Consider the following 72,089-nt stretch of genomic DNA (forward strand, 5'->3'; position numbering starts at 1 on the left):
TCTCAGAAACTCTCCCCCATGGTCCTTCCTCCATCCACGTGAGAGGGTAATTCTCACAAACTCTCCCCCATGGTCCATCCTCCACCCATGTGAGAGGGTAATTCTCACAAACTCTCCCCCATGGTCCTTCCTCCGCCCATGTGAGAGGGTAAGTCTCACAAACTCTCCCCATGGTCCTTCCTTCGCCCATGTGAGAGGGTAAGTCTCACAAACTCTCTCCCATTGTCCTTCCTCCGCCCATGTGAGAGAATGTAAGTCCCACAAACTCTCCCCCATGTCGTTCCTCCGCCCATGTGAGAGGGTAAGTCTCACAAACTCTCCCCCATGGTCCTTCCTCCGCCCATTTGAGAGGGGAACTCTCACAAACTCTCCCCCATGGTCCTTCCTCCAACCATGTGAGAGGGTAAGTCTCACAATCTCTCCCCCATGGTCCTTCCTCCGCCCATGTGAGAGGGTAAGTCTCACAAACTCTCCCCCATGGTCATTCCACCACCCATGTGAGAGGGTAAGTCTCACAAACTCTCCCCCATGGTCCATCCTCCGCCCATGTGTGAGGTTAAGTCTCACATACTCTCCCCCATGGTCCTTCCTCCGCCCATGTGAGAGGGTAAGTCTCACAAACTCTCCCCCATGGTCCTTCCTCCACCCATGTGAGAGGGTAAGTCTCACAAACTCTCCCGCATGGTCCTTCCTCCGCCATGTGAGAGGGTAAGTCTCACAAACTCTCCCCCATGGTCCTTCCTCCGCCCATGTGAGAGGGTAAGTCTCACATACTCCCCCCCATGGTCCTTCCTCCGCCCATGTGAGAGGGTAAGTCTCACAAAATCTCCCCCATGGTCCTTCCTCCGCCCATGTGATAGGGTAAGTCTCACAAACTCCCCCCATGGTCCTTCCTCCGCCCATGTGAGAGGGTAAGTCTCACAAACTCTCCCCCATGATCCTTCCTCCGCCCATGTGAGAGGGTAAGTCTCACAAACTCTCCCCCATGGTCCTTCCTCCACCCATGTGAGAGGGTAAGTCTCACAAACTCTCCCTCATGATCCTTCCTCTGCCCATGTGAGAGTGTAAGTCTCACAAACTCTCCCCCATGGTCTTTCCTCCACCCAGGAGAGAGGGTAAGTCTCACAAACTCTCCCCCATGGTCCTTCCTCCGCCCATGTGAGAGGGTAAATCTCACAAACACTCCCCCATGGTCCTTCCTCCGCCCATGTGAGAGGGTAAGTCTCACAAATCTCCCCCATGGTCCTTCCTCCGCCCATGTGAGAGGGTAAGTCTCACAAACTCTCCCCCATGGTCCTTCCTCCGCCCATGTGAGAGGGTAAGTCTCATAGACTCTACCCCATCGTCCTTCCTCCGCCCATGTGAGAGGGTAAGTCTCACAAACTCTCCGCCATGGTCCTTCCTCCGCCCATGTGAGAGGGTAACTCTCACAAACTCTCCCCCATGGTCCTTCCAGCGCCCATGTGAGAGGGTAAGTCTCACAAACCCTCCCCCATGGTCCTTCCTCTGGCCATCTGAGAGGGCAATTCTCACAAACTCTCCCCATGGTCCTTCCTCCGCCCTTGTGAGAGGTTAAGTCTCGCAAACTCTCCCACATTGTCCATCCTCCGCCCATGTGAGAGGGAAAGTCTTACAAGCTCTCCCCATGGGCCTTCCACCGCCCATGTGATAGGGTAAGTCTCACAAATTCTGCCCAATGGACCTTCGTCCGCCCATATGCCTCACATATTCTCCCCATTGTCCTTCCTCCCCCCATGTGAGAGGGTAAGTCTCACAAACTCACCCCATGGTCCTTCCTCCGCCCATGTGTGAGGGTAAGTCACACAACCTCTCCGCCATGGTCCTTCCTCCCCCCATGTGAGAGGATAAGTCTCACAAACTGTCCGCCATGGACCTTCCTCCCCCCATGTTAGGGGGTAAGTCTCACATACTCTCCTCCATGGTCCTTCCTCCGCCCATGTGAGAGGGTAAGTCTCACAAACTCTTCCCCATGGTCCTTCCTCCGCCCATGTGAGAGGCTAAGTCTCACAAACTCTGCCCCATGGACCTTCGTCCGCCCATGTGAGAGGCTAAGTCACACAAACTCTCCCCCATGGTCCTTCCTTCGCCCATGTGAGTGGGTGAGTCTCGCAAACTCTAGCACATGGTCCTTCCTCCGCCCATGTGAGAGGGAAAGTCTCACAAACTCTCCCCATGGGCCTTCCTCCGCCCATGTGAGAGGTTAAGTCTCAGAAACTCTGCCCAATGGACCTTCGTCTGCCCATATCTCCCCATGGTCATTCCTCCCCCAGGTGAGAGGGTAAGTCTCACAAACTCTCCCCCATGGTCATTCCACGACACATGTGAGAGGGTAAGACTCGCAAACTCTCCCCCATTCGCCTTCCTCTGCCCATGTGAGACAGTAAGTCACACAAACTCTCCCCCATGGTCCTTCCTCCGCCCATGTGAGAGAGTAAGTCGCACAAACTCTCCCCCATGTTCCTTCCTCCGCGCATGTGAAAGGTTAAGACTCACAAACTCTCCCCATGGACCTTCCTCCACCCATGTGAGAGGGTAAGTCACACAGACACTCCCCCATGGGCATTCCTCCCCCCATGTGATTAGGTTAGTCTAAAAAACTCTCCCCCATGACCCTTCCTCCGCCCATGTGAGAGGGTATATCGCAAAATCTCTCACCCACGGTCCTTCCTCTGCCCATGAAAGAGGGTGTGTCTCACAAACTCTCCCCCGTGGTCCTCCCTCCGCCCATGTGAGAGGGTAAGTCTCACAAACACCCCCCCATTGTCTTACCTCCGCCCGTGTGAGAGGGTAAGTCTCACAAACTCTCCCCCATGGTCCTTCCTCCGCCCATGTGAGAGGGTAAGTCTCACAAACTCTCCCACATTGTCCTACCTCCGCCCATGTGAGAGGATAAGTCTAACAAACTCTCCCCCGTAGTCCTCCCTCCGCCCATGCGAGAGGTTTAGCCTCACAAACTCTCCCCCATGGACCCTCCTCCACCCATGTGAGAGGTTACGTCTCACAAACTCTCACCCATGTTCCTTCCTCCGCCCATGTGCCCCGGATAGTCTCACAATCTATCCCCCATGGTCGTTGCTCCTCCCATGGGAGAGGGTAAGTCTCACAAACACTCCAACATGTTCCTTCCGCCGCCCATGTGAGAGGGTAAGTCTCAGAAACGCTCCCCCATGGTCCTTCCCCCGCACATGTGAGAGGGTAAATCTGGCAAACATCCCCCATGGTCCTACCTCCGCCCATGTGAGAGAGTAAGTCTCACAAACTCTACCCATGATCCTTCCTCCGCCCATGGGAGAGGGTAAGTCTCCCAAACTCTCCCCCATGGTCCTTCCTCCGCCTTTGTGAGAGGGTGAGGCTCACAAACACTCCCCCATGGTCATTCCTCTGCCCATGTGAGAGGGTAATTGTCCGAAACGCTCCCCATGGTCCTTCCTCCGCCGATGTGAAAGGGTACGTCTCGCAATCTCTCCCACATGGTCCTTCCTCCGCCCATGAGAGAAGGTATGCCTCACAAAATCACCCATGTTCCTTCCTCCACCCATTTGAGAGGATAAGCCTCACAAACTCGCCCCATTTTCCTTCCTCCCCCCATGTGAGAGAGTAATTCTCACAAACTCTCCCCCATGGTCCTCCCTCTGCCCATGCGAGATGGTAAGCCTCAAAAGCTCTCCCCCACGATTATTCCTCCACCCATGAGAGAGGTTAAGTCTCACAAACTCTCACCCATTGTAATGTATATACCTTTAAGGAGGGAACTATTTTTAACAGCTCATGTATACTGCAGTACCGGCAGTGACCACACCTGTATATAACTCTGAGTAGTAATCTGTACAGATCAGTTGCAGTGTGAGCAAAGTTGAGTAAACACCTGTTGTACCGTTCTCTGCAGTCTGTGTCTTATTATACACGGACGTAATATTGGCGACGAGGCAGGTTCGAACCTACCTGCAACTCTGCATCACCTCCCGGGGATTCGTTCCTGGAGATGAATGGTTTGGAGGTCAAGGCCAGAGACTTGGGCGTCGACCAAGGGCAACCTCCCAGTCATCCAGCAGAGACTCGAGAATTGCGGGGGAGGCTGTCGAGAGCCAGGTTTGGCTTTCCAGTCGAGGTGGTCCAGCGAAACGGGCTGGCAACAGGTAGTGCACAGACCCTTCCCGGACAGCGGCGGGCTAGAACCCGACCAAGCACACAGTAAAGGGCAGAGCAGCATCGACGGGGGAGAGAGAGAGAGAGGGCAGAGCACACAGGGTGCAGCCAGTGTTCAGTGGCCGAGCAGCGTCGGAGAGAGGGAGAGAGAGCCGCACAGAAACCCGCATGACGCCGCCATTGCCATGAGGACTACCGAGCGCGGCGTTGGCAGCAGTGCAGGAGAAGCGCGCAAAACCTACAGAGCGCCGCCATTGCCACGAGAACCGCCGGGAGCGGTGTTGGCAGCAGCGGGGGAGGAAGGAAAACGCGGGAGCTGCCATTTTAAGCCATTGGGAGACGCCATTTTAAACCACACCCAAAATGCCGAAGAGTGGCAGTATCACCGCATTTGACAATGAAGTCGAAGATTGGACTACATATGTCGAACGAATAGAGGTGTCCTGCAAGGCAAATTATGTGTCAGATGACAAGAAAGCATCGGTATTGTTAAATTTAATGGGTGCAAAGACGTATGGTTTATTACGAAATATAGTAACCCCAACGAAGCCAATGGAAATGAGTTTTGAAGACATAGTAACGAAACTAAAGGAACATTTAAACCCCACACCGCTGCTGATAGCAGAAAGATTCAAGTTTCACAAACGGAACCAGCATAAGTATGAAAGCAATGCTGATTATTTAACAGAACTGCGCAAACTATCGAAACACTGCTAGTTTGGAGCGAGACTGGCAGATACCTTAAGGGCCAAGTTTGTGTGTGGGCTTCAAATTGAAGGAACCCAGAAACGACTTTTATCTGAAAAGGACCTTACGCTGGAAAGTCCTTTCAGCATTGCGGTTTCATATGAAGCAGCAGCACGGGGCGCTGCAGTGATACAACAGAGACCGCAAGAATATGTCACAAACGAAATGTCATATGGAACAGAGAAGTGCTATCGCTGCGGCAGAACAACACACGACCAGAATGATTGCTGGTTCAAAGACAAAGTGTGCAGGCAGTGTGGAAAAGTAGGACACATAGCACGAGTCTGCAGGTCGGGAAGAAAACAAGCAATAAGAAACCTACCAAAGGAAAGTCCAAGAAGGTACATAAGATGACGGAGAATAGTTCAGACGAACAAAAGAGTGATAACGACTCCGAAAGCAGGGAACTGAGTTTTCTGAAACTACATAATGTGATCACAATGGAGATTCACGGAACCATTTGTGTAACTCTCAAGATAGCAGGAGTCAAGGTAAAGATGGAAATGGACACAGGATCAGCCCTAACAGTCATAAACTGACGTTACTACGAGCGGCTATTCTCAGACATACCCTTGAGAGACACAAGCATTATTTTGAAGACGTACACTGGGCAAAAAGACTACCCGAAAGGAAAAATAAGGATGACCGTTATATATAACGGTAAGAAAACACCAAAACTAGACCTGTGTGTATTGCAAGATGGAGGACCACCATTACTGGGACGTGAATGGATCCGGAAAGCACAGCTGCATTGGCATTCCATGCAGGCACTGACTGTGGCTGACTAAAAGGATGATGACTTCACACCTGGGCGACTGTCAAAGATCCTAACTGACGCGAAAGAAGTGTTCCAGCAAGGACTCGGAACACTAAAAGGCAAGACAGCGAAGATTAAATTTGAAGAAAACGCAAGCCCAAAATTTTTTACGGCCAGACCGGTACCTTATACGATCCGCCCTTCGTCGAAGCAGAGCTGGAGAGTCTGGAACATTCAGGTGTACTGTCCAAGGTAGACTGGAGCGAATGGGCTACACCCATCGTCCCTGTGATGAAAAAGTCATTGAGCAGCACGCCTGGGGAACCAAGGAAGGTTCGCATCTGTGAGGACTTTAAGGTAACAGTGAACCCGATCCTTCACACCGTACAATATCCACTTCCGTGGAATGAAGATATTTTCGCCTCGCTATCTGGAGGGAAACGCTTCACTAAGATTGATCTGGCGTAGGCGTATCTGCAAATGGAGGTAGAAGAAGCATCAAAAAAATACCTCTAATCAACTCGCATAAAGGTCTCTACCAATACAACCAGCTGGTATTCGGGGTAGTATCAGCTCCGGCTATTTGGCAGAGGGCAATGGAACAAGTCCTGCAAGGGATCCCAGGGACCCAATGTTATTGGGACAACATCCTCGTCACGGGCGAAAATGACAGTGATCACCTTGCCAACCTGGAGCAGGTGCTCACTAGATTGCAGGAATATGGGTTCCGAGCTAACCGCCCCAAATGCGAGTTTTTTAGAAAACAGATCTCGTATTGTCGCCACGTTATCGATAAAGAGGGGTTACATAATTTCCTAGAGAAGATTGAGGCAGTAGTCAAGGCTCCAGCACCGGAAAATGTGTCACAACTGAGGTCGTTCCTCGGGCTGGTAAACTACTACCATAAGTTCTTGCCAAATTTGTGTACAATTCTACACCAACTGAACACCCGACTGCAAACTGGGGTGCCATGGATGTGAAGTGACGAATGCAGACGAGCTTTCCAGAAGAGCAATACACCAATCACATCGAAAGAGGTATTGGCCCATTACAACCTCTGCCGAGCGTAACTCCGCCCAGATTGACAGGGATGCCCTCAGCCTAGTGTGGGGAGTGAAATAGTTCAATCACTATCTGCACGGCCAGAAATTCACCTTGCTGACTGATCACCAGCTACTTGTCTCCATTTTTAATCCGAAGAAGGGCGTTCCGGTGATGACTGCGCAACGACTACAAAGGTGGTCACTTTTTCTAGGGGCGCACCACTATGAGATTGATTATAAGGGCACGAAATAGCATGGAAATGCTGATGGGCTATCACGCCTGCCACTGCCTACTGCGGAGGAAGCACCAGCAGTGGATCCTGTCAAAATATTCCATTCGACTATGGTTGAATACCTACCGGTAACTAACGCGTGTATCGAAAAGGAAACCCAAAATGACACGACACTGTCTCGGGTATATGATTTGACGGTGAATGGATGGCCAAAACATGGCGCCTGACTGTTGCCAGCATTCTCAACAAGGAGAGAACAGCTGTCAGTGTGCCGGGGGACATTGATGTGTGGATCCCGAGTGGTAATTCCACCCAAGTTAAGGGATAGAGTGCTCAATGAGCTTCATGAGGGTCATCTGGGAGGGGGAAAAATGAAAAGCCTAGCCAGGGCTAATGTGTGGTGGCCGGGAATCGATAAACAAATCGAGGACCTGACCAAGAGCTGCTCCAGATGCCAGATAGTGCAAAATGCACCACCACAGGCCCCTCTACACCCATGGGAGTGGCCCTCATCTCCATGGCAACGACTGCATATTGATTTTGCTGGTCCATTCATGGACTCAATGTTTTTAATAACCTTGGATGCGCACTCGAAATGGCTTAAAGGTCATCAAAATGTCCGCCACCACCACGGAGAGAACTATTGCAGTCCTACAGACCATCTTTGCCAGGAATGGCTAGCCAGAACAGATTTGCCCCGACAACGGACTACAGTTTGTGGCCGAAGATTTCCAGAGGTTCTTGAAAAAGAATGGGGTAAGGCATTACACATCCGCCCCGTATCATCCAGCCACAAATGGATTGGCTGAGAGGTTCGTACAAACCTTTAAGAAGGCAATAAATGCTATGTACAATGACAACATTCCACTGCAGCACAAGGTGGACAATTTCCTGTTCGCCTACTGGAATGCGACACATGCAGTCACCAACCAGGCCCCAGCCATGATGTTCTTTAACCGAAGGTTAAGATCTCGCCTGGATTTGCTCAGACCAAACGTACGAAGAGATTTTGAAAGTAAGCAACTCCAGTACATCCATGAGAAGCCAACAAGGGGCTTCAATGTTGGTCAACCAGTCTTGGCCCACGATTACCGAACAGAAAAATGGCAGCCAGGAACGATATGCACATGGCAGGGCCGACTAATGTACACAGTGGACGTTGGGGAGAGCATCGTGAGACGCCATGCTGAACAGATCATAGAGTCACAGGAACAAATCAACCCCATGCCTCATCCATACGTACCTGTTGAAGAACCCAACGTACAGGTCGCATCTAACCCAGAAAAAGCAGCATCGGAAGCTGATGAACCAACCGGCGACAGGGGGCCAGAATCGCCTCCACACCAAGAGCAAGGCACTCGGGAAAGGCGCTATCCAGAAAGGATAAGGAAGACTCCCCAAAGACTGAATATATAAATAGACTATTTTCAGCTAATGTAGCATGTTAAAAGTGTTAATTGTAATTAGTTTGACAGTTAATTGTTAAATGAGTGTTATGTTACTGCTAATCTAAAAGGAGAGGATTTGTAATGTATATACTGTAGTGTATGTACCTTTAAGAGCCCCTGTGTACTGTAATGCTGGTAGTGACCACTCGGGTATATAAGCCTGTATAGCATCTTGTATCTTTTAGTTCACCTCCAGACTTTGTTCAGTAAACACCTGTTAAACCAACTCCTGCATTCCGTGTCTCCATTAACATACGGATACAACAGTGGTGACGAATTGGAAACGGAAGTACCTGCAATTCGGCAGCACCTCCAGGAGATCGATTCCTCAGACGAAGGTCGAAGAAAAATAAGAAAAAAAGAATAAACTGTGGTTTCACTAGCTAGCCGGGCTAGTGGCAGGTACTGCACTAATCCTTCCTGGGCGGCGGGCTGGGGCTCGATCGGGTGGCTCTGCAGCGGGGCCGAGCAGCGAGTCGGAAGGCGGAGGCAAACAGAGATGGAGGGTGGAGCACTCGGGAGACGGCCGGCGCTGCAAAGCAGGTCGGCGTTCGGACCAAGCAGAGGGAGGGAAAAGTCCCAGAGAGTCCGGCGGGAACGAGTCTCCAACTATTAAAAATATCTGTGTAAATAAAAACCACAGAGAACAGCGTTGTCAGCAGCGGCAGCGGCGGGAAAGCGCGGGAGCGCCATTTTTTCTCATCGGGGAAGAAAGGAAAGTGCGGGAGGCGCCATTGTTGATTTTCAGGATGCCTAAAACTGGCAATATTACTGCTTTCGATAGTGATATAGAGGATTGGACCACATATGTGAAAAGTGTGGAGGTATATTGCACAGCGAATGAAGTAGAGGATGTTAAAAAGGCATAGGTACTTCTAGATCTGATGGGTGCAAGGACATACGGGCTGTTACGAAACTTAATCACTCCAGCCAAACCGATGGACAAGAATTTTAAGCAGATTGTTGATACCCTACAGGAGCACTTAAACCCAACACCGCTGCTGATAGCGGAACAATTCAAATTCTTCAGGAGAAATCAGCACAAGAATGAAAGTAATGCTGATTACATCGCCGAATTAAGAAAGCTGCCAAAGCACTGCCAATTCGGGGCAGGACTGGCAGATTCTCGACGAGACAAATTGGTCTGCGGTCTCCTAAGTGAAGGAACACAGAAAAGGCAACTTTCTGAGCAAGATTTGACACTGGACAAGGCTTTCAGTGTGGCTGTATCATACAAAGCAGCAGCAAGAGGAGCTGCAGAGATACAGCAAAAGCCACAGGACGTCGGCACCCATGAAATGACACGGGGTTTCGAGAGATGTTATCGCTGCGGCAGATCCACCCATGACCAGAGGGACTGCTGGTTCAAGGACAAAGCTTGCTGCCAATGCGGAAAGATGGGATACATTGCACGTGTTTGCTGATCTGGAAACAAAAAATCCACTGACAGAAAAAAAATCAACAAGGAAAAGTACCGAAAGGTACAAATGATGATGGACAGTAGCTCCGAAGACCAGAAGAGTGATAGCGACTCCGGAAACAAGAGACTAAGCTGTCTCAAATTACATAATGTAATTGCCAAAGAAGATTACCGGACCATTTGGGTTACCCTCACGATAGCGGGGTCCCCAGTTAAAATGGAGCGAGATACAGGATCAGCTCTGACCGTCATATGTCGTTGGATTACAAGCGGCTATTTCCGCATATACCTTTGAAAGACATATCCATTATCTTGAAGACATATACGGGGCAGAAAGTATACCCCAGAGGGAAAATAAGGGTGCCTGTTGTATACAACGGCAAGGAAATACAGAAGTTGTATTTATACGTTCTGCAAGATGGTGGTCCACTGCTGTTGGGACGTGAATGGATCAGGAAGATACGTTTAGACTGGCACTCCATTCAGGCACTGACGGTGACCAGTAAGAAAACAAATGATGATGACGTCATACCTGAACGATTAAAAGACATCTTGGCCAACGCCAGAGAAGTGTTTCAACAGGAACTAGGAACCGTGAAAGGCATTACCACCTCAATAAAAGGGAAGATGCGGCAATTCCCAAGTTTTTTAATGCAAGGCCGGTGCCATACGCAATTCGTCCTGCAGTCGAGGCAGAGCTGGAGAATTTGGAAAAGGCAGGCATGTTATCCAAGGTAGATTGGAGCGAGTGGGCAACACCCATCATCCCGGTCATGAAGAAAATGTTGAATAATGATAAATCTGAAGAACAGAGAAAAATTCGCATCTGTGGGGACTTCAAGGTGACTGTAAACCCGGTCCTTCACACGGTACAGTATCCTCTTCCGAGAATAGAAGATATTTTCGCCTCACTATCCGGAGGGAAACGTTTCACCAAAATTGACTTCGCACAGGCATATCTACAGATGGAGGTTGAGGAGACCTCTATAAAGTATCTCACGATAAAGACACACAAAGGCCTGTACCAGTACAATCGACTGGTTTTCGGAGTAGCATCAGCTCCAGCTATCTGGCAAAGAGCTATGGAGCAAGTCCTGCAAGGTATTCCGGGGACTCAATGTTATTAATCGCTGGTGATGCACACTCCAAGTGGCCAGAGGTAATCAAGATGTCCTCCATCACCACGGAAAAAACGATCACAGTATTAAGGGCCACATTTGCCAGGAATGGGCTCCCTGAACAGACCTGTTCTGATAATGGACCGCTATTTGTGTCCGAAGAATTCAGGAAGTTCTTAAAAAACAATGGGGTTAAGCACTACACGTCCGCCCCATACCATCCCGCCAACAATGGATTGGCTGAAAGGTTTGTCCAGACCTTCAAGGAGGCCATAAAGGTCATGGGTTTTGAAGACATAAATCTACAACAATAGGTAGATAACTTCTTGTTTGCGTACAGGAATGCAACACATGTGGTTACAAACCAAACTCCCGCCATGATGCTTTTCAATAGAAGGCTAAGTTGCCGGCTGGATTTGATTAAGCCATACATCAGAAGGGACGTAGAGAACCGGCAATTTCAAGGCATGAATGAAAGGCCAACTAGAACCTGTCAGATAGGTCAACAAGTTTTGGCCCGGGACTACCGTACAGAGAAATGACAGCCTGGAACTATTTGCACACGACTAGGACCGCTGATGTATACCGTGGACATTGGTGAAAGCATAATAAGGTGCCATGCTGACCAGATCATACAGTCATCCGAAAAGGGACAACCTACACCACAACTCTATACGCTTAATGATGAAGCAGAGATACCCATAGCATCTACCTCCGATCCGGTGATACTGGAACCAGATTAACCCGACACTGGCATTCAAGCCGAATCGACCTTGCCAAAAGAACCTACTACACCACCGAAAACTACGACACCACTGAGGCGTTATCCGGTCTGAGTCAGGAAGCCTCCAGAGAGACTGAACTATAATTGATTAACTGCAGGAAATGTGTAGATTATTGTTCTTGTAATCATGTTAATTAATTATTACTTAAAATTATATGTACTAATTAACTAAAAGGGGAGGAATTGTAGTGTATGTACCCTTAAGAGCCCTGTGCACTGTAATACCGGTAGTGACCACTCGGTTATATAAGCCTGTATAGCGTCTTGTATCTTTTAGTTCACCTCCACACTTTGTTCAGTAAACACCTGTTAAACCAACTCCTGTATTCCATTTCTCCATTAACACACGGATACAACATATACCTTTGTGGAAGGAACTATTTATTACAGCTCATAAATACTGTAGTACCGGCAGTGTCCACACCTGTATATAACACTGAGTAGTAATCTGTACAGATCAGTTGCAGTGTGAGCCACGTTGAGTAAACACCTGTTGTACAGTTCTCCGCAGTCTGTGTCTTATTATACATGGACGTAACACCCATGGTCCTTCCTCCGCCCATGTGAGAGGGTAAGTCTCACAAACGCTCCCCCATGGTCCATCCTCTGCTCAAGTGAGAGGGTAAGGCTGAAAAACATCCCCCATGGCCTTCCTCCGCCCATGTGAGAGGATAATCTCACAAACTCTCTGCCATGGTCCATCCTCCGCCCATGTGAGAGGGTAAGTCTCACAATTTCTCCGCCATCGTCCTTCCTCCACCCACGTGAGAGGATAATTCTCACAAACTCTCCCCCATGGTCCTTCCTCTGCCCATGTGAGAGGGTAAGCCTCACAAACACTCCCCCATGGTCCTTCCTCTGCCCATCTGAGAGGGGAAGTCTCACCAACTCTCCCCCATGGTCCTTCCACCGCCCATGTGAGAGGGTAAGTCTCACAAACTCTCCCCCATGGTCCTCCCTCTGCCCATGTGAGAGGGTAAGTCTCACAAACTCTCCCCCATGGTCCTTCCTCCGCCCATGTCAGAGGGTAAGTCTCACACACTCTACCCCATGGTCCTTCCTCCACCCATGTGAGAGGGTAAGTCTCACCAACTCTCCCCCATGATCCTTCCACCGCCCATGTGAGAGGGTAAGTCTCACAAACTCTCCCCCATGGTCCTTCCTCCGACCATGTGAGAGGGTAAGTCTCACAAACTTTCCCCCATGGTCCTTCCTCCGCCCATGTGAGAATGTAAGACTCACAAACTCGCCCCCATGGTCCTTCCTCCCGCCATGTGAGAAGTTAAGCCTCACAAAAGCTTCCCCATGGTCCTTCCTCCGCCCAAGTGAGAGGATAAGTCTGACAAACACTCCCCAATGGTCCCATCCTTCGCCCATGTGAGAGGGTAAGTCTCACAAACTCTCCCCATGGTCCTTCCTCCGCTCATGAGAGAGGGTTCGTCTCACAAACTCTCCTGCACGGTCGTTCCTCTGCCGATGTGAGTGGGTAAGTCTCACAGACTCACCCATGGTCCTTCCTCCACCCATGTGAGTGGGTAAGCCTCACAAACTCTCCCCATGGTCCTTCCTCTGCCCATGTGAGAGGGTCAGTCTCACAAACTCTCCCCCATGGTCCTTCCTCTGCCCATGTGAGAGGGTAAGTCTCAAACACTCTCCCCCATGGCCCTTCCTCAGCCCATGTGAGAGGGTAAGTCTCACAAACACTCCCCCATAGTCCATCCTTCGGCAATGTGAGAGGGTAAGCCTCACAAACTCTCCCCCATGCTCCTTCCTCCGCCCATGTGAGTGGGTAAGCCTCACAAACTCTCCCCATGGTCCTTCCTCTGCCCATGTGAGAGGGTCAGTCTTACAAACTCTCCCCCATGGTACTTCCTCTGCCCATGTGAGAGGGTAAGTCTCACACACTCTCCCCCATGGTCCTTCCTCTGCTCATGTGAGAGGGTAAGTCTCACAAACACTCCCCCATGGTCCATCCTCCGCCCATGTGAGAGGGTAAGCCTCACAAACTCTCCACCTTGCTCCTTCCTCCGCCCTTGTGAGAGGGTAAGCCTCACAAACTCTCCTCCTTGGTCCTTCCTCCTCCCATGTGAGAGGGTAAGTCTCACAAACTCTCCCCCAAGATCCTTCCTCCGCCCATGCGAGAGGGTAAGTCTCACAAACTCTCCCCCATGGTCCTTCCTCTGCCCATGTGAGAGGGTGAGTCTCACAAACCTTCCCCCAAGGTCCTTCCTCCACCCATGTGAGAGGGTAAGTCTCACAAACGCTCCCCCATGGTCCTTCCTCCGCCCATGTGAGAGGGTAAGTCTCACAAACTCTCCCCCTTGGTCCTTCCTCCGCCCATGTGAGAGGGTAAGTCTCACAAACGCTCCCCCATGGTCCTTCCTCCGCCCATGTGAGAGGGTAAGTCTCACAAACTCTCCTCCTTGGTCCTTTCTCCTCCCATGTGAGAGGGTAAGTCTCACAAACTCTCCCCCAAGATCCTTCCTCCGCCCATGTGAGAGGGTAAGTCTCACAAACTCTCCCCCATGGTCCTTCCTCTGCCCATGTGAGAGGGTGAGTCTCACAAACACTCCCCCAAGATCCTTCCTCCGCCCATGTGAGAGGGTAAATCTCACAAACTCCCCCCATGGTCCTTCCTCTGTACATGTGAGTGGGTAAGTCTCAAAAACTCGCCCCCATGGTCCTTCCTCCGCCCATGTGAGAGCATAAATCTCACAAATTCCCCCCGTGGTCCTTCCTCTGACATTGTGAGAGGGTAAGTCTCACATCTCTCCCCCATGGTCCATCCTCTCCCCATGTGACAGGGTAAGTCTCACAAACTCTCACGTATGTTCCTTCCTCCACTCATTTGACAGGTAAAGTCTCAGAAACTCTCCCAGGCGGTCCTTCCTCCGCCCATGTGAGAGGGTAAGTCTCCCAAACTCTCCCCCATGGTCCTTCCTCTGCCCATGTGAGAGGATAAGTCTCACAAACACTTCCCCATGGTCCTTCCTCCAACCATGTGAGAGGGTAAGCCTCACAAACTCTCCCCCATGGTCCTTCCTCCACCCACGTGAGAAGGTAATCTCAGAAACACTCCCCCATGGTCCTTCCTCCGCCGATGAGAGAGGGTATGTCTCACAAACTCACTCATGGTCCTTCCTCCGCCCATGTGCCAGGGAATGTCTCAGAAACTCTCCCAGGTGGTCCTTCCTCCGCCCACGTGACAGGGTATGTCTCACAATCTCTCCCCCATGGTCCTTCCTCCGCCCATGTGAGAGCGTAAGTCTCACAAACTCTCACCCATGGTCCATTCTCCGCCCATGTGAGAGGGTAAGTCTCACAAACTCCCCCCCATGGTCCTTCCTCCTCCCACATGAGAGGGTAATTCTCACAAACTCTCCCCGATGGTCCGTCCTCCGCCCATGTGAGAGAGTAAGTCTCACAAACACTCCAACATGTTCCTTTCTACGCCCATGTGAGAGGGTAAGTCTCACAAATGCTCCCCCATGGTCCTTCCTCCGCCCATGTGAGAGGATCAGCAGCACAAATTCTCCCCCATGGTCCTTCCTCCGCCCATGTGAGAGGGTAAGTCCCACAAACTCTCCCCCATGGCCCTTTCTCCGCCCATGTGAGAGGATAAGTCTCACAAACTCTCCCCCATGATCCTTCCTCCGCCCATGTGAGAGCGTAATTCCCACAAACTCTCCCCCATGGTCCTTCCTCCGCCCATGTGAGAGGGTAAGTCTCGCAAACTCTCCCCGTGGTCCCTCCTCCGCCCATGTGAGAGGGTAAGCCTCACAATCTCTCCCATATGGTCCTTTTTCCGCCCATGTGAGAATGTAAGACTCACAAACTCTCCCCCATGGTCCTTCCTCCCCCCATGAGCGAGGGTATGTCTCAAAAACTCACCCCATGGTCCTTCCACCCCCCATGTGAGAGGGTTAGTTTCACAAACTCTCCCCCATGGTTGTTCTTCCTCCCATGAGGGAGGGTAAGTCTCACAAACTCTCCCCCACGTTCCTTCCTCCGCACATGTTAGAGGGTAAGTCTGACAAACTCTCACCCATGGTCCTTCCTCCGCCCATGTGAGAGGGTAAGTCTCACAAACTCTCCCCCATGTTCCTTCCTCCGCCAATGTGAGAGGTTAAGTCTCACACACTCTCCCCCATGGTCCTTCCTCCACCCATGGGAGAGCGTAAGTCTCACAAACTCTCTCCCATGGTCCATCCTCCGCCCATGTGAGAGGGTAAATCTCACAAACTCTCCCCCATGCTCCTTCCTCCGACCCTGTGAGTGGATAAGTCTCATAGGCTCGCCCCCATGGTCCTTCCTCCGCCCAAATGAATGGGTAAGTATCACAAACTCTCCCCCGTGGTCGTTCCTCCGCCATTGTGAGAGGGTAAGTCTCACAAACTGTCCCCCATGGTCCTTTCACCGCCCATGTGAGAGGATAAGTCTCAGAAACTCTCCCCTATGGTCCTTCCTCCGCCCAGGTGAGCGGTTAAGTCTCACAAACTCTCCCCCTTGGTCCTTCCTCCGCCCATGTGCATATAACTGGGCGGAGGGTGTGTACTCTGCATTGTCGATCTTTATATTCCTTAAAGGGAAATCTCCCCCCTTGGGGCTCCCCTAATATTCTAATAAACCATAGAGGGACGTTTCACCTCGATAATATCTTTTATGTCTTGTATGGCCATATTAAAGTGTCGGGCAGCATTTCGTTTTTTTGCCCATATCTCTACATTGGGATTGTGTCTTTTGAGGTCGGAAATGAGAAGGATGATGCTGGATCTCTCCTGGGGCGTAAAACGCTGTGCCTCGCCCATCGTACCCCGTCCACCTCTATCTGGATTTTGGGCTCCTACCGCCTGGTTATCTCTGATGGGGGCCAAGGGATTGGATTTTTCGGCCCCTGACTGAAGCGTTAAGTGGGTTGGGTGGTCTCGACTCGTAGAACTTCTACAGTCCCCGACCGGGGCCTGGGATTTAAGGTCGATGTATCTCGAGTCTCTTTTTTTAGAGCCTCGACAATGTCACCCAAGCATTTTAAGTTGTCTAGATTCTCAGTCCCTGGTGGCTTCAGGTGCAGGAGACTACGGAACTGGACTTTAGCCTCCTGCACGGGTCTCAAGATTTCTTGTAACAGGGCCGGTCTCCCCCCCGCCCCTCGCCCACAATTATGGTTCCCATCTGATCCATCTAACTGGCACACAAAACCGCCCCGTAATAGGCTTGTTTGGCGTCCTTGTGTTCCTCCCGCCACTTTATTTGGTCAACTACTGGGCTTGTTTCTTTCCACCCATTTTTAATCATCTCACTTTGAAATTTCAAATTAGCCTCTCGGACCCATGGAACAAGAGTGACAATGGTGGACATAGCTGGAACATCCGGTGAAGGAGGTCTCCCCTCTTCACCCATGTGGCCTCTGTTCATTGTTACGTATATTCTTATACTCTATCGGCACAAACGTTTCACCTTATACTCTAATCAGAAATATACATTTATGTCTAATCAACTCCGTCAGCCCACAGTCTCCATGAGGAATAATTTACTATGTGGGTAATTTAATACTGACTGGCCCATACACGGTTTTAGCCCCACTGGTGAATGAGCGTGTCCTTGTTACTCCTAAAAACCTTACTCTGACTTCTTCCCTTAGGACGCGATGCGGTTCTCGCCTCAGTCGTCAATTCCAGTGTTGTTTAACTGCGATGGTATTTACGTGCAGTATCCCACTTCTGACACCAACTGTTAGATTCGAATTTGGAGAAACTCCAGACAGAGACGGAATTGAGGCGAAGTACAGAATTTATTAAAACAACTAATTGAAAATTGTGCACAAGGGAGAGCCACTCAGCTTGCACAAGCTAGGGGTGCACTCTCAGGGGACAAGCAGTTGATCATTCCAGTTATGCAATTCTATAAGCAACGCCCACTTACCATAGAATGGGGGCGTTCACGTACAAACAGTGTCACAACAGTTGCTCTTTATTGGTTTATGTGGTTACTCACTCAACTGTCGGCCCACCCCTTGAACTCGGGTACACTCTGACCATGCCAGTCACAATGTTGGTCGTCTAATCCAACATCACACATTCCTGCTGTTATCTCTTCCCCGTTGTTGGCATAGTTTATAGTTTGAGAAAACGTGTTCATATTTAAACCAAATTGCCAAAAATGTGCACATTCAATTAAACTATGAACATCTGGTCAAATTTCTTGCTGCCATCTCAACTGATGAAAATGACGCCTACCTTTTTTGTCATCGTCTAACTTGGATGTGTGGCTCTCAATCCCGTCAAAAAAGTCGTTAATAAAATTCGTGAATAGTTAAGGTCCCGAATGTGATCCCTCAGAGACATCACTCGTCATACGTTGCCAATTAATGGAAATGATCATTATCCATAAACGATGTCTCCTGTCGCACGACCAATTTCCAAGCAGGTCAATAATTTGCCTTCACTTACATGAGTTTCAACTTTAGCTAAAAGTCCCTTATTCGTGACATTATCAAATGTATTTTTCTCCATGTCTACTAACTAATAATGATTTTTGAACTGGCACACATAAACCTCTTTGCTCCTCAACAGTCAATAGCTTCCCATTATTTAGAAAATACTCTGAACTATTTTAATTTGTTCCAAAGTGGATGGTGTCACACTTGCGCACAGTGAAATCGATTGCCTTTGTTGTGCCGGCTTACTTCATCGGTGTCTGTCCCTTTGGTTACCGCCATTTCCCAACTACATTACGAACGGACCGACTACCTTAGTGCAATCTTCAAAATACGATCTACAGTGCTCTATTGCTCCATCCAAGTCAATCATAAATACGCTGAAAAGTTGAAGATCCAATGCAGATAATTGGGAGATGGCACTTGTCACATCTGACACCGTTGCTAAAGAGCATGTCGTTTGTGCGAGGGATAATCTTTCTGAAGTGATGGAGGTCTGAAGCAGTCAGTCTGGATTTGCGGCAGAATTGCGCTGTACAGGCTGGATTTTCGACAAGAAAATTGAATTTGTAGGAGGTGCAATAATGCACTGCAGCCAATGAAAGTACTTTTGAGTGCTTTGGGTGGCAAGAGCCCGGGTAGCTCAGTCGGTAGAGCATCAGACTTTACTCTGAAGGCCCAGGGATTAAATCCCTATTCGGTGCAGCTTTTAAATCGTGATACTCATCTTTACATTCGCGCTTTGATCCTTTAACAAAGAGAATAACAACAGGGGTACGCCTTTTAACCCCTCGAGCCTTTCTTCGATTCAAGTAAATTTGTGATCGAAATCCATTTCCATCCCTTTGCTCCAGATCCCTTAATACCTTTGGTTGAAAAACATCTCTCAATCTCAAGTTTGAAATTGACAATTAACCCAGCTTTAATTGCTGTTTGCGGAAGTGTGTTACAAATTTCTGTCACACAAACTTCTCTCCTGAAAGGCTTGGATCTAATATGGAGGCTGTGGCCCCTACTGCCAGATGGGTCAACCATCAGAAATAGCGTCTCGCTATCGACACTATCAGTTCCACTTAATATTTCGTGAATAATTCAATCAAACCACCAATTGAGCTTCTAAGTTCCAGGGAATACAACGCAAGTTTGTGCAATCTCGCCTTTTATGTTTTCCCTTGGACTCTCTGTGTCCTTCTGTAAATCTATGCTTCACTTATTATACCTAATACTACCTTCCTAAGCTGTGATGCCACGAACTGAACATAGTACCGTAGGTGTGGCCCAACCTGTGCTTTGTATAGCTGTGGCATAATTTCTCCCTCTTACATTGTAATCCTACAGATATAAGTATCAGCTTTCAATTAGCCTTTTTGAATCAATTCTTGCTAATATATAAAACAATTTGCCAGAGATTTGCCCAGTCGCTCAATCTATGACAATCTTTTCAAATTTCTTACTTCCATCTAAATGCTTCAAATGCCGCCTGTCTTTTTTGTCACCGTCAAACTTGGATATGTGTCTCTCAATCCAATCAAGTAAGTCGTTAATGGAATCGATGAATAGTTGAGGCCCCCAAAGAGATCCCTCCGAGACACCACTCGTAATATGCTGCCAATGAATGTCCCTGATCATTATCCATAAACTTTGTCTCCTGTCGTGCAACCAATTTCCAACCAGCTCAATAATTTGCCTTCACTTACATGAGTTTCAACTTTAGCTAAAAGTCACTTATTCATGACTTCATCAAATGTATTTTGCTCCATGTCTACTATCTAATAATGATTTGTGACCTGGGACTCAATTTTAAACTTCAGATTGAGAGATGTTTGTCAACCAATTTCCTAACCGGGTCAATGGCCCAGACTTTCGGATCCCGAAGGGTGAGTACGCGTTGGGTACTCACGCATAGGCCCAACGAAAGTTCCGGTTTCGTGCATGCACTTCGCATGTGCGGGAAACCAGAACTTCCGTTCCCTTAAAGGAAGGGGTTCACAGATCGATTACATGCACCAGAGAGGCAGCGCCTACGCCTAAACTTCCGGTTTTTTTCCAGGTTTTTCCGGGATTGTAAGTCTCCAGCAGCTCTGCTTATAAAAAGCACGTGCAGGACCAGCTTTCAACAAGGTAAGTGGTGAATTAAGTAAAATTAAAACATTTCTTCTGCTGGTTTATTATTTATAAATATTTTAAAGAAAGGTAAGTTTATTTTTAACCCCGTTAGAAACTTTAATTAATTTTTTCAAAAATTTAAATTATTGTTTAAATATTTATTTTACATCATTAATAGTTATTTGAAAAATGTGATTTTTTAAAACATTTATTTGAAGTTTTAGTCCTGTTTTGTGGCGAACTCAAATTCATAGATTTGACAGGTCATCCTGTCAAATCTAGGAATAGAGATTTCCTGATACGATTAGCTCTCCATGGCCCACGTGATCTCAGGGGGCGCTTGAAACTAGCTGCGCCCCTGGGATACGCAAACACTGCACGTTGGCAGTTGGAGCAGGCCCAGTATCAGAATCCCACGTGAGCCCACAGCTCAACAGCCAGCGCGCTAGCTAAATGCAGGATGGGAGCTTGCACCCGCGTGAATCCACTGACCCGACTTTCTGGGCCAATAATTTGCCTTCACTTCAACAAGCTTCAACTTCAGCTAAAAGTAACTTATGCGGTATTTTATCAAATGTTTTCCAAGTGCTCTGCTATTAAATCTTTTATAATGGACTCCAGCATCTTCCCCACTACCGATGTCAGGCTTACTGGTCTATATTTCCCCGTTTGCTCTCTACCAACTTTTTCGAATAGTGGGGTAACTTTATCTGCCCTTAAATCCATGGGAACTGTTCCAGAGTCTATAGAGTTTTGGAAGATGACCAGCAATTAATCTACTATGTCTAGGGCCACTTTCTTAATTACCCTAGGATGTAGATTATCAGGCCCTGGGGATTTATCGGCCTTCAATCCCATCAATTTCCCTAACACCATTTCCCTACAAGTATTGTTTTCATTCAGTTAATCCCTCTCATTAGAAACTATTTCGCCCGACATATCTGGGAGATTATTTGTGTCCTGCTTTTTGAAAACAGAACCAAACCATGTATTATTTGGTCTGCCATTTCTTTCTTCCCCATTATAAATTCTCCTGATTCTGACTCTAAGGGACCTACGCTTGACTTCACCAATCTTTTTCTCTTCACATGCCTATAGAAGCTTTTTCAGTCAGTTTTTATGTTCCCTGCATGTTACTCTCATACTCTATTTGCCCCCCCTTAATCAATCCCTTTATCCTCCTTTGCTGAATCCTGAACTGCTCCCAATCCTCTGGTTCGCTGCTTTTTCTGCCAATTTATATATGCACTCATTGGAGCTTATGCTATCCATAATTTCCCTTGTAAGCCAAACAGAGATAAACAAATTCTGTCGTTCATCCATGCGATCTTTAAATGTTTGCCATTGCCTATCCACCGTCAACCCTTTAAGTAAAGGTCCCCAAACCATCCTACCCAACTTGCGACTCATACCATCGTAGTTTCCTTTTTTTAAATTATGGACCCTAGTCTCTGAGTCAAATACTTCACTCTCCATCTTAATGAAGACTTCTATCATATTATGATCGCTCAGCCCCAAGTGGCCTCGCACAAAATAATTGTGAATAATCCTTTCTCATTACATCATACCCAATCGACCTGTGAACAGAGGGTAAAGAGGCAGAAGGGACAGAAATAATAATCAGAACAGAAGAAATAGGAGCAGGAGTGGATCATTCGGCCCCACGAGCCTGCCCCGCCATTCAATAAGATCATGGCTGATCAGATCATCGATTCAACACCACTTTCCTGTCGCTCGCCATAACCCTTGACTCACCTGTAGCTCAAATATATGCCTATCTCCGCCTTGAATATAATCAATGACCCAGCCTCCACAGCTCTCTGTGGTAGAGGATTCCAAAGATTCACGACGCACTGAGAGAAGAAATTCCTCCTCATCTCCGTTTTAAATGGGCGACAAATTTTCCTGAAACTTTGCCCCTAGTTCTAGATTCCAACAGGAGGGGAATCATCCTCCCTGCCTCTACCCTGTCAAGCCCTCTCAGAATCATATACTGAGACAAAGAGGGAGACAGAGACAAAGATAGACGTAAGAGCGAAAGCCTCGGTTTGATGTCTTACAGAGTGGTCTGAGGTATAAGGGACTTCAGTTATGTTGAGAGTGTGCAGAAGCTGGGATTGTTTTCCTCAGAAGTTTAAGAGGAATTTTAATGGAGGCTTCCAAATTTAGAAGGGGTTTTGATAGAGGAGATAAGGGGAAACGTTATCTAGTGTCAGGAGGGAAAGTAAGCAGAGGACAACGATTGAAGATAACCGTCAAAAGAACCAGTATGGGGAGAATTGTCTTTCACAGCAAGGGCTCAGGCCTAATGAATATCTTAATGCTCTGGATAAGTTATCACAGCCCAGGCACTCCCTCATTCCAGTCCTGCACACGTTGCTAATGTTTCAAATGTGGCACTTTTCACACTGGCAATTAATTGATTAATAGCCGTGCTGTGATAAGCTAAGTTTGTTAGGGAGTTGCAGTCGGCAAGAAAATACATGGAAGTCTGACAATACCCGTCACTGTTCTGACACTGTGAGCTACAGTTAAATGTGGGCATGTAAACATTTAACGGGGTAAAAATTCGGTAACGCCCCATTTGGGGCACCATTATTGGCGGTGCACAAAGTTTAGCGCCTGGCGCTAATTATCGCCTCTGACATCAAACTTGACTTTTATCGCCCCTGGAGATGATTGGAGCACTAAATCAGGTGCTACACATCTCTGATAAGGCGCTAAGGCCGAGGAGCGAGGCGTTAGCTCAGAGCGCGGGCACAGCGCAGGTGCAATCAGTTAGCGATGGAACACAGACACACTGGCGCTGGTTAGTTCTTAAAGGGGTGGGTCGATCTTGCGCTGCAGCCACACATTACTCAATGGAGCCTTGAATCTCGGCCTGGACAGCCCTGTGGCTAAATCTTGCAGCCAAGGACTATGGAGCAGGCGAGGGAGCCAGCACAGCGCTTCATCGAGCGGGCCTTGGAGGCTCTGGTTGACACTTTGGAGCACAGAAGATGTATTCCTTACCCAGAGAGTGGCAGGAGGCCTTTGCCACGTGAGTACAGAACAGTGTGGAGGGAGGTGGCTCAGAGAGTCTGCTTAAGCAGCATGGTGCCTAGGACCAATCTCCAATGTAGGAAAAAGTTCAACGACCTCACTCGGGTCGTCAGCGTGAGTGAGATTTTTTACAAAACCTCTCCATCCCTCCATCTCAACCTCACTTTATGGCCAGAGGGTTTTAAAAGCCCCAATGCCGAACACTCATCAACACCTATGGCCCTTTCATCAAACGCACACGCACATTCCACACTTTGCATACAGTAAGGGCTATGCAACTAAGGCAGGCATTTCAGGGAAGACCATGGCTGCATACAATGAGGGCTATTCAACTATGGGAGTCATTTCAGGCAAGTCCATGGCTGAATACAATAAGGGCTATTTAATTATGGGAGGCATTTCAGGCAAGACCATGGCTGGATATTTACTCAGACGCCGTCCTTTTTCTTGCAGGCCAAGTTGTCTCATAAGAGGAGACAGCAGCAATGGACTTGTGGAGGGCGGCCTCAGCTGCAACCACTCAGCGACCTTGAAGTGCATGTCCAGAGGATTGTGGCAAGCTGGGTGATTGGTCCCATCACCACTGGAGACGCCGACCCCGTTCTGGACAGCAATGGTAAGGTCATCACATTTTTGTCCTCTCCCCTTCCACTTGTTCCTCACAACACCAGCCTTTGACACTTTCAATCCAAATGACTAAATCGCTGCACTCATTCCTCGCTTGCTGCCACCCTGTCCTCACGCTAAAGCCACTCTTATACCTTCCTGCTTTCAGATGGTGATCCACCAGGTGAGGAGACGGGCCCTCAAGCTGCCAGTGGGAGTGAAGCTGAAGGCGAGGCAGAACAGGAAGCCGGAGCATCAGTTCCACCATCTCCTGTGGAAGCCCATGCCCACACTGGGAACATGCCATCCCTGGAGGGGAGCAGGGGGGAATGGTCTGATGAGAGTGAAGCTCCAGGACCCAGCGCGCTGCAGCAACGCGAGGGGGTAGGGAAGCTTGGGGGCCCTCTCCCCGGAGGGAGAGTATGCCATCGAGGCCTGCTGCACTGGATGCAGAGGAGGAGCAGGTCCTCGCTGAAATGAGCGCCCAGGCACACTGAACTCATGGCTGCAGTGGCAAGGTTGCCCGAATGCATTGAATCACTGGCAAGGAGTTGGAGCACTTCGGCGTAGCACAGGCGGCTGCCACGCAAATGCTTACTGTTGCAATGCAGTCACTGGCTGGTCTCATGCAGAAGTATATTCAGGCCATGCGAGCACTGACTGCTGCCACCCTCGCTTGAAAGTCAAATTACCCTGGGGCTCTCACCGCACCACAGCAGGCCAGCAATCTGTGCTCCTTCAGTTTGCTCCAGATGCTGAAGCGCTGCCCCGTGGGAGTGCCAGTGTGTCGTTCGAGCAGGGAGTTGCTGTCCTCTCTCAAGATTACAGCATTCCTGCTGACACGACTGGCACTTCTCCACTGCAGTTGCCACCACCTGTAGGACAGACTGCTGCCGCTCATGCAGAGTTGGTGTAGTCTGCAGCCGGGCCCTCCAGGCCCAGAGCCGAACCAGGCCGTCCTTCCAGTGCAGCTGCACTCTCAGTTTGTGACAATCAGCAACCTTTCTCCAGCCTTGCTCCAGCCACTGGGGCCCGATTCCGGAGGGGCTGCAGGGTCGGAAGGGGGGAATTTCGCAAGGGAAGGAGATCACCCTTGAAGGGCAAAAAGTGGGAGGTATGACAAAATGTTTTTCATTGTTTTTTTAATTGTTCATGGTCAATTTTTTGTAATTGTTTGGGACCTTGTCTCCATGTTGTGAGAGGCAGTTAGTTAATGACTGTTTTTTCTGTGCTTCTTTCTATTAGTTTGTCAGGCAGAAATGAAACACACAGAGTTTGTCAAATAAAGATGTGTCTGTATTCAAAATGTATATGTTTGGTCTTTGCAATCATTGTTGCCTTGACCGCCTTAGGGGTTGCGGGATGATTTCATTCAGGTTGTTTGAATGGCAGAATCCATTTCCTCAGAGGGGGACCAGAAGCGACTTGCTATGAGCCTTTGATGGACGGCCCTTCCACTTTGTACATTGTGTGCCTCCCTTCCACATTGGTGCTACTGAAGATCACCCTCCTCATCTTCCTCCTTCTCTCCCTCCTCCCCCTCTGCTGGTGCTCCAATTCCTGGTTGCATTGGCTGGGTCCTGACGATTGCCAGGTTAAGCAGCATGAAGCAGACAACAACGAAGTGGGAGACTCGCTCAGGTGAGTAGTGAAGGGCTCCTCCAGAATGTTCCAGACAGCGTCACCATTGCTTGAGCAAGCCGATTGTGTGCTCAACGATGTTCCTGGTATCTTGATGGCTCTCGTTTTATCGCAGCTCAGCGGGGGTGTTGGGCATATGAAGCGGTGTCATCAGCCAGGTTCACAGAGGATATCCCTTGTCCCCGAGAAGCCAACCTCCTGGGTGATGCAGTGCCTGGGAAGGTCTGCCACGGAAGTCTGGCGCTTGATGAAAGTAGGAAAGTGGGCATTGACAGCGAGTATCAGTCTTTTGTGGTCACAGACCAACTGAACGTTTATGGAAGTGAAGCCCTTTCGGTTGCAGAAATTATCGGCATTCTCTTGCGGTGCAGGAAAAGCCACATGTGTGCAGTCAATGGCGGCCAGCACCATGGGGAAGCCCGCTATCATCGCAAAGCCCGTTCTGCGTTCTTGCTACTTGTCCAGGGTCATGGTGAAAGAGATTTACGTCTCCTTCTAAAGAGGGCATTTGTGACCTGACGAATGCAGCAATGCACCACGAACTGGGAGATATTGGCGATGAACCCAGTAGCTGATTGAAATGAGCCAGTGGCATAAATGTTAAGAGCCACTGTTATCTTCACTGCCACCGACAGGGACGTCCTGCTCCTCAGTTGAAAGCTGCAGATCTGGCTGAAACAGGTGGCAGAGCTCAGTGACCACCTCCTTGCTGAAACGCAACCTTCACAAACACTGCTCCTCAGACATAGTAAGGTTGGAGAACTGTTGGCGAAAAACCCTGGGAGGGTAAGGTCTCCTGTACAGAGGCCTGCTGGCCCTCCTCCGTCAGGCCATGGATGCCACTCTCTCTCTTCGTCTCTGAGCCCTCCAAATGTGATGGAGAAGGACGACAATCGCATCCATTGCAGCCCCCATAATATCTAGGCAACCAAAGTTATGTCGGTCAAAAAGCAAAGTATCTGCAAAGTTATGGTCAGAAGCCAAAACTAGCTCAGACAGCTTTGACTCAATGCAGAAGTCTTTCTTTCTCTCTTTGTCTCTGAAAATCTCTCTCTCTCTCTCAGAAGGAGTGGTGCAAAAATGGCTACCACACAGAAGCCAGGAAGAGGTCCCCTTTAAATAACGTCCCCCCAATCCCACAGCGACTGAGAAGCGCTCCAGTCAACCTGTCTTTGGGTGCGCCAGGTGGAAAGGAGGAGACGCCACTCAATTTCCATTCCGGGGCATCACAAGGGTGTTGCACTCTCGAACGACGTCAAGATCTCCGTGCGCAGGAGATCGGCTGGTATTAGTTAGCACCGCCGCAAAATGTCCGGTCAATTTCGCTGGAGGTGCAGATATCACTGCACCCAGGTGCTAATTGCTTTGCGGCCAAATTGGCACCCTCTTAAGGCGATAACAGGTGGCGCAACCAACATAATTTTTCCCCCAAAGTTTCTAGTTACAAATGTCATTTCTTGCTGACTTTGAACCAGCAGACATTTTACAGAAGTGAAGGCAGTGCCTTTTGTACCTCTGTACCGAATGAGGCACTGCTGACTGTTGAGGCAGCATCAACAGTGTGGAAAGTTGAAAAGTTGATGAGGAGCAAGTATTGCTTCGCGTGGTTGCTTTGATTGGTAGCATTTCAAAAGCTCCAGAATGCACTCTTCCCTGACTGGGAATTGAACCCAGGCCATGGTGATAAACACGCTGAACCCTAACCACTAGGGATACTGCAGGAAGCTTCCTGCCAGGAAGCACCGCAACACAATCTTTCCACCTTGAAGCTTTGAAATTCAGATCACTTTCACACCAGGCAAACCTTTCGTACAAGATGACATTTTTCAGGCGAGGTCACAAAGGACATGTTCGCAAAAGCACAGCACCAAGTGCAGGTAGGCAGCCACTTGACATCTATCTCCTTCTGTGCTTTTCTCAGAGACAGAGACATACAGTCAGAGAGAAGCCGTCGGGGTATTGAATACTCACCACTATAATATCAAGGACAATGCAGAGGAAATGGTTCTGCAGTGCTTGAGACAAAGACTCAAACACACACAAAATACCCGTGTGTGCTCTCCTTGTGTGAGTATGTCTCAGATATCCATCTGTGTGTCATAGATTCATGGCGGCCTGCAACACAGCGGGAGGCCATTCGGCCAATCGTGCCAGTGCTGTCTCTTTGAAAGAGCAGTTGTGCATGGTCCCGCACCACCGCTTTTTCTGCGTATACCTGTTATTTCATTTTCTCTGTCCTCTCTCCCTCCTCAGTGCCCCACATAAAAGGGAAAGAGAAGGAGAACTCTATACTAACGAGGAATTGGGGCAGCGAGTTGTTATTTAGTTCTTCATATGTCAGTACGTCTTTTAAAATTATTTTAGTTTATATTTTTATGTTCAACTTTTCCAAGGAGCATTTTAAGGAGCTGCCCACAGGTTTAAAATTGAGGATGTTAAAAGTCCTCGTCATCGGGTAATTGAACCCTGGCCACCCGCGGGGATACTCACCACTATTCTAATGAGGAATTGAGAGATACAGATGCTGGCAGAGCAAGAATCGACATGTGAGCAGAGGGACAAAGAGGCAGAGGGGACAGTAATACGAATAAGAGCAGAAGATGTAGGAGCAGGAGTAGGCCATCCGCCCCTCGAGCCTTCCCCGCCATTGAATATGGTCGTAGCTGATCAGATCCTCGACTCAACGCCACTTTCCCGCCCACTCCCCGTAACTTTTGACTCCACTGCAGCTCAAATTTACGTCTATCTCCACATTGAATATAATCAATAACTCCGCCTCCAGAGCTCTCCGGGGTAGAGGATTCCAAAGTTTCACGACCCTCTGAGAGAAGAAATTCCTTCTCATCTCCGTTTTAAATGGGCGACCCCTTATCCTGAAGTTTTGCCCCCTTGTTCTAGATTCCCCCAGGAGGGGAAACATCCTCCCTGCGTCTACCCTGTGAAGCCCCTTCCGAATCATATACAGAGACAAAGAGGGAGACAGAGACAAAGATAGACATAGAGAGCAAGAGCCTCAGTTTGACGTCTTACAGACTGGTCCGAGGGATAAGCTACTTGTGTTATGTTGAGAGTCTGGAGAGGCTGGGATTGTTTTGCTCTGAAGGTTAAGAGGAAATTTAATAGTGGGTTTCAAACTTACAAGGGGTTTTGATAGAGGAAATATGGAGAAATGCTTTCCAGTGGCAGGAGGGATGGTAACTGTCCTGTTTTGCACACGTTGTAGAAAAATAATAAATTGCAGGACAACGGAGTACTACAGTTTAAACTCTTTTAATGAAGCATCAGGTCTGTCTGACTCACAACAGTACAGCACCGTGTGGACAAGTTGGTGTCAGGACACTGGGACTTCCCATACAATAGCAGTCCTTACAGATGCCTGCAGGCCAACGACAACTCAGCATGTGATCACATGTGAATATAATAGGAATTCCTTACAGATGCCTGCGGGCCAATGATAAATCAATATGCAAATGTTTCATCCCCTTTCTTTCAAAAGAAAACTGTGATGCATTACTTTTGAACTTTTCTTCTACATAATGTTCTCAGTAGCATCAACATATAAGTAAACTCAACATTTAACTAACACTGAAAACATCTCAACGTTTCATAACGATGTACTGATTTTTTTTTCGGGCAGCTATCTGCCTACACGATTTGACAGTTCACAAGTCAAGGATAACTCTAGGCTTGACCTCTCGTCCCGACCTTGTGTGGTATGCAACTGAGCATGCTTCTGAATCGGTGAACAATTATGGAAAGGTTTAGGTGCAGGTAAGTATAATGTGTTTTTATATTGCTCTGTTCATCACACTCTGTTGAACTGACCCTTCTCATCGGAATGACGGTGTTGTTTCTTGGTGTCCAGGAGGTGCCTGCAATTGCGGCGGTACACCTGTCCTTCTGGGTTGCAGATATGATACGATCGCTCAGTGTCAGCTGACTGGATGACGACTGCTGGCATCCAATAGTCATACTCTTCGATTCTGATGGATTCTCCATTGTGCAGTGACGGCAGTAGTCTAGCTGACCTGTCATAGTTCTCTTTTGGTGTTTCTGTATCTGTACACGTTTTGCATGCACTTGCTTGCAGCTGACAACCTGCCAGGGCCTGTCTGGGATACGGTGAGCTATCATGGGCTCTTTGACATTTGCTGGGCGGCGTTCAAGACAAATGGAACATTTTCTGACAATGTCCTCAATGTGTTTGCACATTCCGGGCCAAAACATAATGTCACGTGCTCTTTGTTTGCACTTTTCCATGCCCATATGTCCAGCATGAATTTTTGTCAACATCTCTTCTCTGAGACTGGTAGGAATGATGATTTTCTCCCCGTTGAAAACGACTCCATTGATTTTTGACAGTTCATCTCTGTGGTTCCAGAATTCAGATATGCCCTGAGGTCATTTCCTCCTTTCCTCAGGCCATCCTTCATGTATGACTTTGCTCAGCAGTGTGAGTTGTGCATCTTTCTCTGTTGCTGCTCGGATCTCCTTCAGTTTTGTGTCACTCACAGTTAAGCTGTTGTAAACCATGTGCACCTGCACATCCATGCCTTCACTGAGTCTGCTTTCCTGGTAGCTAACAGACTTTCTGGAGAGCGTGTCTGCGACAGGAATGTCTTTGCCTGGACGGTGAATGATTGTGAAGTCATACTTCTGTAGCTGAAGGATCATTCTCAGTAGCCTTGGTGGGGCTGCGGCTCGTGTTTTCCTCATGATTGACTCGAGGGGCTTGTGGTCGGATTCCACAAGGACTTGTCGGCCACAGACATACTGATGGAAACGCTTACATCCGAACAGAATTGCATATAGCTCTTTCTCGAATTGAGCATAGTTGATTTCACTGTCTGTGAGGGATCTGGAAGCATAGCCGATGGGCTTTCCTTCTTGCAGTAATACTGTGCCTAGTCCGTACTTTGATGTGTCCACCTGTAGTCTGATCTCTTTGTTGCGGTCGAAGTAGGCAAGAACAGATCCTGGTTCTCTGGTGATTAGGTCTTTCATTTTCTGAAATGCTGTGTCATGTTGTTTGTCCCGCAGGAACTCAAAGGATTGTTTGAGCAACTGACGCATGGGTGCTTTGATTTCGGAGAGGCTCGGAGCAAACTTGGCTAAGCAGTTAACCATGCCTAGTACTGTCTCTAGCTCTGCGCGGTGCTTTGGCCGCTTCATCTTCTTGATGGCAGAGATTTTCTCTGGATCCGACTTAAAGCTGATGTCGGAAATAACTGATCTCGGTGGATCCGATTATGCTTTTCTCCGGGTTGAGCCGGATGACTTTCTCCCATGATCTTTGTAGCATCGCACGGAGGTTCCTGTCATGTTCCTCTCTATTCCTGCCATAGATGAGGATGTAATCTAAGATTGTGACGACTCCATCGAGGCCTTCAAAAGTTTCGTCGATCTTCCGGTGGAATTCATCCTGAGCTGATATAAGACCAAATGGTAAACGCAGAAATCGGTAGCGTCCAAATGGTGTGTTGAACATTGTTAGCTTAGATGACTCTTCCATGAGCTTGATAGTCCAGTATCCTGATTGTGCGTCCATTACACTGAAGTAACGTGCTCCCACTAGCTTGGGTGTGATGTCATCTAGCGTTGGTAGAGGGTAGTGAGGGCGTTTGATAGCTTTGTTCGAATCTCTGGGGTCGAGGCAGACTCTGAGCTTTCCTATGCGTGGTTTGTCAACCATTACTTCCGCGTTGACCCACTCTGTCGGTTCTGTTTCCCGGACGATGATTTCTGTATTCTCCATGCTCTGCAGCTCCTCCTTCAGGCGACTACGTAGAGCAAGGCGTATCCTTCTCGGTGGGCAAACCACAGGGGTTGCTGCTGGGTCAAGGTGAATAGTGTATTCAGCAGGGAATAGTCCGATTCCTTTGAAAACGTCAGCAAACTCCTCCACGACTGTCTTCTTCTCAACTGGTGCTGTCAATGATAGCACTAGCTTGACGAGATCCATGTCCAAACATATCTTTAGACCTAGCACTGGAGGTGCTTATGTGTCAAAAATGTAAATGTTCAACATCATGTCGCTTTCTTTGTACTTGCATTTCATCATGCATGTGCCTTTTACATTGAGCTGCTCACCCCGCTAGCCGGTCAGTCTGCGTGAGGTGGGCTGTAGCTCAAAATCATCCTTCAAGCTGTGATACTCACTCAGAGGAACTACATTAACCTGAGATGCAGTGTCTAGTTTAAAAATACACTCTTTGCCCTGTTTTCCTATCTCAATATCGGCAAAAGCTTGCTCAGTCTATGAAATCTGTTTTTTCTGTGACACAAAATCAATAAACAGATCATCTGCATTTGGCTCTCTATCTGGCATTTGGCTGTCACTCACTGTGTCTACCATTTTTCCGGAAACCGTCCTGCAAACTTTGGCAAAGTGGTTCCGTTTACCACATTTAGTATATTGTCTTCCTTTGGCAGGGCAGTACTGCTTTTCTCCATGGCAGTTGTTCCCACAATATCCACAGTTTTTGAAGCGTTTTATGTCTGTGTCGCCCATTTTTAGAACTCTCGCTGTTCTTTTAAAGAAGCATCAGGTCTGTCTGACTCACAACAGCACAGCACCGTGTGGACAAGATGGAGTCAGGACACTAGGTGTTCCCAAACAATAGCAGTCCTTACAGATGCCTGCAGGCTAAAGACAACTCAGCATGTGATCACATGTGAATATAATAGGTATTCCTTACAGATGCCTGCGGGCCAATGATACATCAAGATGCAAGTGTTACAGTAACCAGAGGAAACCGAGTGAAGATAACCAGCAAAAGAAACAGAGGGGAGATGAGGTTAATTGTCTTACGCAGCAAGGGCTCAGGCCTAATGAATATCTTAATGCTCAGGATAAGTTATCACTGCCCACGGCCCAGGCACTCTCTCATTCCAGTCAAGGACACTTAGATAAGATTCAAGGGTTGCATTTTTCTCACTGGCAATGAATTGTTTGAAAGCCATGCTGTGAGATGCTAAGGCTGTTAGGGAGATGCAGTTCAAGAAGATGCCTGGAAGACTAATGATATGCTGACTGTTCTGTCATTGTGAGCTGGAGTTAAATGCGGGCATGTAAACATTTAGATTGTCTAGTTCCAAATATAATGTCCTGCTGACTGCAGGCATTTTACAGAAGTGTATATTGTACCTCTGGACCGAATGATGTGCTTCTGGTTGTTGAGGCAGTCGCAGCGAAGTGGAAAGTTGAAAGTTTTCTCAGGAGCGAGCATTGCTTCACGGGGGTCTGCAGAAGGTGACCATTCAGCACAGCATTTCCGTAGTGGATTGGTCAGCACGGTCGCCAAACATGTGAAAGATTTCCCGGTTCGAGACCGAGTGGAAACATTTTGAAATCATATTCAATTAACTAGTAGAAAAATGGAAAATTTCTCATTCTTGGTTCAATGTTTAAAGCCCTGTTACATTTGTTGTTTCTCTGTGCAGTCTTCTACACATTCAAAGTCTACAGTGTCTCTCACTCCCTCCCCTTTCCAGCCCTGATCTTGCAGAAAGCCCCTCTCAATGCTGCATATTCCGACTGCTTTCAGTTGATTTGTGAGAGATTATTAAAGGATCCTGCAGCATTGCCTCTGTTCACAACAGCAGATCTAAGCCGCGTTTCTGCAAACTACTGGCCATGTTCTCCAGAATTCCAAGGCGTATAAGGAAATCAAGCATCAAAATCCCTTTCATTAGCCACAGGTGTTCAGACAATATTCTGAACACAAAGCGTGTTAGTCCTTGCCAATATTTCTTGTCCATTTCCCAGTGTTTCCCAATTCTGCCTGTCTCTCTGTTTCTGTTTATTCTGTGTGTGGCCACTTGTGCGTTGATTTTGAACGAATACCTGCGTTTTTGTCTGCTTGCTGCTTTAAACAAATGAGGGCATCAGGCGCTTCTGTGCATGATTCTGGGGAATGATTGAAACATGCCTTAGAGCAATGTCAGGTTCCTCTATCCCCATTCTCAATGTTAATGGAGCTGAGCACTTGAGTGCAAATGCCAAGGCTGAAGCGCATAAAGCCACCTTTAGCCAGAAGTGCAGAGGATGATCCATCTCGGCCTCTTCCTGAGGTCCCCACCATCACAGAAGCCATTCTCAAGCTAATTCGATTCACTCTATGTGATAGCAAGTAACGACGGAGCACACTGGAAAAAGCAAACGCTAATGGGACCCTACATAATCCTGGCTGTCATGCTGAAGACTTGTGCTCCAGAGTTAGCCACGTCTCTAGCCAAGCTGATCCAGTACAGCTACAGCACTGGCATCTATCTGACAATGTGGAAAACTGCTCAGGTATGTCTTGTCCTTAAAAAGCATGATAAATCCAATCCGGATAATTACTGCCCATTCAATCTACTGTCAATCATCAGCAAATTGATGGAAGGTATCATCAACATTGCTATCAAGCAGTACCTATTCGGCAATAACCTGCTTACCAATGCTCAGCTTTGGTTCTGCCAGGACGACACAGCTCCAGACCTCATTACAGCCTTGGTCCAAACATGGAAAAAAGAGCTGAAATTCAGAGATCAATTCAGATTGACTTCCCTTGACATCAAGTCCGCACTTAACCGAGTGTGGCATCATGGAGCCCTCGTAAAATTGCAGTCAATGGGAGACGTGGGGGTTGTGGGGCTGTCGGGGGGAAACTCTCCACTGGCTGTAGCCATAACTAGCACAAGGGAAGATGGTTGTCGTTGATGGAGGTCAATCATCTCAGCCCCTGGATATCGCTGTACGAGTTTCTCAGGGGAGTGTCCTAGGCCAAATCATCTTCAGCTGCTTCATCAATGACATTCCCTCCTTCATAAGGTCAGAAGTGGGGATATTCGCTGATGATTGCACAGAGTTCAGTTCCATTCGCAACTCCTCATATAATGAAAATTTCCATGCCCGCATGCAACAAGACGTGTATGACATTCAGGCTTAGGCTGTTAGGTGGCAAATTACATTTGTGCCGCACAAGTGCCAGGCAATGACTGTCTCCAACAAGCGAGAGTCTAACCATCGATCTTTGACATTCAATGGAACAAGCATCACCGAATATCTGGCCATCAGCATTGCAACAATGCGATGCGCCTTTATTATATCCAGCTAGTTCAGTCGGTAGTGCGGTGCGATGTTTAATTTCAGTCACGTGGTTCGAGACCCACGTGAGACTTATGATTGATTTAAAGTTTTAGGTTGCTTACACGGGAAAGCGACATTAATTAACTGATAACCTTCTTTTGCAAGACGAAGGTAATGTTAACTGAGGGAGAGTCGCTACTTCAATAATCTGTTAACTGTTAAACCATACCCCATGTTATACACTGAATTTAGAATCATTGAATCACAGCAATGGTTACAGCACAGTGGAGGCCATCTGGCCCATCGAGTCCATGCCTCCTCTCTGCAAGAACACTTCAGCTAGTCCCACTCCCCCGCCCTTTCCCGGTAGCCCTGCAATCTTTTATCCAGCAGGTACTTATCCAATTCCATTTCGAAAGGCACGATTGAATCTGCGTTCATCATGCTTTCAGGCAGTGCATTCCAGATCCTAACCAATCGCTGCATAACTTTTTTCCTCAAATACGCCTTTGGACCTTCTGCGAATCAGTTTAAATCTGTGTCCTCTGGTTCTCGACCATTCCACAAATAGCATCAGCTTCTCTCTATCTACTCTGTCTAGAGCCCTCACGATTTTGAGCACCTCAATCAACTCTCCTCACAATCTTCTCTGCTCCAAGGAGAACAAATCCAGCTTCTCCAGTCTTTCCACGAAACTGAGTTCTGTCATCCCTAGAACCATTCTTGTAAATCTCTCCAGCACACTCTCTAACGCCTTCACATTCTTCCTAAAATGTTCTGCCCAGAATCCTCCCTCTGAGTCCTAACCAGTGATTTATAAAGGCTTTGCATTACCTCCTCGGTGGTGTACTCTATACCTCTATTAATTAAGCCAAGGATCCCGTATCATTTTTCACAGACTTCTCAACTTGTCCCGCCATCGTCAAAGATGGATAAATACACCCGAGGTCTCTCTGTTCCTGCATCCCAATTAAAATTATTGCATTTAGTTTATATTGCCTCTCCTCATTCTTCCTATCAAAATGGATCACTTCACACATCTCCGTGTTAAATTACACCTGCTATGTATCTGACCATTTCACCACTCTATATATGTCCTCATGAGGTCTGTTATTTTCCGTTCTTCAGCAGTGTTTGAAATTATGCCTAGTATACCCAAGCCTAGGTCATTAATATATATCAAAATGAGCAGTGGTCCTAATACCGGCCCCTGGGTGATACCACTGTATACTTCCCTCCAGTCTGAAAAACAACCGTTCACCACTATTTACAACTGACACCCACATTGTTATAAGCACCACACACATATACGCAACGACAAACAAACTTGCATTTATATAGCGTCTTAAAAGTAGTAAAACATCACAACACGCTTCACAGGAGCGACTTTCAGACAGAGCTTGACACCGAGCCACATAAGGAGATATTAGAACAGATGACCAAAAGCTTCTTCAAAGTGGTAGAATTTAAGCAGCGTTTTAATGGTGGAAAGAGAGGCGGAGCCTTTTTGGGAGGTAATTCCAGAGGTTAGGGCTTGGCTCACAAACCCACAGCTTATATTTTTACACAGCCTTGATTTTAGATCTGAGTATAGAAACATAGAGTCATGGAAACATAGAAGATAGGAGCAGGAGTAGGCCATTCTGCCCTTCAAGACTGCTCCGCCATTCAATGAGATCATGGCTGATCATCAAAATTCAGTACCGGGTCCCTGCTTTCTCCCCATATCCCTTGACCCCTTTAGCCTTAAGAAATATATCTAAAATTTCTTGTATATATTTAATTATTTGGTTGGAACTGCTTTCTCTGGTAGAGAATTCCACAGGTTCACCACTCTCCAGTTGAAGAGATTCCTCCTAATCTCAGTCCTAAATGGCTTAAACCTCATTCTTAGAGTGTGACCTCTGGTTCTGGACTCCCCCGCCATCGAGAACAGCCTTCCTGCATCTAGTCTGTCTAGTCCTGTTAGAATTTTATAAGTTTCAATGTGATCCCCCCTCAATCTTCCAAACTCTAGCGAATATAAGCCTAATCGACCCAATCACTCTTCATACGTCATTCCTGCCATCCCAGGTATCAGCCTGGTGAATCTTTGCTGAACTCCTTCCATGGCAAGAACATCCTTCCTCAGATAAGGCGACCAAAACTGCACACAATACTCAAGGTGTGGTCTCACGAAGGCCCTGTACAAGTGCAGCAAGACATCCTTGCTCCTCCACTCGAATCTTCTCGCTATGAAGGCCAGAATACCATTTGCCTTCTTAACCACCTGCTGTACCTACATGCTTACCTTCAGCGACTGGTGCACAAGGACACCCAGGTCTCGTTGCAATTACCCTTTTCCCAATCTATTGCCGTTCAGATAATAATCTGCCTTCCTGTTTTTGCCACCAAAGTGGATTAACTCGCATTTATCCACATTATACTGCATCTGCCATGATTCTGCCCAATCACCCAACCTGTCCAAATCATACTGGAGTTTCCCTGCATCCTCCTCACAGCACACATGCCCACCCAGCTTTGTGACGTCTGCAAATTTGGAGATATTATATCTAGTTCCCTCGTCTAGATCATTTATATATTTTGTGAATGGCTGGTTTCCTAGGACCGATCCCTGCAGTACCCCACTAGTCACTGCCTGCCACTCAGAAAAAGACACGTTTATTCCAACTCTTTGCTTCCTGTCTGTTAAACAGTTCTCTATCCAACCAACACCTTGCCCCCAATCCAAGGTGCTTTAACTTTACATGCTACTCTCTTAGGCGAGACCTTATCGAAAGCCTTCCGAAAGTCCAAATGCACCATATCCACTGGTTCTCCCTTATATATTCTACCAGTTCCGTCCTCAAGAATATCCTGTAGATTTGTCAAGCATGATTTACCTTTAGTAAATCCATGTTGACTTTGTCCGATCCTGTGACTGTTTTCCAAGTGCTCTGCTATTACATATTTTATAATTGACTGTAACACTTTCCCCACTACCGATGTCAGGCTAACTGGTCTATATTGCCCTGTTTTCTTTCAAATACCTTTATTAAAGAGTGGGGTAACATTAGCTACTCTCCAATCCATGGGAACTGTTCCAGAATCTACAGAATTTTGGAAGATGACCGGCAATGCGTCTACTATTTCTAAGACCACTTCTTTAAATACAATGGGATGTAGATTATCAGGCCCTGGGGATTTATCGGCCCTCAATTCTGGCAATTTCCCTAACACCATTTCACTACAAATACTGATTTCATTCAGTTCCTCCCTCTCATTAGACCCCATTTTCCCCGACCTCTCTGCGAGGTTATTTGTGTCCTCCTTTGTGAAGACCTAATCAACGTATGTATTTCATTGGTCAGCCATTTCTTTGTTCCCCGTTAAAAATTCCCCTGATTCTGACTGCAAGGGACCTATGCACCACTTCACTAATCTTTTTGTCTTCTCATATCTATAGATGCTTTTACAGTCAGCTTTTACCTTCCCTGCAAGCTTACTCTCATACTTTACTTTCCCCCACTTAATTAACCCCTTGGTCATCCTTTACTGACTCAAAAACTGCTCACAATCCTCTGGTTTTCTGCTTTATCTGGCCAATGTATGTGTCAGTTCCTTGGATCTTATGCTATGCCTAATTCCCCTTGTTAGCCACGGTTGAGCCATCTTTCCTGTTTGATTTTTATGCCAGACAGGGATGAACAAATTCTGTAGTTCATCCATGTGATCTTTAAATGTTTGCCATTGCCAAACCACCATCAACCATTTAAGTAATGTTCCCCAATCCATCCAAGCCAACTCATGCCTCATACCATCGTAGATTCCTTTATTTAATTTCAGGACCCTAGTGTCTGCGTCAACTACGTCATTCTCCATCTTATTGAATAATTCTATCATGTTATGATCGCTCTTCCCCAAGGGACTTCACACAACGAGATTGCTAATGAACCATTTATCATTACATAATAACCATTAAAAGATGGCCTGATCTATATTTGGTTCTTCGACATATTGGTCCAGGAAACCATCCTGTATACACTCTAGGAATTCCTCCTGCACAGTATTCTTACTAATTTGGTTAGCCCAATCTATATGCAGATAAAAGTCACCCATGATAACTGTTGTGCCCTTATTGCACGATTCTCTAATTTCCTTTTTAATGCCATCCCCAACCTCACCACTATTGTTTTGGTGTCTGTATACCACTCCCACTAACGTTTTCTCCCCCTTGGAATTTCGCAACTCTACCCATACAGATTCCACATCATCAGATGTAATATCCTTCCTTACTATTGTGTTAATCTCCTCTTTAACCAGCAACAATATCATATTTCCTTTTCCTTTTTGACTGTCATTTCTGAATATTGAATACCCCTGGATGTTGAGTTCCCAGCCTTGATCACCCTGGAGCCATGTCTCCGTAATCCCAATCATATCATACCTGTTTACATCTATTTGCACAGCTAATTCATGCACCTTATTATGAATGCTCCTCGCATTAAGACACAAAGCCTTAAGGCTTGTTTTTTTAACACTCTAATTCCTTTTAGAATTGTTTTTTACTGTAGCCCTGTTTGCTTTAAACCCTTGATTTCTCTGTCTGCCTCTTTTGCTTTTCTCCTTCCTCTCTGTTGCTTCTATCCGTGCTTTCCTTTCCTCTGTCTCCCAGCACTTGTTCCCAAACCCCTGCCATTATCGTTTAAACCCTCCCCCAGAGCACTACCAAAAACGCCCCCTAGGACATCGGTCCCGATCCTGCCCAGATGCAATACCGTCCAGACTGTACTGGTCCTAGCTTCCCCAGAACCGGTTTCATTGTCTCAGGAATTTGAATCTCTCCCCCAAGCCCCATTCTTCTAGCCACATTCTCACTTGAAATATTCTTCTATTTCTACACTGACTAACTCGTGGCATTTGTAGCAATCTTACCCTTTAATTAACTTAAATTAAATTACATCAAATCATAGAACACTAACTACGCTGCAATTAAATGGTATTAGTTACTCAAGGGCCATTGTTTACTGGTATTCCCCGCTATACAACAGAGACGTTAGAAACTATAAACCACAAAACAAAGACTTTCTAAACCTTATACACTATTAAGCGTAACTGTCAAACTATAGAGTAGTATAAATACTCACCTGGCCATACTCACCCAATCAGCTGCTTCTTCTTGACTGCGTCACTTTTTGAATCATGACGTGGCTCTGGAACGCCACCGCTCGTCTGTGAGATTGGTTCACCTCTGATAAAACCTGTGAAACTGAGTATAAATACTCACTGGCTGCAACCGAAACTGGGCCTCTGAGAAAACCCACAAAACTGAGTATAAATACTCGCAATCTTTGTTTCCATCCCACAATTTGGGGGCCTATAGTAAAGACCCAGAAATGTAACAGCTCATTTTCTGTTACTTAACGCTACCCAAATAGATTCAGTCTTTGAATCTTTAGCATATCTTCCCTCTGTAAAATGTTATATAATTCTTGATAAATACTGCCAAAAACTACGCCCCCTCCATCTTTTGCCCAAACCCATCCCTCCAGAATGCATTGTAGCCAGGAATGTTTGGTCACGATTCCAGCCCATGTTTTAGTCAGGTCTGTTCTACAGCCGCTATACCTTAAACCCATGTGGCAACGAGCGCCTGCAATTAAATGTACCTTACATAAGAACGTAAGAAGTAGGAGCAGGAGTAGGCCATATGGCCACTCGGGCCTGCTCCGCCATTCAATAGGATCATGGCTGATCCGAACCTAGGTACTATTATTTATCATGCCTCTCTGCTGGTGCGTCCTGTGGGTGATTTTTGACAGCTTATTTTGTTCTTCTGTTTTGTTTGTCACTCTTTCTTGCCCCCTTTGACTTTGTGAAGCAGCAGGAGAAGGTGCTATCAATTACATCTGCAGCTTTTTTCAGTTCTGATGAAGGGTCTCAGACCTGAAACTTTAACTCTGTTTCTCTCTCCACGGATGCTGCCTGGCCTGATGAGTGACTCCAGTGTCTTATAGTGAATGATTGTCAATACCCAGAGATGGAGATAGAGAAGTCGAGGAAGAGAAAGGAAGAGTTATAGATGGACCATGTGAAGGTAAGGGAAGGTTGGAAATTGGAAGCAAAGTGAATGAAATGTTCTAGTTCAGGGCGAGAGCAGAAAACGGCAATGATACTGCCAAAATAACAACAGAAAATGCTGGAAAATCTCAGCAGGTCAGGCAACATCCGTGGAGAGAAATTTGAGTTGACGTTTTGGGTCGAACCCTTCTTCAAAGCTGGAGAGAAAAGAAAATAGATCGAAGGCAGGGCTGTGATCGGACAAAAGAAGTGAAAGAAACAAAAGATCTAGACGAGATGGTAATAGGCTGAGATTAGGTGTAAAGCGTACTGGCAGGGCAAGAGATAGCTGCCAGGTGTGAGAGAGAAACAAAAGGAAAGGGGGGGAGAAAGGAGTGGAAAAATTACAAGAAAAAATGTGTAATAGTGGCCGAGGTTATGATCTGCAATTGTTGAACTCGATATTGAGTCCGAAAGGCTGCAGAGTGCCAAATCGGAAGATGAGGTGCTGTTCCTCGAGTTTACATTGAGCTTCCATGGAACAATACAAGAGGCCAAGGATGGTGAGGTCCGAGTGGGAATGGAGTGGTGAATTAAAATGACAGGCGACCGGAAGCTCGGGTCACCCTTATGGACTGAATGGAGGTGTTCTGCAAAGCGGTCACCCAATCTGTGTTTGGTCTCCCCAATGTAGAGGAAACCACATCATGGGCAGCGAATACGGTATACTAGATTGCGGGAAGTAGAAGTAAATCGCTGTTTCACCTGGAAGAGGTGTTTGGGGCCCTGGACATTGGGACAGGTGTTACATCTCATCCGCTTGCACGGGAAGGTGCCAGGTGAAGGGGAAGGGCTGTTTGGGGTGATAGAGGAGTGGACTGGGGTGTCTCGGAGGGAGCGGTCCCTACAGAATGCTGAAAGGGGAGAGGAGGGATGATACGCTTGGTGGTGGGATCACTTTGGAGGTAGCGGAAATGCCAAAGGATGATCCGTTGAATGTGGAGGCTGGTGGGGTGCAAGGTGAGGACAAGGTGAACCCTATCATGGTTCCGGGAGGGAGGGGCAGGGGTGAGGGCAGAATTGCGAGAGATAGAACCGACACGGTCGAGGACAGTGTCAACCATCGTAGAGGGGAATCCTCGGTTGTGGAAAAAGGAAGACAGGTCTGAAGCATTGGTGTGGAAGGTGGCATCGTCGGAGCAGATACGGCGGAGACAGAGAGACTGGGAGAATGGAATAGAGTCCTTACAGGAAGCGGGGTGGGAGGCAGTGTAGTCCAGGTAGCTGTGGGAGTCAGTGGGCTTTTTGTGAATATTGGTCGATAACCTATCCCCAGAGATGGAGATGGAGAAGTCGAGGAAGGGAAGGGAAGAGTCAGAGATGGAAATTGGAGGCAAAGTAAATGAAATTGTCAAGTTCGGGGCGAGAGCAGGAAACGGCACCGCTAGAGTCATCAATGTATCAGAAAAAGAGTTGAGGGAGGGGACCCGAGTAGGACTGGAACAAAGATTGTTCCACATAGCCCACGAAAAGGCAGGCATAGCTAGGACCCATGCGGGTACCCATGGCAACACCTTTGATTTGGAGGAAATGAGTCGAGTTAAAGGAGAAGTTGTTCAATGTGAGAACTAGTTCAGCCAGGTGGAGGAGGGTGGTGGTGGATGGGGACTGGTCGAGCCTCTGTTCAAGGAAGAAGCGGAGCGCCCTCAGGCCATCTGGGTGGGGGATGGATGTGTAGAGGGATTGTACGTCCATGGTGAAAAGGAAGCGGTTGGGGCCAGGAAACTGGAAACTGTTAAAGTGGTGGAGGGCATCCGAAGAGTCGCGGATGTAGGTGGGAAGAGACTGGACAAGGGGACAAAAGATAGAGTCAAGATAGGAAGAGATAATTTCTGTGGGGCAAGAACAGTCTGAAATGATGGGTCTACCTGTTTGTGAATCTTGGGAAGGAGGTAGAAGCGGGCTGTGCGGGGTTGGGGAACTATGAGGTTGGTGGCAGCGGGGGTAGATCTCCAGAGGACATGAGGTCAGTGACAGTCTTGGAAATGGTGGTTTGATGTTTGGTAGTGGGGTCATGGTCCAGGTGGACGTCGGAGGATGTGTCGGAGAGTTGGCATTCAGCTTCCGCTAGGTAGAGGTCAGTACGCCAAACAACAACAGCATCACCATTGTCAGCGGGTTTAATGACAATGTCAGGGTTGGATCTAAGAGAATGGAGTGCTGCAAGTTCAGAGGGAGGGAGGTTGGAGTGAGTGAAGGGAGCAGAGAAATGGAGACGGCCGATGTCACGGCGGCAGCTAGCGATGAAAAGATCTAGAGATGGAAAGAGGCCAGGGGGTGTGGTCCAGGTAGAACAGGAATTCTGCAAGCGGGAGAAAGGGTCAGTTGTGCGGGGGGAACACTCCTGGCCAGAGAAGTGGGCAAGGAGATGAAGGCAGCAGAAAAAGAGCTCAACATCGTGCCGAGCTCGAAATTCATTGAGGTGGGAGCGTAAGCGAATGTAGCTCAGGCATTTGCTGAGGACTAATCTGTTCGTTTTTACATACGTATTGGAGATTTAACAGTCTGTTTTTAATTCTCTCACGAATTTACTCTCATATTCTGCTTTCGCTTTCTTTATCAATTCCGAGGTCCTCCTTTGCTGACTTCTAAAATCCTCCCAATCCGCAGGCTCACTGCTCTTTTTGACAGCATTATAAGCCTCTTCCTCTGATCTAATACTATCTTCAACTTCTCTGGTTATCCACGGTTCGACCACATTTCCTGTGCGTTTTATGTGCCTCAAAGGAATGTATATTTGTTGTAAACTATGTATTAATTCTTTAAATGCTAGCCATTGCTAGTCTATCGTCATCACTTTAAAATGTACTTCCCCAATCTAACATAAAATCGAACCTCCCATACCTGAGACCTGGTCCGGGGGGAGCAGCTCACCACAATATCAGGCACAGGGAGCCCAGTGTAGACAATGTGTGAGTGTGTGTGTGAATGTCCCCGAGCACCGGCCCCACGACCCGGGGTAGAGTGACTCACCATAATATCAGGCCCAGGGAGCCCAGTGTAGAGAGTGTGCGAGTGTGTGTAAATGTCCCCGATTATTGGCCCTGCGGCCAGGGGGAGAGTGGCTCACCACAATATCAGACCCAGTGAGCACAGTGTAGACAGCGTGTGAGTGAGTGAGTGAATGTCCCCGATCTCCAGCCCCGTGGCCCGGGGGAGAGCGGCTCACCTCAATATCAGGCCCAGGGAACCCAGTGTAGAGAGTGTGTGAGAGAGTGTGTGAATGTCCCCGATCACCGGCCCCGTGGACCGGGGGAGAGCGGCTCACCACAATACCAGGCCCATGGAGCCCGGTGCAGTCAGTGTGTGAGTGAGTGTGTGAATGTCTCCGACACCGGCCCCGTGGACCGGGGGAGAGCGGCTCACCACAATACCAGGCCCATGGAGCCCGGTGCAGTCAGTGTGTGAGTGACTGTGTGAATGACCCCGATCACCTGCCCTGCGGACCGGGGGAGAGCGGCTCACCACAATATCAGGCCCAGGGAGCCCGGTGCAGTCAGTGTGTGAGTGAGTGTGTGAATGACACCGATCACCGGCCCTGCGGACCGGGGGAGAGCGGCTCACCACAATATCAGGCCCAGGGAGCCCGGTGCAGTCAGTGTGTGAGTGAGTGTGTGAATGACCCCAATCACCAGCCCTGCGTACCGGGGGAGAGCGGCTCACCACAATATCAGGCCCAGGGAGCCCAGTGCAGACAGTTTGTGAGTGAGTGTGTGAATGACCCCAATCACCAGCCCTGTAGCCCTGGGGAGAGCGGCTCACCACAATATCAGATGCAAGGAGCCCAGTGTAGACAGTGTGTGAGTGAGTGTGTGAATGTGCCTGCTCACCGGCCCCGTGGCCCGGGGGAGAGCGGTTCACCACAATATGAGGCCCAGGAAGCCCAGTGTAGAGAGTGTGTGAGTGAGTGTTTGAATGTGCCTGATCACCGGCCCCGCGGCCCGGGGTAGAGCAGCTCACCACAACATCAGGTCCAGGGAGCCCAGTGTAGACAGTGTGTGAGTGAGTGTGTGAATCAGCCTGGTAACCAACATGACAGCACAGTGGAGAGCGGCTCTTCAGAACATCAGGCACAGGGAGCCGAGTGTAAACAGTGTGTGAGTGAACGAGTGAATGTCACTGATCACCGGTCCTGCAGCCCAGGGGAGAGTGGCTCACCACAGTATCAGGCCCAAGGAACCAAGTGTAGAGAGTGTGTGAGTGAGCGTGTGAATGTCCCCGATCACCAGCCACTCGGACGGCCCAGGGGAGAGCGGCTCACCAGAATATCAGACCCAGTGAGCCCAGTGTATACAGTGTTTGAGTCAGTGTGTGAATGTCCCCGATCTCCAGCCCCGTGGCCCGGGGGAGAGTGGCTCACCTCAATATCAGGCCCAGGGAACCCAGTGTAGAGAGTGTGTGAGTGAGTTTGTGAATGTCCCCGATCACCGGCCCCGTGGGCCGGGGGAGAGTGGCTCAACACAATATCTGGCCCAGGGAGCCCAGTGTAGTCAGTGTTTGAGGGAGTGTGTGAATGTCCCCGATCACTGCCCCTCGGACCGGGGGAGAGCGGCTCACCACAATATCAGGCCCAGGGAGCCCAGTGTAGACAGTGTGTGAGTGAGTGTGTGAATCACCCTGGTAACCAACATACCTGCGCAGCGGAGAGCAGCTCTTCAGAACATCAGACACAGGGAGCCGAGTGTAAACAGTGTGTGAGTGAACGAGTGAATGTCACTGATCACCGGTCCTGCAGCCCAGGGGAGCGTGGCTCACCACAGTATCAAACCCAGGGAGCCAAGTGTAGAGAGTGTGTGAGTGAGTGTGTGAATGTCCCCGATCACCAGCCACTCGGACGGCCCAGGGGAGAGCGGCTCACCAGAATATCAGACCCAGTGAGCCCAGTGTATACAGTGTGTGAGTCAGTGTGTGAATGTCCCCGATCACCGGCCCTGCGGACCGGGGGAGAGCGGCTCACCAGAATATCAGACCCAGTGAGCCCAGTGTATACAGTGTGTGAGTCAGTGTGTGAATGAGCCCGATCACCGGCCCTGCGGACCGGGGGAGAGCGGCTCACCAGAATATCAGACCCAGTGCGCCCAGTGTATACAGTGTGTGAGTCAGTGTGTGAATGTCCCCGATCACCGGCCCTGCGGACCGGGGGAGAGCGGCTCACCACAATATCAGGCCCAGGGAGCCCGGTGCAGTCAGTGTGTGAGTGAGTGAGTGAATGACCCCGATCACCGGCCCTGCGGACCGGGGGAGAGCGGCTCACCACAATATCAGGCCCTGGGAGCCCAGTGTATACAGTGTGTGAGTCAGTGTGTGAATGACCCTGATCACCGGCCCTGCGGACCGGGGGAGAGCGGCTCACCACAATATCAGGCCCAGGGAGCCCGGTGCAGTCAGTGTGTGAGTGAGTGTGTGAATGACCCTGATCACCGGCCCTGCGGACCGGGGGCGAGCGGCTCACCACAATATCAGGCCCTGGGAGCCCAGTGTAGACAGTTTGTGAGTGAGTGTGTGAATGTCCCCAATCACTAGCCCCGCGGCCCTGGGGAGAGCGGCTCACCACAATATCAGATGCAAGGAACCCAGTGTAGACAGTGTGTGAGTGAATGTTTGAATGTGCCTGATCACCGGCCCCGCGGCCCGGGGTAGAGCAGCTCGCCACAACATCAGGTCCATGGATCCCAGTGTAGACAGTGTGTGAGTGAGTGTGTGAATCACCCTGGTAACCAACATGACTGCGCAGGGGAGAGCGGCTCTTCAGAACATCAGGCACAGGGAGCCGAGTGTAATCAGTGTGTGAGTGAACGAGTGAATGTCACTGATCACCGGTCCTGCAGCCCAGGGGAGCGTGGCTCACCACAGTATCAGGCCCATGGAGCCAAGTGTAGAGAGTGTGTGAGTGAGTGTGTGAATGTCCCCGATCACCAGCCACTCGGACGGCCCAGGGGAGAGCGGCTCACCAGAATATCAGACCCAGTGAGCCCAGTGTTTACAATGTGTGAGTCAGTGTGTGAATGTCCCCGATCTCCAGCCCCGTGGGCGGTCCAGGGGAGACCGGCTTGCCACAATATCAGGCCTAGGGACCTCAGAGTAGGCAGTGTGTGAGTGAGTGTGTGAATGTCCCCGATCACCGGCCACGTGGCCAGGGAACAGCGGCTCACCACAATATCAGACCCAGGGAACCCAGTGTAGACAGTGTGTGAGTGAGTGTGTGAGTGTCCCCGATCACCAGCCCGGCCCGGGAGAGAGCGGCTCACCACAATATCAGGGCCAGGGAGCCCAGTGTAGAGAGTGTGTGAGTGAGTGTGTGAATGTCCCCGATCACCGGCCCACGGACCGGCGGAGAGCGACTCGAAACAATATCAGGCCCAGGGAGCCCAGTGTAGTTAGTGTGTGAGTGAGTGTGTGAATGTCCCCGATCACCGGCACCATGACCGGGGGAGAGAGGCTCACCAGAATATCAGACCCAGGGAGCCCAGTGTAGAGAGTGAGTGAGTGAGTGAGTGAATGTCTGCGAACAGTGTCCCGGCCCGGGGGTGAACGGCTCTCCACAATATCAGACACAGGGAGCCCAGTTTAGACAGTGTATGAGTGTGCATGTGAATGTCCCCGATCACCAGCCCCATGGCCCGGTGGAGAGGGGCTCACCACAATATCAGGCCCAGGAAGCCCACTGCTGACAGTGTGTGAGTGAGTGTGTGAATGTCCCCGATCACCGGCCCTTTGGCCAGGGGGAGAGCGTCTCACCACAATATCAGGCCCAGGGAGCCCACTGTAGAGAATGTGTGAGAGAGTGTGTGAATGTCCCCGATCACCAGCCCAGGGGACAGCGGCTCACCACAATATCAGGCCCAGGGAGCCCAGTGTAGACACTGTGTGAGTGGGTGTGTGAATGTCTGAGTGTGTGAATGTCCCTAATCACAGGCCCCACCACTCGAGGAATAGCGGCTCACCAAAATATCAGGCCCAGTGAGCCCAGTGTAGAGAGTGTGTGAGTGAGTGTGTGAATGTCCCCGAACACCAGCCACGCGGGTGGTCCAGGGGAGACCGGCTCACCACAATATGAGACCCAGGGAGCCCAGTTTAGACAGTGTGTGAGTGAGTGTATGAATGTCCCCGATCACCAGCCCCGCGGCCCGGGGGGAGCAGCTCTCCACAATATCAGACCCAGGGAGCCCAGTGTAGACAGTGTGTCAGTGAGTGTGTGAATGTTCCCGATCACTGGCCCCACTGCCCGGAGGTGGTCGGTTTACCAAAATATCAGGCCCAGGGAGCCCAGTGTAGACATTGATTGAGTGAGTGTGTGAATGTCCCCGATCACCGGCCCGGCAGCCCGAGGGAGAGCGGCTCACCTCAATATCAGACTCAGTGATCCCAGTGTAGACAATGTGTGAGTGAGTGTGTGAATGCCCCCGATCACCGGTCCCGCTGGTGGCCCGAGGGATAGCGGCTCACCACAATATCAGACCCAATCATCCCAGTGTAGACAGTGTGTGAGTGATCGTGTGAATGTCCCCGATCACCGGTCCAGCGGGTGGCCCGGGGGATAGTGGCTCACCACAATATCAGACCCATGGAACCCCGTGTAGACAGTATGTGACTGAATGTCACCGATCACCGGCCCCACGGGCGGGCCGGGGGAGAGCGGCTCGCCGCAATATCCGACCCAGTCAGCCCAGTGTAGACAGTATGTGAGTGAGTGTGTGAATGTCCCCAATCACTGGCCCCGTGGCCTGGGGGAGAGCGTCTCACCACAATATCAGGCACAGTGAGCCCAATTAGTCAGTTTGTGAGTGAGTGTGTGAATGTCCCCAATCACCAGCCCTGCGACCCGGGGGAGAGCGGCTCACCACAATATCAGACCCAGTGAGCCCAGTGTAGAAAGTGTGTGAGTGAATGAGTGAATGCCCCCGATCACCGGCCCCGGGGCCCGTGGTAGAGCGGCTCACCACAATATCAGACACAGTGAGCCCAGTGTAGACAATGTATGAGTGAGTGAGTGAATGCCCCCGATCACCGGCCCCGGGGCCCGAGGGAGAGTGGCTCCCCACAATATCAGGCACAGTGAGCCCAGTGTAGACAGTGTGTGAGTGAGTGTGTGACTGTCCCCGATCACCGGCCCCACGGGCGGCCCGGGGAAGAGTGGCTCACCACAATATCAGACCCAGTGAGCCCAGTGTAGAAAGTGTGTGAGTGAATGAGTGAATGCCCCCGATCACCGGCCCCGGGGCCCGTGGTAGAGCGGCTCACCACAATATCAGACACAGTGAGCCCAGTGTAGACAATGTATGAGTGAGTGAGTGAATGCCCCCGATCACCGGCCCCGGGGCCCGAGGGAGAGTGGCTCCCCACAATATCAGGCACAGTGAGCCCAGTGTAGACAGTGTGTGAGTGAGTGTGTGACTGTCCCCGATCACCGGCCCCACGGGCGGCCCGGGGAAGAGTGGCTCACCACAATATCAGACCCAGTGAGCCCAGTGTAGAAAGTGTGTGAGTGAATGAGTGAATGCCCCCGATCACCGGCCCCGGGGCCCGTGGTAGAGCGGCTCACCACAATATCAGACACAGTGAGCCCAGTGTAGACAATGTATGAGTGAGTGAGTGAATGCCCCCGATCACCGGCCCCGGGGCCCGAGGGAGAGTGGCTCCCCACAATATCAGGCACAGTGAGCCCAGTGTAGACAGTGTGTGAGTGAGTGTGTGACTGTCCCCGATCACCGGCCCCACGGGCGGCCCGGGGAAGAGTGGCTCACCACAATATCAGACCCAGTGAGCCCAGTGTAGAAAGTGTGTGAGTGAATGAGTGAATGCCCCCGATCACCGGCCCCGGGGCCCGTGGTAGAGCGGCTCACCACAATATCAGACACAGTGAGCCCAGTGTAGACAGTGTGTGAGTGAGTGTGTGACTGTCCCCGATCACCGGCCCCACGGGCGGCCCGGGGAAGAGTGGCTCACCACAATATCAGACACAGTGAGCCCAGTGTAGCCAATTTGTGAGTGAGTGTGTGTATCTCCCAAATCACCAGCCCTGCGACTCGGGGGAGAGCGGCTCACCACAATATCGCGCCCAGGGAGCCCAGTGTTGACAGTATGTGTGTGAGTGTGATTGTCCCCGATCACCAGCCCCGCGTCCCTGGGGAGAGCGGCTCACTGCAACATTAGGCCCAGGGAGCCCAGTGTAGACTGTGTGAGTGAGTTTGTGAATGTTGCTGATCACTAGCCCGACCTGGTCCAGCCCAAGGTGAGCAGCTCGCTCACAATAACAGGCCCAGGGAGCTCTCAGGCTGCAAATTTTCCATTTCTTCTCATCCTTTAATGAATTTTACAATCAGTGTAAAGGGGTATTTCCCCACATTCTTCAACTGCTCTCTGAACTTAGTCTGGGTCACTGCATAAATCCCAGTGTTTGTGCAGCAACTCAGCAGCTGCAGCATCATACCCATTTCGAGAACATAATATGGTAGAAATACAGGCCCTAACCCCAAATCATACATCCGGTTCAATATACAAAACACCGTAAACGCTGCCCATAACAGGATGAAGTTGCCGGAGATAACAAGCAGTAAAATGATGGATTTTCTGCGACTCTCCATCTCTGGGTCCTTGGGACTCCCCCACTGCTGGGACCCCGGAGTCTCCTGCGGGCTCTGCTGGCCAGTAAAATGTGCCTGATAGTGACAGCGTTGAGCAGCAGAATCAGAACAAATGGGACCCCCGGGGTGAGAATATAATGAAGGAACTCGATTGCTCCCCAGACACGTGAAAACAAAACATCGGCTGTTACACCACAAAACCAGGGGTTGTTCTGAAGCCAATACTGATCTGTGAACATAAAATACCAGAAAATGTTCTTTGAACCGCTCAGCACAGTCACTGTTCCCAGAACCACAGCCGCCGTTTTCTCGGTGCAATATTTAGTTTTCAGCTTCTGGCTACAAATGGCCACAAATCGATCAAAGGTGAAAGTGACGGTGAACCAGACAGAACAGTCTGTGGCTACATAAATCAGAACGGCGTGGATATTACACATGCGGAAGAACAGCACGAAATGAAACTTGTCCTTATAAACAATGGGAATCTGCCTCAATATCAGATCGAGGATAACGACCAGTAGATCTGCTGTGGCCATGGCCACCAGGTAGCGAGTGACACATTTGGAGAGACCGCACTTTCCCCGGGAAAGGATCACAATTGTCACCAAATTCACTGTGAGGAAGGGATAAACAGGAACATTATATATCAGGAAGGGAGCAAAAGCAGCAATTTGATGGTATTGGGGTGAAATCTGCAACTCACTAGCGCCACTCAAAGACATATTCTAATTATTTTACCTGTGGAGCTGACTACAAGGTATATTGCAATAATAATCGGGAATAATTGTGGAATAATAAATGAAATTGTGGTAAATACAAAATTAAAGTAACAGATTCTTAATCAATGAGAGATTAAGTGTTGGATCTACCTTTAACCATGCAGACAAGAGCACCATCCGAGGTACCAGGGACACAAAGGACCAGAACCTCTCAGGAAGCCTTCGTGTCCGAGGATCAGTCGGCATTTGGAGCGATGCAATTCGCTTCTGTGCCCCTGTGTTAGGGAAGTGGTAAGTCCTGCTTGGATTCCTGCTCCTTGTTAGAATATCCATTTTGCAGCAAAATACAGGAATTGCTACCTTGGCGTACAATAATTACAGCAATTGTATTGAAAATGTATGGATGTAATATGACAATAAGATAATAAATATAATTGCACTGCAGTTATTAAGATAACTGGGTTGTAAGAAGTGTTACAGATTGAGTTTTCTACACTTTTTTGAAATACCCAAATCGCAGCTCATTGAAAGGAAGATTTTCCAAATAACATTGCAAAGAATAGACACTGAATTAAAATAAATCGTTATCATTGGCCAGGTAATTTACATCGAAATCAGACGACCTGTCCCACAGGCAAACTGCCGCCGAACGCTTTTGTAAAGTACCTGAAAACAAATGGAAGAGGTTTATCCTTCAACTATTCAGCTGTTGCTTTCCAACCTGTGCAGTGAATATTAGATGAAAAAATATGAAAGGATTTTTTTATCCTCAGTACATCAGTAATTATCATTTGGGATTGTTTATCCTGAAGGATAGCAGGAGGCAATACAGAATCACTTTGGGTCTCACTGACAGATCTACTGATCTTCCCCAGACGGGCATGGGATCAATTGTAAATTCTAAACAAAGTTTGGAAATAAATGTTTTGAAATCTGACTGAATGAACATTCTGTGGAAATGGAAATTATCTTTGTAAACCTTCAGAAGCAGTGCCACTAATGCAGAACTGGAGAGGGTGTGAAAGGAGACACTGACTGGAACTAAATGATTCGCGGATATTTCATACATTTAACGATGCGGATGTGATCTCCCATCATTTGTTCCTGAGACTCTGTTTAAGCCACCACACCGACCATTCGGTGAAAACTGCAGCAAATAAAAACAGAGACTGCTAGAAATACTCAGCAGGTCAGGCCGCATCTGTGGAGAGAGAAATAAAGTTAACGTTTCAGGCCGATGACATTTCGGCATTTGGTGAAAATCTTCTGAACCTGAGACAACATTCTGCTGAACTGTTACAAATGTAAATGTAAATGTTAAGCTGCTATTTCACCCATCCTTTGAGTGCCGTGGACAGAAAAGAGAGAACGAAATTTCTCTTCATGTATTAAACTCAAACTGAGAACAAAAGATGAGAAAGTGACAGAAAAAAGGATGGAATAAAATACTAGAAAATATGCATTGCCCCAAACGTGTACTCTGATTTATACCATGCCAGGACATTGGGGTAAAAACATGAAGGATAAATAAAAGTTCCTGAATGGCAGTATCTTAGAGATGATCCCAGTGATGGAATGAAGTCACTGCCTACATGGCACTGCTCTGCCTCAATCCAGGAATTTCATTCCCAGGCTGCCTAAATTACACAGCTCCGCCTCAACCCTGGAATTTCATTCCCAGGCTGCCTAGATTACACAGCTCCGCCTCAACCCTGGAATTTAATTCCCAGGCCGCTTGGATTATACTGCTCCCGCCAGAATCCAGGAATGTCATTCCCAGGGCTGCCTACATTCCACTGCCCCTGACTCGTTCCAGTAATGTAATTCCCAGGGCTGCATAGATTCCACTGCTCCTGCCTCAGTCCGGGAATATAATTCCCAGTGCCACCTAGATTCCACTGCTCCCGCCTTAGTCCAGGAATGTAATTCCCAGAGCCACCAAGATTACACTGCTCCTGCCTCAGTCTAGGAATTTCAATCCTAGCGCCGCCTAGATTCCACTGCTCCTGCCTCAGTCCAGGAATTTCAATCCCAGGCTGCCAAGATTCCACTGCTCACAACTCAATCCAGAAGTTTAATTCCCAGGGTTGCCTACTTTACACTGCTTCTGCCTCAGTCCAGGAATTTCATTACCAGGGCCGCCTTGATTCCTCTGCTCCCACCTCAGTCCAGGAATTCCACATCCAGTGCCGCCTAAATTCCTCTGCTTCCACCTCAATCCAGGAATTTCATTCCGAGGGCCGCCTAGATTACACTGATCCCGCCTCATTCCTGGAATTTCATTCACAACGCCGCCTAGCTTCCTCTGCTCCCGCCTCAATCCAGGAATTTCATTCCCAGGGCTGCCGAGTTTACATTGCTCCCGCCTCAGTCCAGGAATGTCATTCCCTGGGCCGCCTACATTCCACTGCTCCCGCCTGAGTCCAGGAATTTAATTCCCAGGGCCGCCTACATTCCACAGCTCCTTTCTCAGTCCAGGATTTTCATTCCCAGAGCCGGCAAGATTCCACTGCTCCTGCCTTAATCCAGGAATGTCCCTCACAGGGCCGCCTAGTTCCAACTGCTCCTTTCTCAGTCCTGGATTTTCATTCCCAGGGCCGCCAAGATTCCACTGTGCCAGCCTCAGTCCAGTAATGTCCCTCCGAAGGCTGACTAGATTCCACTTCTTCCGCCTCAGTCCAGGAATGTCCCTCCCAGGGCCGCCTAGATTCGACTGCTCCTTCCTCAGTCCAGGAATTTCAATCCCAGCGTCGTCTAGATTCCACTGCTCCCAAATCAATCCAGAAATTCATTCCCAGGGCCGCCTAGATTCCACTGCTCCCACCTCAGTTCAGGAAATGAATTCCCAGTGCCGCATAGATTCCACTGCTACTGCCTCAGTCCAGGAATTTCATTCCCAGGGCCGCCTGGATTTCACTGCTCCCGCCTGAATCCTGGAATTTCATTCCCAGAGCCGCCTAGATTCCACTGCTCAAGCCTCATTCCAGGAAAGTCATTCCCTGGGCTGCCTACATTCCACTGCTCCCGTCTGAGTCCAAGAAATTCATTCCCAGGGCCGCCTTGGTTCCACTGCTCCCGCCTCATTCCAGGATATAATTCCCACAGCCACCAAGATTCCACTGCTCCCGCCTCAGTCCAGGAATTTCATTCCCAGAGTCGCCAAATTCCACTACTCCTTTCTCAGTCCAGGAATTTAATTCCCAGGGCCATCTAGTTTCCACTGCTCCCGCCTCAGTCCAGGAATTTCATTCCCAGGGCCATCTAGTTTCCACTGCTCCCGCCTCAGTCCAGGAATTTAATTCGCTGGGCCACCTAGATTCCACTGTTCCCGCCTCATTCCAGTAATTCCATTCCCAGTGCCGCCTAGATTCCACTGCTCCCGCCTCAGTCCAGGAATTTAATTCGCTGGGCCACCTAGATTCCACTGTTCCCGCCTCATTCCAGTAATTCCATTCCCAGTGCCGCCTAGTTTCCACTGCTCCCGCCTCAGTCCAGGAATTTAATTCGCTGGGCCACCTAGATTCCACTGTTCCCGCCTCATTCCAGTAATTCCATTCCCAGTGCCGCCCAGATTCCACTGCTCCCCCCTCAGTCCAGGAATTTCATTCCCAGTGCCGCCTAATTTACAGTGTTCCCGCCACAGTCCAGGTATTTAATTCCCATGCCACCTTGATCACACTGCTCCTGCCTCAGTCCAGGAATTTCATTCCCTGGGCCGCCAAGATTACACTGCTCCTGCCTCGGTCCAGGAATTTCATTCACAGGGGCGCCTAGATTCCACTGCTTCCGCCTCAGTCAAGGAATTTCATTCCCAGAGCTACCTAGATTACACTGCCCTGACGTCAGTCTAGTAATTACATTTCCAGGGCCACCTAGATTACACTGCTCCCGCCTCAGTCCAGTAATTTCATTCCCAGGGCATTCTGTTCACCTGAATCTACAACAAGAACAGCAAGATGTTTCTAAAGATTGAACTCACCCAACCAAACTTGTAATGGTGCTTTACAGAGGGGAAAAATAAAGAAAACAATCAAAGGGTTGACTCCAAGGAATCAAAGGGATGTGCTTAAAATAGGAAACAATTCGGTAAATACCCTGTAAACATTTCAATACTCAAGGAACCGCTCTGGATACATTGAATCCTCGCAGTCATAATCACAGAACCATACCTATCAGTTAACAAATCCCGATTCCGCCATCACCATCCCAGGGTATGACAGCAGGACAGACCCACCAGAAGTGAGGCCACAGGTGTACGCAATCTGGTGGGTGAGATACTGCGAGTCCTCAACATTGCCCAAGGACATAATGAAGTCTCATGGCTGCCATTCAGATATGGGCAGTTGTAAATTCCTGCTGATTACCACCTACCGACCTCCCTCAGCTGATGAATCGGCACATCTCCATGCTGAACCCCAGGTGATAGGAGCACCAAGAGCAGGAAGGACACAAAATATACTATGGCTTGGGAGGGGGTATACTTTAATGTTCATCACCGAGAGTGGCTCGGAAGAACTATCATTAACTGATCCCTGAAGAACACAGCTCCAAGACTGGGATTGTGGCTGGTGGTGGGAGAACCAACATGATAGAACAGCCTGCATGACCTCGTCCTCACCAACCTACCTATCGCATATGTCTCTGTCCATGACGATATTGGTAGGACTGAACACTGCACAATATTTGTGGAGATTATGTCTCGCCTTCACCCTGAGGACACACTCCATCATATCATGTGTCACTACCATCGTGCTCAGTGGGATGAAATTGGACAGAGACCAGCGATGAAATTATTTCAAATCTGTCATATCCAGTCGTGAATGGTAATGAAAATCTCTCCTTTTCAAATCCATATTCAAACGCCTGTCGAAAGTTTCTATTAACAAAGAAAGACTTGCATTTATAGAGCGCCTTTCACAACCTTGGGATGTCCCAAAGCACTTTAAAGTCAATGAAGTTATTTCGAAGTGTAGTCAGTGTTGTACTGTAGGAAACACGGCCGTTAGTTTGTGCACGTCAAGTTCCATAAACAGCAAAGTAATAATGACCAGACCATCTATTTCAGTGATGCTGTTTGAGATAAATAATGGCCAGAACACTGAAGAAAACTCCACAGCTCTTCTTCAAACATCCACCTGAGAGACAGCAGATTATGCCTCGGTTTAACGTCGCATCAGAAAGATGGCTCCTCCGCCAACACAGCGCTCCCCCAGTACTGCACCGCCGACAATGTAGAGCTCCCCAGTACTGCACCTCCGACAATGCAGCGCTCCCTCAGTACTGACACTCCAACAATGTCGTGCCCCCTCAGTACTGCACCTCCGACAATGTAGCGCTCCCCCAGTACTGCAAATCCGACCATCTAGCGCTCCCCCAGGACTGCACCTCCGACAATGTAGTGCTCCCCCAGTACTGGCCCTCCGACAGTGCCGCGCTCCCTCAGTACTGCACCTCCAAGAGTGCAGCGCTCCCTCACTACTTCCCTCGGACATAGTGGCGCTCCCTCAATACTGCCCTTCTGACAGTGCAGCGTTCCCTCGGTACTGCCCCTCCAACAGTGCAGTGCTCCCTCAGTACTGCCATTCGGACAGTGCAGCGCTCCCTCAGTACTGCCCCTCCGACCCGACAGTGCATCCCTCCCTCAGTACTGCCCCTCAGACAGTGCAGCGCTCCAACAGTACTGCCCCTCCAACAGTGCAGCCCTCCCTCTGCAATGACACTCCGACAGTACGGCACTTCAGCAGTACTGCCAATCTGACAGTGCAGCGTTCCCTCGGTACTGACCCTCCAACAGTGCAGTGCGCCCACAGTACTGACCCTCCGACATTGCAGCGCTCCCTCAGTACAGACCCTCTGACAGTGGACTGCTTCCTCAGTACCCTCTCTCCGACAGTGCAGTGCTCCCTCAGTACTGCCCCTCTGGCCGTGCAGCACCCTCTAAATACTGCACTGAAGTGTTAGCTAGATTGCTGTACTCACATCGCTGGAGTGGAACTTGAACACAGGACCTTCTCACTCAGAGGCGAGTATGCTACGGCCGGACCCTATTGAATCTGCTTCCACCAGCCTTTCTGAGAGTTAGTTCCAGATCATAAAAACTCACTGCGTGAACAAAGCTCCTCCTTTTAATACTGGCAAGTCAGCCAGTGGAAACAATTTCTCCTTATTTACAGTATCAATCTTCTTCTTAGGCAGTCTCTCAGAACCGAGGATGACTTGGTTCCACATTAAAAATGAGTTCTCAGGTGAATGATGAGTCCAATGCGGGACCTACAGTCTCTTTCACAGGTGGGGCAGATGGTGTTTGAATGGGCGGGTTGGTGGGATGCTTGGGTTGACGTGCGCTCCTTCCGCTGTTAGCACGTGGCTTCAGCTTGCTCTCTGCAAAGAGACTCGAGGTGTTCGATGCCTTCCCGGATTCGTCTCATCCACTTTGTGTGGCCTTGGGCCAGGGTTTCCCAGGTGTCGGTGGGGATGTTGCACTTTTTCAAGGAGGCTCTGATGGTGTCCTTGAAGCGTTTCCTCTGCCTACCTCGGGTACACTTGCCGTGTCAGAGCTCCGAGTAGAGGGTATTCATACACTTATCACTTAAATACTTCTATTCAATCTCCCCCTAACCTTCGCTGCTCTAAGAAGAACAGTCCCAGTCTCTCCACATAACTACAATCCCTCATTTCTGCTGTTATTATGGTAAATTATCTCCAATCAAGCAGGAGAAGATGACCACTTCCAACCAGAGATCATCTAACCTCCTTCACTTGCCAGTCAATGGCATTTCCATCACCCAATCCTCCACCATCAAAATTGTAGGGGTCGCTAACGATCAGAAAATCATCTGGGCCAGCCACATAAATGCCGTCGTTACTACAGTAGGTCAGAATCGGGTATTCTGAGGAGAATAACTCACCTCCTGCATCCTGCAAATATCTCCAACACCTACAAGGCACAAATCAAAGGTGTGATAGATTACTCTCTGTAGACGTGGTGTAAATTAGCAGAGTGTTTGATGGAATAAAGACTCACTGGGCACCTGGTTGTACATAAAGCAAGGCTTTAATCGACTTGTAACAAAACATGGAGGTTTGTTTAGTAGTCACTAGTTTCCTGTTTCCAGATTGTCTCTGGTCAAGTGGGGCCTACGCCCGAGTATTTATACTCCTCGGTCGGCACCCTCAGCTGTCCGTTCAGTAGTGCTTCCTGAGTTACTTCTTGTCGAAGTTGTGATTTATGACAGTGTTTATGTTACTGAACTGGTAATCCAGAGGACAGGACTGATAATCCCACCACACCAGCTGGGGAATTTAATTTCACATAATACATTTGAAATAATATATATTATCAGTAATGGAAGATTGTTGTGAAAGCCTAGGAAAGGAAGCCTGCCATCTTTACCTGGGCTGCCCATATGTGGTTCACTCTTAACTGCCCTCTGAAATGGCCGAGCAAGCCATTCCGCTGTACCAAAGTCAGCACCGTGGACGTACATTCGCCATAAGGACTGCAGCAGTTCCAGAAGCCGGTTCCACGCCACCTTCTCCAGGATTAGGGATCCCAAGAATTAGGGATTGGCTTGCCTGGCCAGCAATGCCAACATTCCATGAATAAATTAAAAAAGGCAGAGGAACTACATGTGGGTAAGAACCCAATTGTCATTAATACTGAGAAATGTTTAACAAGGGATTCGAAATTTTTATTAAACATTTGACAATAAAACACATTAAAACTAAGACTTCCCAAAAAAAGCATGTTGTAAGGGGTCATAAACAGGACAAGATTAGAACTTGTCAACGAACATTAATGATCTAACAATCTGTAAGGAGAGATATGGGGGGGAAAAATTTCGGATCCGAAATCGTGTGTTTTGAGCCTCTGCCCGAGAGGATTTTCTAGGCACTTGTGTTTTCAGCGTTTTTTCTCCTTCAAAAGACTATGTCCCTGGTCCTGTTTCATTTATAAGCCTGTGTGATCCGTAGTTTCTTTTTAAACAGCCCGAGAAACTGGTCCTGTCTCTTCACAAAGCATGTGTGACTGGTCCTGTCTCTTTAAAAAGCCTGTGCGACTGGTCCTGTCTCTTTAAAGCCTGTGTGACTGGTCCTGTCTCTTTATAAAGCCTGTGTGACTGGTCCTGTCTCTTAACAAAGCATGTGTGACTGGTCCTGTCTCTTTAAAAAGCCTGTGTGACTGGTCCTGTCTCTTTAAAGCCTGTGTGACTGGTCCTGTCTCTTTCGAAAGCCTGTGTGACTGGTCCTGTCTCTTTACAAAGTCTGTGTGACTGGTCCTGTCTCTTTACAAAGTCTGTGTGACTGGTCCTGTCTCTTCACAAAGCATGCGTGACTCGTCCTGCCTCTTTAAAAAGCCTGTTTTACTGGTCCTGTCACTTTAAGAAGCATGTGGGACTGAACTTGTCCCTTTCAAAAGCCTGAGTGACTGAAACTCACATCTTAAAAAGCATGTATGACTGGTCCAGTCTCTTTCTAAAGCCTGTGCGAATGATCCATTCTCTACCAAAAGCATGTGTGACTGGTCATGTCCATTTAAATAGGCTGTGTGATTGGTCCAGTCACTTTAAGACGCCTGCATGATTGGCAGACCGCATTACGGCACTGCAGCTGCGATTGGATACATACTGGACCATTCGTGATGCTGAGGACGTCATGGAGTTTACGTTTAAGCAGTTGCTTACACCGCAGGCAAAGGTTGGACATGCAGAAAGGGAAGCGGTGACCAACAGACAGAATAGTAGGCACAGGCAGGTAGTGCAGGAGTCTCCTGTGGACATCCCCCTCTCAAACAGATATACCAGTTTGAATATTGTTGAGTGAGATGGCTTATCAGAGTAAGGCAGCAGCAGCCAAATTCTTGGCGCCAAGGGTGGCTCTGCTGCACAGGACGGGAGGAAAAAGCGGGGTAGAGCTATAGTAATAGGGGATTCAATTGTAAGGGGAATAGATAGGCGTTTCTGCGGCTGCAAACGAGAATCCAGGATGTTGTGTTGCCTCCCTGGTGCAAGGGTCAAACATGTCTCAGAGCGGCTGCAGAACATTTTGAAAGGGGAGGGTGAACAGCCAGTTGTCGTTGTGCATATAGGTACCAAAGATAGAGGTAAAAAACGGGATGAGGTCCTTAAACCTGAAGATAGGAAGTTAGGAGGTATATTAAAAAAATAGTACTCAAAGAGGGTAATCACAGGATTGCTCCCAGTGCCACGTGCTAGTCAGAGTAGAAATAGAAGGATATTTCAGATGAATACGAGGCTAGAGGACATGTGCAAGGGTGAGGGTTTCAAATTCCTGGGACATTGGAACCGGTTCTGGGGGAGGTGGGACCACTTCAAACCGGACGGTTTGCAACTGAGCAGGGCCGGGACTGATGTCCTAGGGGGAGTGTTTGCTAGTGCTCTGTGGGAGGGTTGAAACTAAAATGGCAGAGGGTTGGGAACCTGCGCAGGGAGACAGAGGAATGGGAAACTAGGATAAAAGCAAAAGGTAGAAAGCACAAAAACAAAAGTGGCAGTCAGAAAAATCATCGGTTTAACTCCAACATGGCCGCAGTAAATAATAATTCTAGTAAGTGTAAGAGCGTAAAAAAAACAAGCCTGAAGGCTTTGTGTCTTAATGCGAGGAGCTTTCGTAATAAGGTGGATGAATTAGCTGCGCAAATAAAGGAAAACAAAAATGATTTGATTGGGATTACAGAAACATGGCTCCAGAGTGGCCAAGGCTGGGAATACAACATCCAGGGGTATTCAATATTCAGGAAACATAGGAAAAAGGAAAATGAGGTGGGGTTGCATTGCTGGTTAAAGAATGGATTAACACAATTGAAAGGAAGCATATTAGCTCTGATGATGTGGAATATGCATGGGTAGAACTGAGAAATACCAAAGGGCAGAAAGCGTTAGTAGGAGTGTTATATAGACCTCAAAACAGTAATGCGGAGGTTGGGGATGGCGTTAACAGGGAAATTAGAGAAGCGTGCAACAAGGGCACAGCAGTCATCATGGGTGACTTTAATCTACATATAGATGGGGCTAACCAAATTAGTAACAATACCGTGGAGGAGGAATTCCTGGAGTGTATACGGGATGGTTTCCTGGACCAACACGTCGAGGAACCAACCAGAGATCAGGCCATCTTAGACTGGGTATTATGCAACGAGAATGGATTAATTAGCAATGTTGTTGTACGAGGCCCCTTGGGTCGGAGTGATCATAATATGATAGAAGTCTTTATTAAGATGGAGAATGAAGTAGTTGACTCAGAGACTAGGTTCTTGAATTTAAGTAAAGGAAACTACGATGGTATGAGGCGCGGGTTGGGTAGGATTGATTGGGAAATGTCACTCAAATGGTTGACGGTGGATAGGCAATCGCAAACATTCAAAGACCGTATGGATGAACTACAGAATTTTTTCATCCCAGATTGGCATAAAAATAAAGCAAAAACGGTGACTCAACCGTGGCTAACAAGGCAAATTAGGGATAGTATAAGATCCAAGGATAGGACATATAAATTGGCCAGAAAAAGCAGAAAACCTGAGGATTGGGAGCAGTTTAGGATTCAACAAAGGAAGACAAAGGGATTAATTAAGAAAGGGAAAAGAGAATATGAGAGTAAGCTTTCAGGGAACTTAAAAACTGGCTGTAAAAGCTTTTATAGATATGTGAAGTGAAAAAGATTGGTGAAGTCAAGCGTAGGTCCCCTGCAGTCAGAATCAGGAGAATTTATAATGGGGAACAAAGAAATAGCAGACCAATTAAATACATTTTTTGGTTCTGGCTTCATAAAGGAGGACACAAATAACCTCCCAGAGATGTCGGGAAACAGAGGGTCTGATGAAAGCGAGGAACTGAAAGAAATCAGTATTTGTAGGGAAATGGTGTTAGGGAAATTGACGGGAGAGAAGGCCGATAAATCCCCAGGGCCTGATAATCTACATCCTAGGCTACTTAAGGAAGTGGCCTTAGAAATAATAGATGCATTGCTGATCATCTTCCAACATTCGATGGAATCTGAAACAGTACCCATGGATTGGAGGGTAGCCAATTTTACCCCACTATTCAAAAAAGTTGGTGGAGAGAAAACGGGAAATTACAGACCGGTAAGCCTGACATCGGTAGGGGGAAATGCTAGAGCCTTTCATAAAAGAAGTAATATCAGGGCACTTGGAAAGCAGTGACAGGATCGGACAAAGTCAACATGGATTTAAGAAGGTAAATCGTGCTTGACTAATCTACTGGAATTTTTTGAGGATGTAACTGGTAAAATAGTTAAGGGAGACCCAGTGGATGTGGTGTATTTGGACTTTAAGAAAGCTTTGGATAATGTCCCGCATAATAGATTAGCGTGTAAAGTTAAGGCCCATGGGATTGGGGGCAACGTATTGAAATGAATAGAGAACTGGTTGGCCGACAAAAAGCAGAGTTGGAATAAACGGCTCTTTTTCTGAGTGGCAGGCAGTGACTAGTGGGGTACTGCAGGGACCGGACGTCGGTCCCCAGCTATTCACAATATATATTAATGATCTGGACGAGGGAACTAGATGTAATATCTCCAAGTTTCCAGACGACACAAAGCTGGCTGGGCGTGTGTGCTGTGAGGAGGATGCTGAGAAACTCCAGTGTGATTTGGGCAGGTTGACTGATTGGGCAGAAGCATGGCAGATGCACTATAATGTGGATAAATGTAAGGCTATCCACTTTGGTGACAAAAACAGGAAGGCATATTATTGTCTGAATGGCAATATATTGGGAGAAGGGGGTGTGCAACGAGACCTTGGTGTCCTTGTTCACCAGTCGCTGAAGTTAAGCATGCAGGTGCAGCAGGCGGTTAAGAAGGCAAATGGTATGTTAGCCTTCGTAGCGAGAGGGATTGAGTACAGGAACAAGGATCTCTTGCTGCAGTTGTACAGGGCCTTGGTGAGACCACACCTTGAGTATTGTGTGCAGTTTTGGTTGCCATATCTGAGGAAGGATGTTCTTGCCATGGAAGGAGTTCAGCGAAGATTCATTAGGCTGATACCTGGGATGGCAGGAATGACTTATGAGGAGAGATTGGGTCGATTGGGCTTATACTCGCTGGAGTTTAGAAGAATGAGAGGGGACCTCATTAAAACTTATAAAATGCTGACAGGGCTGGACAGACTAGATGCAGGAAGGATGTTCCCGATGGTCGGGGAGTCCAGAACAAGGGGTCACAGTCTAAGGATAAGGGGTAAGCCATTTAGGACAGAAATGAGGAGGAATTTCTTCACCCAGAAACATAGAAACATAGAAGATAGGAGCAGGAGTAGGCCATTCAAGCTCCTCGAGCCTGCTCCGCCATTCAATGAGGTCATGGCTGAACATCCACATTCAGTACCCAGTCCCTGCCTTCTCCCCATATCCCTTGATCCCTTTTGCCTTAAGAAGTATATCCAACTACTTCTTGAATATATTTAATGAACTGGCCTCCACCGCCCTCTGTGTCAGAGATTTCCACATGTTCACCACTCTGTGGGTGAAGAAATTCCTGCTCATCTCAGTCCCAAATGGCTAACTGTTCCTGTATCTTTAATAAGCCTGTGTGATTGGTAATCTCTGCTTACTAAGTCTGTGTGACTGGTCCTGTCTTTAAAGTCCTTTGTAACTGGTCCGGTCTCTTTACAAAGGCTCTGTGACTGCTCGTGTCTTTTTAAGCAGCCGGTGTGATTAGTTGTATATCGTTAAGAAGCCAGTGTGCCTGGTCCTGTCTCTTTAAAAAGCCTTTGTGACAGGGTCTGTCTCTATAAAAGCCTTTGTGACTGGGTCTGTCTCTATAATAGCCTTTGTGACTGGGTCTGCCTCTTTAAAAAGCCTTTGTGACAGTGTCTGTCTCTATAAAAGCCTTTGTGACTGGGTCTGTCTCTTTAAAAAGCCTTTGTGACAGGGTCTGTCTCTATAAAAGCCTTTGTGACTGGGTCTGTCTCTATAATAGCCTTTGTGACTGGGTCTGCCTCTTTAAAAAGCCTTTGTGACAGGGTCTGTCTCTATAAAAGCCTTTGTGACTGGGTCTGTCTCTATAAAAGCCTTTGTGACAGGGTCTGCCTCTTTAAAAAGCCTTTGTGACTGGGTCTGTCTCTATAAAAGCCTTTGTGACTGGGTCTGTCTCTATAAAAGCCTTTGTGACAGGGTCTGTCTCTATAAAAGCCTTTGTGACTGGACCTGTCCCTATAAAAGCCTTGTGACAGGGTCTGTCTCTATAAAAGCCTTTGTGACTGGGTCTGTCTGTATAAAAGCCTTTGTGACTGGGTCTGTCTCTATAAAAGCCTTGGTGACTGGGTCAGTCTCTATAAAAGCCTTTGTGACAGGGTCTGTCTCTATAAAAGCCTTTGTGACTGGGTCTGTCTCTATAAAAGCCTTTGTGACTGGGCCTGTCCCTATAAAAGCCTTTGTGACTGGGTCTTTCTCTATAATAGCCTTTGTGACTGGGTCTGTCTCTATAAAAGCCTTTGTGACAGGGTCTGTCTCTATAAAAGCCTTTGTGACTGGGTCTGTCTCTATAAAAGCCTTTGTGACTGGGTCTGTCTCTATAAAAGCCTTTGTGACTGGGTCTGTCTCTATACAAACCTTTGTGAAAGGATCTGTCTCTATAAAAGCCTTTGTGACAGGGTCTGTCTCTATATAAGCCTTGGTGACTGGGTCTGTCTCTATAAAAGCCTTTGTGACTGGGTCTGTCCCTATAAAAGCCTTTGTGACTGAGTCTGTCTCTATAAAAGCCTTTGTGACTGGGTCTGTCTCTATAAAAGCCTTTGTGACAGGGTCTGTCTCTATAAAAGCCTTTGTGACTGGGTCTGTCTCTATAAAAGCCTTTGTGACTGGGTCTGTCTCTATAAAAACGCTTGTGACAGGATCTGTCTCTATAAAAGCCTTTGTGACAGGGTCTGTCTCTATAAAAGCCTTGATGACTGGGCCTGTCTCTATAAAAGCCTTTGTGACTGGGTCAGTCTCTATAAAAGCCTTTGTGACTGGGTCTGTCTCTATAAAAGCCTTTGTGACAGGATCTGTCTCTACCAAAGCCTTTTTGACAGGGTCTGTCTCTATAAAAGCCTTTGCGACAGGGTCTGTCTCTATAAAAGCCTTTGTGACTGGGTCTGTCTCTATAAAATACTTTGTGACTGTGTCTGTCTCTATAAAAGCCTTTGTGACTGGGTCTGTCTCTATAAAAGCCTTTGTGACAGGTTCTGTCTCTATAAAAGCCTTTGTGACAGGTTCTGTCTCTATAAAAGCCTTTGTGACAGGGTCTGTCTCTATAAAAGCCTTTGTGACTGGGTCTGTCTCTATAAAAGCCTTTGTGACTGGGTCTGTCTCTATAAAAGCCTTTGTGACAGGGTCTGTCTCTATAAAAGCCTTTGTGACAGGGTCTGTCTCTATAAAAGCCTTTGTGACTGGGTCTGTCTCTATAAAAGCCTTTGTGACTGGGCGTGTCTCTATAAAAACCTTTGTGACTGGGTCTGTCTCTATAAAAGCCTTTGTGACTGGGTCTGTCTCTATAAAAGCCTTTGTGACTGGGTCTGTCTCTATAAAAGCCTTTGTGACAGGGTCTGTCTCTATAAAGCCTTTGTGACAGGGTCTGTCTCTATAAAAGCCTTTTTGACTGGGTCTGTCTCTATAAAAGCCTTTGTGACAGCGTCTGTCTCGATAAAAGCCTTTGTGACTGGGCGTGTCTCTATAAAAGCCTTTGTGACTGGGTCTGTCTCTATAAAAGCCTTTGTGACAGGGTCTGTCTCTATAAAAGCCTTTGTGACTGGGTCTGTCTCTATAAAAACCTTTGTGACAGGGTCTGTCTCTATAAAAGCCTTTGTGACAGGGTCTTTCTCTATAAAAGCCTTTGTGTCTGGTGATGTCTCTATAAAGGCCTGTGTGACTGGTCTTTTGTCTTTAACAATCCTGTGTGACTGGACTTGTGTCTATAAACCGCCTGTCTGACTGGCCCTGTCTCATTAAAAAGGCTGTGTGACTGGTTCTGTCTCTAAAAAACTCCAGTGTGACTGGCCCTGTCTCCATTATAAGCCTGACTGACTCGACCTGTTTCTTTAAAAAGCGTGAGTGACTGGTTCTCTTTCTTTCAAAAGCATGTCTGACTGGTCCTCTCCCTTTAAAATGCCTATGAGAATGAGCGTTTCTCTAGCAAAAACACGTGTGACAAGCCATGTATCTTTATAAAGCCGGTATGACTGGTCCTGTATCTTGAAAAGCCTGTGTGACAGGCCCTGTCTCCTTAAACGCTTCTATGCCTGTTCCTGTATCTTTTAACATTCGGTGCGATTGATCCTATCTCTTTAAAAACACGATGTGACCGGTCCTGTCTCTTTAAAAAGCCTGTGCGACTGGTCCTGTCTTGTTAAAAAGCATGTGTTACTGGTACTATCTCTTTATAAAGCCACTGTGACTGGTGCTGTCTCTCTCAAAAGCAAGTGCGACTCGTCCTGTCTCATTACAAAGCCTGTGAGACTGTTCCTGTCTCTTTAAAAAGCCTGTGTGACTAGTCGTGCCTCTCTAGAAAGCCTGCGTGCCAATCATGTCCGATTAAAAATCCGGTGTGTCAGGTCCTGTCCCTTTAAATAGCCTGCGTGACATTTCCCGTCTCTTTAAAAGGCATGTATGACTGGTCATGCCTTTTTAAAAAGCCTGTGTGTCTGGTCCTTAGCCGTTCAGCACCTGATCTGTCTGGACCACGTAAAGCTCTATCGGGCCCAGCTCTCGTCTGCCAAAATTGCTCACTATTCCAGAATCATTCTGGAATGAAATGATAAACCCCGGCTCCTATTCTCTGCTGCCAACCGTCTTCTCAAACCCCTCTCACTGTCTCCTCCGGCCACACCTCCGATAACATGTGCGGCGGTCATGGACTTCTTTGTTTCTAAGATTGAGACTATCCGTTCAGCTGCCTCTGCCACTTCCCTTTCTTCCCCACCCCACTGGACCAAACTTCATCTAACGTTGCCCCCTTCCCTAGCGCTGAACTCAGATCTTTCTGCAGCTTCTGTCCGATCTCCCCTCATGATCTGTCTGCGCTCATCCTGACGATGAGAACCATTTTCCCTCGACCATTTTCCCACCAAACTGCTGATAACGCAAATCCCTTTTCTGGCTCCCATGTTAGCTGATGTTGTTAACGGTTCTCTCTCCTCGGGTACTCTCCCCCTCTCCCTCAAATCTGATCGTCATCACCCCTCTCTTCAAAAAAAACCTTGATGCCTCCGTCCCTGCAAACTACCGCCCCATCTGCAATCTCCCTTTCCTCTACAAAGTCCTTGAACGTGTTGTCGCCTCCCAAATTCATGCCCATCTTTCCCGCAATTCCATGTTTGAATCCCTCCAATCAGATTTCCGCCCTTGCCACATTACCGAAATGGCTCTCATCAAAGTCACAAATTACAACCATTGTGACTGTGACGAAGGTAAAATTTCCCTCCTCGCCATTCTTGACTTGTCTGCAGCATTTGACACGGTTGACCACTCCATGTTTCTGGAAAGCCTCTTCACCGTCGTCCGGCTGGGTGGGACTGCACTCGCCTGCTTCCATTCTTATCTATCTAATCGTAGCCAGAGAATCACCTGCAATGGCTTCTCTTCCCGCCGCCGTATCATTTCCTCTGACGTTCCCCTTGGAACTATCATTAGCCCCCTTCTATTTCTGATCTGCATGGTGCCCCTTGAAAATACAGCATCAGTTTCCACATGTACGCTGACGACACCCAGATCTACCTCACTAACTTTTCTCTCTACCCCTCCACGGAGTCTAAATTATCAGACGGTGTGTACAACATACAGTTTTGGATGAGCAAATACTTTCTGCAGTTAAATATTGGGGATAATAAAGCTATCATTTTTGGTCCCTGCCACAAACTCAGTTCCCAAGCCATTGACTTCAGCCCTCTCCCTAACATCAGTCTGAGGCTGAATCACCCAGTTCGCAACCTTGGTGTCGTATTTGACCCTGAAATGATCTTCCGACCACATATCGGCGGTACAACATAGACCGGCTACTTCCACCTCCATAACATTGCCCATCTCCTCCCTTGCCTCAGCTCATTCGCTGCTAAAACTTTCATCAATTCCTTTGTTTGCTCCAGACTTGACTATTCCAACACACTCCTGGCTGGACTGCCACATTCCACCCTATGTAAACCTGAGGTCATCCAAAACTCGTCTGCTCGTTTCCTAACTCGCACCAAGTACCATTCGCCCATCACCCCTGTGCTCGCTGACTACATTGGCTCCCGGTTAAGCAGCGTCTGGATTTCAAAATTCTCCTCCTTATTTTCAAATCCTTCCTTGGCCTTGCCCCTTCCTATCTCTGCAATTTCCTTCAGGCCCAAAACCCCTTGAGATATCTGCACTCCTCTAATTTCGCCCTCTTGAGCATCCCTGATAATAATCGCTTAACCTTTGGTGGTCGTGCATTCTGTTGCCCAGTCCATAAGCTCTGGAATTCCCTCGGGAAACCTCTGCACCTCTCTTCCTTCCTTAAGACGCTCCTTAAATCCTACCTCTTTCACCAAGCTTTTGGTCACCTGCCCTCATTTAACCTTATGCGGTTCACAGTCAAATTTGTTGTCTTAAAATACTACTTTGCAGCGCCTAGGGGCATTTTACTACGTTAAAGGTGCTATAACCATGCAAATTGTTGTTGCTGTTGTTGCCCTGTCTCTTTAAAACGCCTGTGTGACTGAGCCTGACTCATTGAATATCCGGTGTGACAGGTACTGCCTCTTTCATGTACATGTTCGTCTGGTTCTCTCTCATTAAAATAACCTGTGTGACTGGTCCATTCTCTATAAAAACCTTGTGTGACTGTCCTGTCTTGTTACTAAACCTGTGTGACTGGTCCTGTTTGTTTAAAAAGCCTATGTGACAGGTCCTGACTCTTTAAAAAGCCTGCCTGACTGGTCCAGTCTCTTTAAACAGCCGGTGTGTTTGATCCTATCTCTTTAATGAGACAGTGTGTCTTTTCCTGTCTCTTTAAAAGGCATATGTGACTGGTAACATCTTTTTTTTAAATATGGTGTGACAGGTCCTGTCTCTTTAACAAGCCTGTGCGACTGGTTTTGTCTCATTTAAAATATGGTGTGACAGGTCCTGTCTCTTTAACAAGCCTGTGCGACTGGTCCTGTCTCGTTAAGAAGCATGTGTTACAGGTCCTGTCTCTTTAATAATCCAGTGTGACTGGTCCTGTCTCTTTAATAAGCCTGTGTGACTGGTGCTGTCTCTTTAATAAGCCTGTGTGATTGTTCCTGTCTCTTTAATAAGCCTGTGTGACTTGTCAAGTATCGTTAAAAAGACTGTGTGACTGGTCTTGTCTCTTTACTAAGCCTGTGTGACAGGTCATTTCTGATTAAAACGCCTATGTAACTGGTCCTTTCTGATTATAATCCTGTGTGACTGGACGTTTCGGTTTAATAATCCTGTGTGGCTGGTCCTGTCAGTTAAAAAAGCTCGGGTGACTGTTCCTGTCTCTTTATAAAGCTTGTGTCACAGGCCCTGACTCTCTAAAATACCAGTGTAGCAGCTTCTGTCTCCTTAAAAGGACAGTGTGCCTGGTCCTGTCTCGTTCAAAAGCACTTGCGACTGGGCCTGTATCATTTAATAGCCGCTGTGACTGGTCCTGTCACTTTAAAAAGCATGTTTCACTGGTCCTGTCTCTTTAAAACGCGGGTGTGTCAGGTCCCGACTCTATAAAATGACGATGTTACTCTTTCTATGTATTTCAAATGCCTGTGTGACTGGTCTTGTCTCTGGAAATCGCTGGTGTGACGGGTGCTGTCTCCATAAAGAGCCTGTCTGTCTGGGCATGTCTATTTTAATAGCAAGTGTCATAGATCCTGTCCCTTTAATAAGCCTGTGTGATTAGTCCTGTCTCCTTAAATAGACAGTGTGACTTCTCCTGTCTCTTGGAAAAGGCTGCGTGACAGGTCCAGACTGATTAAAGAGCCTGTGTGAAAAGTCCTGTCTCTACAAAAATCATGTGTGATTGACCTGTCACTTTAAATATCCAGTTTGACTGTTCCTGCCTCTTTAAAAAGCCCGTGTGCCTGGTCCTCCCTCTTGAAAAAGCATGTTTCACTGGCCCTGTCACTTTAAGCTGATAATTGTGAAGTTATCCGCTTTTGTAAAAAAAACAGAAAGGCAGAGTATTTCCTAAATGGTGAAAGTCTGGGAAATTTATATGCTCAACGGGATCAGGGTGTTCTTGTACCTGAGTCACTGAAAGTGAATGCTCAGGTGCAATAAGCCATTAGGAAGGCAAAGATATTCTGGCATTCTTTACAAGAGGATTGGAGTACAGGAGTAACGAAGTCTTACTCCAGTTATATAGGGCCTTGGTGAGACCACACCTGGAGTACTGTGTACAATTTTGGTCTCCTTACCTAAGGAAGGATATACATGCCACAGAGGGAGTGCAACGAAGGTTCAGGAGATTGAATCCTGGGATGGTGGGACATTCGTATGAGAAGAGATTGAGTAAACTCGGCCTATATTCTCTTGAATTCAGAAGAATGAGAGGGGATCGCATTGAAGCACACAAAATTATTACGGGGCTTGATAGGGTGGATGCTGGGAGAATGTGTCACTTAGCTGGGGAGTCTAGAACCAGGGGCCACAGCCTCAGGATAAAGGGTAGGCCATTCAGGACTGAGATGAGAAGACATGTCTTCAAACAGAGGGTGATGAATCTTTGGAATTCTCTGTCTCAGAGGGCTGTGGAGGCTCAGTCATTGGGTATATTACAAACAGAAGTCGATACATTTCTGATTAGTTGTTATATCAAGGGATATGGCATTAGGGCCGGTGAATGGACTTGAGGCAGAAGATTAGCCATCAACACATTGAATGGCAGAGCAGGCTCGAAGAGCCGAATGTCCTACTCCTGCTACCATTTCTTACGTTCTTATGTTTAAAAAGTCTGTGTGTCCGGTCCTGTCTCCTTAAAACGTGGCTGTGTCAAGTCCTGTCTTTATAAAATGACGCTGTGACTGTTTCTATCGGTTTCAGAGCCAGTTTATCAGCTTTTGTCTCTTTGAAACGCCTGTGTGACTGATCCTGTCTCTTTTAAAAGGCTGTGTGAATGGTGCTGTCTCCAGAAAAAGCCTGACTCGGCCTGTCTCTTTCAATCGCTCGGATTGACATGTCCTGACTAGTTAAGAAGCCAGTGTGACTGTTCCTGTCTCTTTCAATCACACGTATTGACATGTCCTGACTGGTGAAGAAGCCGGTGTGACAGGTCTTGTCTCTTTTAAAAGCCGGTGTGGCTCTTCCTGTCTCTTTAATACGCATATGTGACTGGTACTGAGCTACAAGAAATCAGCATTTGTCGGGAAATGGTGTTAGGGAAATTGACGGGATTGAAGGTCGATAAATCCCCAGGGCCTGATAACCTACATCCTAGGGTCCTTAAGGAAGATGCCCTAGAAATAGTAGATGCATTGCTGGTCATCTTCCAACATTTGATAGAATCTGGAAAAGTACCCATGGATTGGAGAGTAGATAATGTTACTCCACTATTCCAAAATGATGGTAGAGAGAAAACGGCGAATTACAGACCTGTCAGCCTGACATCAGTAGTGGGGAAAATGCTAGAGTCCTTTATAAAATATGCAATAGCAGAACACTTGGGAAACGGTGACAGGATCGGACAAAGTCAACATGGATTTACAAAGGGTAAATCGTGCTTGACTAATCTACTGGATATTTTTGAGGATGTAGTTGGTAGAATAGATAAGGGAGAACCAGTGGATGTGGTGTATTTGGACTTTCAGAAGGCTTTCGATAAGGTCCCGCATAAGAGATTAGCGTGTAAAGTTAAGGCACATGGGATTGGGGGCAAGTTATTGACTTGGATAGAGAACTGGTTGGCAGACAGAAAGCAAAGTGTTGGAATAAACAGGCCTTTTTCTGAGTGGCAGGCAGTGACTAGTGGGGTACCGCAGGGATCGGTCCTAGGACCCCAGCTATTCACAATATATATTAATGAATTAGACGAGGGAATTAGATGTAATATCGCCAAGTTTGCAGCCGATACAAAGCTGGCTGTGCATGTCGGCTG

At 48.0% G+C, this 72,089-nt stretch overlaps 1 pseudogene; it reads right to left on the bottom strand.

Moving 5' to 3' along the window:
* Positions 1-38,240: 38,240 nt before the first annotated feature.
* On the bottom strand, positions 38,241-39,299 carry LOC147087888 (uncharacterized; annotated as a pseudogene).
* Positions 39,300-72,089: the final 32,790 nt, after the last annotated feature.

Source organism: Somniosus microcephalus, unplaced genomic scaffold, assembly GCF_052327205.1.
Source record: "Somniosus microcephalus isolate GS21.2 unplaced genomic scaffold, FLI_Smic_1.0 unresolved_chr5, whole genome shotgun sequence".
NCBI lineage: Eukaryota > Metazoa > Chordata > Chondrichthyes > Squaliformes > Somniosidae > Somniosus > Somniosus microcephalus.